The sequence below is a fragment of the Misgurnus anguillicaudatus genome, unplaced genomic scaffold (genome assembly GCF_027580225.2).
Source record: "Misgurnus anguillicaudatus unplaced genomic scaffold, ASM2758022v2 HiC_scaffold_29, whole genome shotgun sequence".
Taxonomy (NCBI): Eukaryota; Metazoa; Chordata; class Actinopteri; order Cypriniformes; family Cobitidae; genus Misgurnus; species Misgurnus anguillicaudatus.
This window is the reverse complement of record NW_027395279.1, coordinates 2941067-3013155: the sequence shown is the minus strand read 5'-3', so window position 1 is coordinate 3013155 and position 72089 is coordinate 2941067. Positions and strand designations below refer to the sequence as shown.

The window sequence follows — 72089 nt, the reverse complement described above, 5'->3', positions numbered from 1 at the left end:
GTTTACCTTCTTCTGTGCCCTTTTTGGCTTGACCCCGGTATCGCTGCTTGCAGCTATATTTAGGGGTCAAGCCCAGAATGGGCGAAGACCCCTATTGTATCTGTTAGTTTTCTTATTATTATTAGTTATTCTTCTTCTTCCGCCATTGCTGTCTATGGCAGCCCATAGAACCGTACGTAGGAAAGTTATGAAATTTGGCACACTGATAAAGGACAGTCCAATGTGTCCCCATAGCAAATTTGGAGTCTCTACCTCAAACCCGCTAGCGCCACCAACAGTCCAAAGTTGCACTTACGTTTTTGCTTATAACTTCTGACCCGTAAGTCCCAGAAACGAAATTCTTGTTTCCTCTGATTCCTTGGCTCAAGACGATTCGATTGGATCCTATGACGTCATTTTCCGTCATGAAAATTTTTCCGCCATTTTCAATTATTCGTAAAACCTACTTTTGCGAACTCGTCCTAGAGATTTTGCCCGATTGCCACGAAAATTAATATGCAGCATCAAGAGACACTCACGGCAAAAAGTTATTAAAAGAATTTTGATAAACCAATCCGTTGTCGTATAGCGCGTCAACAAATTTTACGTAAAGCGCAAAAAAACAGGTTTTAGGCTGTATCTTTACCAAACTTAGGCCTATTGACAAGAAACTTGGTTCTTGAGATGCCAGTCAGGAACTGAGGGTGCATGCACAGTTTCGTTGCAGCGCCACCTAGTGGCCAGACGAATGTTTCATAGGCCTATAACTTTGGCTCCGATTGATGTATTTTCACGGGACTTGTTTCTTTGGAGTTCTGAATAGTTGCCAAGTCCAACGATACCAAACATCCCAGAATTCACCTTACGGTTAACCCTGCGCAGCAAAATAGCGCTTAAAAAACATGCGTGAATATCTCCGCGAGCGTTTTTCCGATCGACTCGAAAACACCACAGGAAGAAACTAACCTTACCTTCTGAACAAAAAGTTCTATTGGCGTTATATTAAAATTTCCATCAGAAATGGCCGAAAAATGCAAAAAACAAAAAATTACCTTTAAATTTTGTATTTTTTACACATAAATGGTTATAACTTCGCAACAAAAAGAGATTTTTTCACCAGATTTTATACGCTGATGTATGAGCAGAGTCTGAGGCCACACAAAAAAAATGGTATGCCTGCACCACTAGGTGGCCCTATAATTGAACAAAATCCTTCATATCAAGCAATCCCTATGGTCATACAACTATTTTATAGCTAAACTAAAGTGTATAGTCATGAAACTAGCTAGATGTAATGCAGTCATGACTTAAGGTTGCATGCACAGTTTTGTCATAGCGCCACCTAGTGGTTTTGAGATAGAAAATGGCTAGTTTTGCCTAAAACTACTGCAACAACACATCTAAAACCACTAGTCATCATGGATTATTCCTTGATTATTCCTCCATGGCTTGGAGTATAATCATTGGTAGTTGCCAATTCAATCCCTAGCAACGAATGAGAATACCTTATCAACCGTTTTTTGCAAGAGCTACATCTCTGCATCAGAACATCGTAGAGACATGGGGGTGGTCTCTTTTGACTCATTTAACTTGCTGTAACAGGATGTGACCTACGTTTTAGCACTGCAAACACCACTCACATGTCCTTCAGGGCTCTAATATTCCATGATTGTCAATACCAGAAGGACGATCACAGTAGACAAGAACATAGATTATTTTTGTTGGTTACATTGCCGGTTTTTTATCCGTTATCATTAGGTTTACCTAGGTTCTTTAATCTGCTTATCCAAACTCAATTTCACATCCTTCTGTGCCCTTTTCGGCTTGACCCCGGTATCGCTGCTTGCAGCTATATTTATTAGTTATTCTTCTTCCGCCATTGCGGTCTATGGCAGCCCATAGAACCGTACGTAGGAAAGTTATGAAATTTGGCACACTGATAAAGGACACTCCAATGTGTCCCCACAGCAAATTTGGAGTCTCTATGTCTAACCCGCTAGCGCCACCAACAGTCCAAAGTTGCACTTATGTTTTTGTTTATAACTTCTGATCCGTAAGTCCTAGAAACGAAATTCTTGTTTCCTCTGATTCCTTGGCTCAAGACGATTCGATTGGACCCTAAGATGTCATTTTCCGTCATGTAAATTTTCCCGCCATTTTGAATTAATAAAAAAACCTACTTTTTCGAACTTGTCCTAGAGCTTTTGTCCGATTGCCACGAAAATTGGTATGTATCATCTTGAGACACTCATGGCAAAAAGTTATCAAAAGAATTTCGATACATCAATCCGTTCTCGTAAACCGCCTTAACGAATTTTATGTAGAGCGCAAAAAAACAGATTTTAGGCTGTATTTTCGTCAAACTTAGGCCTATTGACATGACACTTGGTACTTGTGATGCCAGTCAGGAACTAAGGGTGCTTGCAGAGTTTCGTCGCAGCGCCACCTAGTGGTCAGACTTATGCTTTACATGCCTATAACTTTGGCTCCGATCGACGTTTTTTCACGGGACTTATTTCTTTGGAGTTCTGAATAGTTGCCGAGTCCAACGATACCAAACATGCCAGAATTCGCCTTACGGTTAACCCTGCACAGTAAAATAGCGCTTAAAAAACACGCGTGAATATCTCCGCGAGCGTTTTTCCGATCGACTCGAAAACACCATAGGAAGAAACTAACCTTACCTTCTGAACAAAAAGTTCTATTAGCGTTATATTAAAATTTTCATCAGAAATGGCCGAAAATTGCAAAAAACGAAAAATTACATTCAAATTTTGTGTTTTTTACACATAAATGGTTGTAACTTCGTAACGAAAATATATTTTTTCACCAGATTTGATACGCTGATGCATGAGCACATTCTGAGGCTACACAAAAAAAATGGTATGCTTTCACCACTAGATGGCCTCATAATTGAACAAACCTTTGATAACAAGCCAGCCTTATGGTCATACAACTGTTTCTTAACTAAACTAAAGTGTATTGTCATAAAACTAGCTAGATGTAACACAATCATGACCTGATGTTGCATGCACAATTTTGTCATTGCGCCACCTACTGGTTTTGAGATAGAATATGGTATTTTTGCCTAAAACTACTACAACAACACATCTAAAACCATGAGTCATCATGGATTATTACTTTCATGGCTTTGACTACAATCACTGGTGGTTGCCAATTCACTTCCTAGGAACCATTGAGAATACCTTATCAACCGTTTTTGCAAGAGCTATATCTCTGCATCAGAACATCGTAGAGACACGGGGATGGTCTCTTTTGACTAATTCAACTTTCTTGTAACATGATGTGACCCATGTTTTGCCACTGCAAACACCACTCACATGTCCTTCAGTGCTGTAATGTTCCCTGATTGTCAATAACAGAAGGACGATTGCAGTAGACAAGAACTTAGATTATTTTTGTTGATAACTTTTTTGTTTTTTCATCTAAAATTATTAGGTTTCCTTAGGTTCTTCAATCTGCTTATCCAATGTCAATTTTACATCCTTTTGTGCCCTTTTCGGCTTGACCCCGGCATTGCTGCTTGCAGCTATATTTAGGGGTCAAGCCCCGAAGGGGCGTAGAACCCTATTGTATTTGTTAGTTTTCTTATTATTAGGGGTCAAGCCCAGAATGGGCGAGACCCCTATTGGGATTGTTAGTTTTCTTATTATTATTATTATTATCTATTATTCTTCTTCTTCCGCCATTGCGTCTATGGCAGCCCATAGAACCGTACGTAGGAAAGTTATGAAATTTGGCACACTCATAGAGGACATTCCAAATAGTCACCACACCAAATTTGGAGTGTCTATGTCAAACCCAATAGCGCCACCAACAGTCCAAATTTTCACTTACATTTTTGGTTATAACTGCTGACCCGTACGTCATAGAAACGCAATTCTTGTTTCTTCTGATTCCTTGGCTCATGCCGATTCGATTGCACCATATGACGTCATTTCCGTTATACTAATTATTTCGATATTTTGAATTGTTTGTAAAACCTACTTTTTCGAACTCGTCCTAGAGCTTTTGTCCAATTTGCTTAAAGAATGGATGTGTAGCATCTATAGACACTCATGGCAAAAAGTTATGGAATTCGTGTTGATTCACCAATTCGTTACCGTATAACGCGTCAATGAATTTTACGTAGAGCGCGAAAAAACGGATTTGAGGCTGTATCTTCACCAAAGTTAAGCGTATTCATACGAAACTTGGTAGTTTTGATGGCAGTCACGACCTGAGGGTCCATGCCCAGTTTCGTCACAGCGCCACCTAGTGTTCACGAGATTTGAAAAATGGCTATTTTTGCTTATAACTACTGCAAACTTGAGTCTAAAATTATAAAAGTGCTATTGTTAGATTCCTTGAGGCATGCCGAGTCAAACGATACCAAAAGGTTTTCGGTCGGCCATTTTGGGGGTCGGCCATTTTGAATTTTAACTTTTTTTGTAGGAAAGTTATGAAATTTGGCACACTCAAAGAGGACATTCCAAATAGTCCCCACACCAAATTTGGAGTGTCTATGTCAAACCCGATAGCGCCACCAACAGTCCAAATTTTCACTTACATTTTTGGTTATAACTGCTGACCCGTACGTCATAGAAACGTAATTCTTGTTTCTTCTGATTCCTTGGCTCATGCCAATTCGATTGCACCATATGACATCATTTCCGTCATGCTAATTATTTCGATATTTTGAATTGTTTGTAAAACCTACTTTTTCGAACTCGTCCTAGAGCTTTTGTCCAATTTGCGTAAAGAATGGGTGTGTAGCATCTAGAGACACTCATGGCAAAAAGTTATGGAATTCGTGTCGATTCGCCAATCTGTTTCCGTACACCGCGTCAACGAATTTTACGCAGATTGGGAACAAACGAATTTGAGGCAGTATCTTCGCCAAAGTTAAACATATTCACATGAGATTTGGTAGTTTTGATGGCAGTCATGACCTGAGGGTGCGTGCACAGTTTCGGTACAGCGCCACCTAGTTTGAGCATGTTGATGAGCATGCTGCAATGGATTTGCGGCTATATCTTCGCAAAAGTTCTGCACATTGGCAGTGGTTCAGGGGTTAGTGGTGGTTGTCTACAAATCGGAAGATTGGTGGTTCAAACCCCAGCTTCACCTGACCAAGTGGCAAGATGTCCACGAGTTATATGCATAACAGTCATTGAAAAGTGATTTTTTTTTTGCTTATAACTACTGCAAAATTGAGTCTAAATTCATGAAAGTGCTATTGTTAGATTCCTTGAGGCATGCCGAGTCAAATGATATCAAAACGTTTTCTGTCTGCCATTTTCAATAACAAAGCATACCAACTTTTTCAAAACTCCTCCTACAGCGTTCGTTTGATTGGCTTGGATTTGGTACACACAATCTAGACTCTAGACAAAAAGTTTTTGTCAGTTGTTGTATAGCACATCAACAAATATAATGGCGAGCACGAAAATGGATTTGAGGCTATATCTTCGCAAAGGTTTTGCACATTGATGTGTGTATTGGCAGTGGTTTAGTGGTTAGTGTAGGTTGTCCACAAATCGGAAGGTTGGTGGTTCAAACCCCAGCTCCACCTGACCAAGTGTTGAGGTGTCCATGAGTGAGACATCTAACCCCAAATGCTCCCGATGAGCTGGATGGCTCTTGTGTGGCTGACACTGTATGAATAGGTGAATGTTTCACAACTTGTAAATTTCTTGAACTGAGGGTGTATGGAATGTTTTGTTACAACACCACCTAGTTCATCAGTGACATTTTTTGAAAGCCCTTGTAAACTTTTCAGTGCCCCTACTGGTTAAGAGTTTTGAGGCTTTATCTCCAGATCACTTTATCGTATGTACACCAAATTTGGATTTGTCATCACAATCATGACCTGTGGCACCATATTGTTTCGGTGCAGTGCCCCCAGTGGTCAAGTCATTTGAGGCTATATTTCAACATTGCTTAATCATATGTATATCAAATTTTGTGGGTGTCATCACAATCATGACCCAAGCCATCATCTATTGTTTAGGTGCAGTGCTCCTTAGTGGTCAAGTCATTTGAGGCCATATCTCCACATTGCTTAATCATATGTACACAAAATTTGGTGGGTGTCATCACAATCATGACCTGATGCACCATCTATTGTTTCGGTGCAGTGCCTCCTAGTGGTCAAGTCATTTGAGGCTATATATCAACATTGCTTAATTGTATGTTTATCAAATTTGGTGGGTGTCATCACAATCATGACCTGAGGCACCATCTGTTGTTTCGGGGCAGTGCCCCCTCGTGGTCAAGTCATTTGAGGCTATATCTCAACATTGCTTTATCGTATGTATATCAAATTTGGTGGATGTCATCACAATCATGACCTGAGGAACAATTTATTGTTTCAATGCAGTGCCCCCTAGTGGTCAAGTCATTTGAGGCTATATCTCCACATTGCTTAATCGTATGTACACCAAATTTGGTGGGTGTCTTCACAATTGTGACCTGAGGCACCATCTATTGTTTTAGTGCAGTGCCCCCTAGTGGTCAAGTCATTTGAGGCTATATCTCAACATTGCTTAATCATATGTATATTAAATTTGGTGGGTGTCATCACAAACATGACCTGAGGCAAAACCCATTGTTTCTACACAGCACTCAAGATTTGAAAAATGGCTATATTTGCCTTAATCTACTGAAAACTTCTTAAATCTTAAATCATGACGGTCATCAACCAATACTTCATTCTGTGCCCTTTTTAGCTTGACCCCGGCATCGCTGCTTGCAGCTATATTTAGGGGTCAAGCCCCGAAGGGGCGAAGACCCCTATTGTATTTGTTAGTTTTCTTTTTAGGGGTCAAGCCACGAAGTGGCGTAGACACCTATTGTATCTGTTAGTTTTCTTATTATTATTCATCCTAGTTCTTCCGCCATTGAAGTCAATGGCAGCCCATAGAACCGTACGTAGGAAAGTTATGTAATTTGGCACACATGTAGAGGACAGTCTAAGAAGTTACTATAGCAACATAGGTGTGTCTAACTCAAACCCTCTAGCGCCACCAACAGTCCAAAAATCCACTTATGTTCATGCTCATAACTTCTGACCCGTGAGTCCTAGAAACTAAATTCTTGCTCCCTCTGAATCCTTTGCTCATGATGATTAAAATGCACACATTGATGTCATGTGTGTCATGCACATCTGTCCGCCATTTTGAATTTTTCGTAAAACCTACTTTTTCGAACTCCTCCTAGACCGTTTGTCCGATTTGCATGTCCTTTGGTATGTAGCATCTAGAGACACCCAAGACAAAAAGTTATCAAAAGCTTTTTGATAGACCAATGCGTTCTCATATAAATTGACAACATATATGGCGGCGAGCACGCCAAAACGGACGTGAGGCCGTATCTTCGCAAAACTTTCTTGTATCAACACGAAACTTGGTATATGTCATAACAGTCATGACCTGAGGGTGCCTGCAACGTTTCGTCACAGCGCCACCTAGTGGTCACGAGATTCGAAAAATGCCTATTTTCGCTTATAACTACTTCAAACTTGAGTCTAAAATCATGAAGGTGGTCTTGTTAGATTCCTTGAGGCATGCCGAGTCAAACGATACCAAACGGTTTTCGGTCGGCCATTTTGGGTGTCGGCCATTTTGAACTTTCTCATTAAGTTGAGTATTTCACAAACAGAATGGCGTATCGCTACGAAATTTGGCATGGTTCATCAGTGACATGTTCTGAGCGCACCTATAAATCTTTAGGACGGCGCCACCTAGTGGTCAGGATATGTAAATAAATTGTTTAAAATCTTTGTATCATTTGATTAAATTGCCACTATGACATAAGACTTCACTCTATTGATTCCTTGGCTCATGCTGAGTCCGACTGTACCAAATATGTCTGAGTCAAACCTACTTCCTGTCGGCCATTTTGAATTATATTGAACACCTACTTTTTCGAACTCCTCCTAGAGTGCTCGTGTGATTGGCTTGATTTTTGGTATGCATCATCTAGAGACACTCTAGACAAAAAGTTATCAAAAGCTTTTCCGTAGACCTATCCGTTGTCGTATAACGCATCAAAGAATGCGAGGGCGAGCACGCCAAAATGTGTTTGAGCCTGTATCTTCGCAAAACTTTTGCGTATTAATATGAGACTTGGTATATGTCATAACAGTGATGACCTGAGGGTGCATGCACCATTTCGTCACACTGCCCCCTACTGGTCACGAGATATAAAAAAATTCTATTTTGCTTATAACTACTGCAAACCTGAATGTAAAATTATGAGACTGGTCTTGTTAGATTTCGTGAGGCATGCCGAGTCAAACGATACCAAATGGTTTTTGGACGGCCATTTTGTGTGTCGGCCATTTTGAATTTTTTCTTTAAGTTCAAGTATTTCAGAAACGCAATTGCGTATTGTTATGAAACTTGGTATGGTTCATCAGCAACATGTTCTGGGAGGACTTGTAAACTTTTCGGCGCCCCCTAGTGGTCAAGAGATTTGAAGCTATATCTCTGCATCTCTTTATCGTATTTACACCAAATTTGGTGGGTGTCATCACAATCAAGACCTGAGTCACAATTTATTGTTTGGTCAGTGCCCCCTAGTGGTCAAGTCATTTAAGGCTATATCTCCGTATCACTTTATCGTATTTACACTAAATTTGGTATGTGTCATCACAGTCATGACCTGAGGCACCATCTATTGTTTCGGCACAGCACCACCTAGTGGTCTCAAGATACACAAAAATTGTTATTTTTTCATAAAACTAATGCAAACTTAGATCTTAAATCATGACAGTCATCACGTATGAATCATTTTTTACCATGTTTGGCTTGACCCCGGTATCGCTGCTTGCAGCTATATTTACAATTATTATTAGTTATTCTTCTTCCGCCATTGCGGTCTATGGCAGCCCATAGAATCGTACGTAGGAAAGTTATGAAATTTGGCACACTGATAAAGGACACTCCAGTGTGTCCCCACAGCAAATTTGGAGTCTCTATGTCTAACCCGCTAGCGCCACCAACAGTCCAAAGTTGCACTTATGTTTTTGCTTATAACTTCTGGTCCGTATGTCCTAGAAACACAATTTTCATTTCCTCTGATTCCTTGGCTCAAGACGATTCGAAAGGACCCTATGACGTAATTTTCCGTCATGAAAATTTTTCCACTATTTTGAATTATTCGTAAAACCTACTTTTTCGAACTTGTCCTAGAGCTTTTGTCCGATTGCCACGAAAATCGGCACGTAGCATCTAGAGACACTCATGGCAAAAAGTTATCAAAAGAATTTTAATACACCTATCCGTTGTCGTATACCGCCTTAACAAATTTTACGTAGAGTGCAAAAAAACTGATTTTAGGCTGTATCTTCGTCAAACTTAGGCCTATTGACATGACACTTGGTACTTGTGATGCCAGTCAGGAACTGAGGGTGCATGCACAGTTTCGTCGCAGCGCCACCTAGTGGTCAGATTAATGTATTACACGCCTATAACTTTGGCTGCGGTAAATGTATTGTCACGGGACTTGTTTCCTTGGAGTTTTGAATAGTTGCCGAGTCCAACGATACCAAACTTGCCAGAATTCGCCTTACGGTTAACCCTGCGCAGCAAAATAGCGCTTAAAAAACACGCGCGAATATCTCCGCGAGCGTAATTCTGATCGACTCAAAAACACCATAGGAAGAAACTAACCTTACCTTCTGAACAAAAAGTTCTATTGGCGTTATATTAAAATTTTCATCAGAAATGGCCGAAAAATGCAAAAAACGAAAAATTACCTTTAAATTTTGTATTTTTTACACATAAATGGTTATAACTTCGCAACGAAAAGAGATTTTTTCACCAGATTTGATACGCTGATGTACGACCACAGTCTGAGGCTACACAAAAAAAATTGCTTGCTTGCACCACTAGTTGGCGTTATAATTGAACAAAACCTGTGATATCAAGCCAGCCCTATGGTCATACAACTGTTTCTTCACTAAACTAAAGTGTATAGACATAAAACTAGCTCAATGTAACGTAATCATGACCTGAAGTTGCATGCACAATTTTGTCACAGCGCCACCTAGTGGTTTTGAGATAGAAAATGGTAATTTTTGCCTAAAACTACTGCAACAAACACATCTAAAACCATAAATCATCATGGATTATTCATTTCATGGCTTGGATTATAATCACTGGTGGATGTCAATTTACTGTCTAGCAACCAATGAGAATACCTTATCAACTGTTTTTGCAACAGCTTTTTCTCTGCATCAGAACAGCGTAGAGACATGGGGATGGTCTCTTTTGACTCATTTAACTTGCTGTAACATGTTGTGACCCATGTTTTGCCACTGCAAACATCACATACATGTCTTTCAGTGCTCTAATGTTCCATGATTGTCAATAACAGAAGGACGATTGCAGTAGACAAGAACTTAGATTATTTTTGCTGATTACTTTTGCGTTTTTTTCATCTGAAATCATGAGGTTTCCCTAGGTTCTTTAGTCTGCTTATCCAAACGCAACTTTACATCCTTCTGTGCCCTTTTCGGCTTGACCCCGGCATTGCTGCTTGCAGCTATATTTGTTATTCTGGTTCTTCTTCCGCCATTGCGGTCTATGGCAGCCCATAGAACCGTACGTAGGAAAGTTATGAAATTTGGCACACTGATAGAGGACAGTCCAATGTGTCCCCACAGCAAATTTGGAGTCTCTATGTCTAACCCGCTAGCGCCACCAACAGTCCAAAGTTGCACCTATGTTTTTGCTTATAACTTCTGATCCGTAAGTCCTAGAAACATAATTCTTGCTTCCTCTGATTCCTTGGCTCAAGACGATTTGAATTGACCCTATGACATCATTTTCCGTCATGAAAAATTTCCCGCCATTTTGAATTATTCGTAAAACCTACTTTTTCGAACTCTTCCTAAAGCTTTTGTCCGATTGCCACGAAAATTTGTATGTATCATCTTGAGACGCTCATGGCAAAAAGTTATCAAAAGAATTTCGATACAGCAACCCGTTGTCGTATACCGCCTTAACGAATTTTAGGTAGAGCGCAAAAAAACAGATTTTAGGCTGTATCTTCGTCAAACCTAGGCCTATTGACACAACACTTGGTACTTCTGATGCCAGTCAGGAACTGAGGGTGCATGCACAGTTTCGTCTCAGCGCCACCTAGTGGCCAGAGAAATGTTTTATATGCCTATAACTTTGGCTCCGATTGACGTATTTTCTCGGGACGTGTTTCTTTGGAGTTCTGAATAGTTGCAGAGTCCAACGATACCAAACATGCCAGAATTCGCCTTACGGTTAACCCTGCGCAGCAAAACAGCACTTAAAAAACATGCGCAAATATCTCCGCGAGCGTTATTCCGATCGAGTCGAAAACACCATAGGAAGAAACTAACCTTACCTACTGAACAAAAAGTTCTATTGGCGTTATATTAAAATTTTCATCAGAAATGGCCGAAAATGGCAAAAAACGAAAAATTACCTTCAAATTTTGTGTTTTTTACACATAAATGGTTGTAACTTCGTAACGAAAAGAGATTTTTTCACCAGATTTGATACGCTGATGTACGACCACAGTCTGAGGCTACACAAAAAAAATTGTTTGCTTTCACCACTAGATGGCCTTATAATTGAACAAAACCTTTGATAACAAGCCAGCCCTATGGTCATACAACTGTTTCTTAACTAAACTAAAGTGTATAGTCAAAAAACTAGCTAGATGTAACACAATCATGACCTGATGTTGCATGCACAATTTTTTCATTGCGCCACCTACTGGTTTTGAGATAGAATATGGTATTTTTGCCTAAAACTACTGCAACAACACATCTAAAACCATGAGTCATCATGGATTATTCCTTTCATGGCTTTGACTATAATCACTGGTGGTTGCCAATTCACTCCCTAGCAACCATTGAGAATACCTTATCAACCGTTTTTGCAAGAGCTATATCTCTGCATCAGAACATCGTAGAGACACGGGGATGGTCTCTTTTGACTAATTAAACTTCTTGTAACATGATGTGACCCATGTTTTGCCACTGCAAACACCACTCACATGTCCTTCAGTGCTCTAATGTTCCATGATTGTCAATAACAGAAGGACGATTGCAGTAGACAAGAACTGAGATTATTTTTGTTGATAACTTTTTTGTTTTTTCATCTAAAATAATTAGGTTTACCTAGATTCTTCAATCTGCTTATCCAATCTCAATTTTACATCCTTTTGTGCCCTTTTCGGCTTGACCCCGGCATTGCTGCTTGCAGCTATATTTAGGGGTCAAGCCCCGAAGGGGCGAAGACCCCTATTGTATCCGTTAGTTTTCTTAATTTTATTATTATTATTAGTTATTCTTCTTCCGCCATTGCGGTCTATGGCAGCCCATAGAACCGTACGTAGGAAAGTTATGAAATTTGGCACACTGATAAACGACAGTCCAATGTGTCCCCACAGCAAATTTGGAGTCTCTATATCTAACCCACTAGCGCCACCAACAGTCCAAAATTGCACTTATGTTTTTGCCTATAACTTCTTATCCGTAAGCCCTAGAAACAAAATTCATGCTTCCTCTGATTCCTTGGCTCAAGACGATTCGATTGGACCCTATGACGTCATTTTCCGTCAAGAAAAATTCCCCGCCATTTTGTATTATTCGTAAAACCTACTTTTTCGAACTCGTCCTAGAGCTTTTGTCCGATTGCCACGAAAATTGGTATGTATCATCTTGAGACACTCATGGCAGAAAGTTATCAAAAGAATTTCGATACAGCAATCCGTTGTCGAATACCGCCTTAACGAAGTTTACGTAGAGCGCAAAAAAACAGATTTTAGGCTGTATCTTCGTCAAACTTAGGCCTATTGACACGACTCTTGGTACTTGTGATGCCAGTCAGGAACTGAAGGAGCATGCACAGTTTCGTTGCAGCGCCACCTAGTGGCCAGAGAAATGTTTTATACGCCTATAACTTTGGCTCCGATTGACGTATTTTCACGGGACTTGTTTCCTTGGAGTTCTGAATAGTTGCCGAGTCCAACAATACCAAACATGCCAGAATTCGCCTTACGGTTAACCCTGCGCAGCAAAATAGCGCTTAAAAAACACGCGTGAATATCTCCGCGAGCGTTTTTCCGATCGACTCGAAAACACCATAGCAAGAAACTAACCTTACCTTCTGAACAAAAAGTTCTATTGGCGTTATATTAAAATTTTCATCAGAAATGGCTGAAAAATGCAAAAAACGAAAAATTACCTTTAAATTTTGTGTTTTTTACACATAAATGGTTATAACTCTGCAACAAAATAAGATTTTTACACCAGATTTGATACACTGATGTATGAGCACATTCTGAGGCCACACAAAAAAAATTGTATGCTTGCACCACTAGATGGCCTTATGATTGAACAAAACCTTTGATAACAAGCCAGCCTTATGGTCATACAACTGTTTCTTAACTAAACTAAAGTGTATAGTCATAAAACTAGCTAGATGTAACATAATCATGACCTGATGTTGCATGCACAATTTTTTCATTGCGCCACCTACTGGTTTTGAGATAGAAAATTTTATTTTTGCCCAAAACTACTGCAACAACACATCTAAAATCATGAGTCATCATGGATTATTCCTTTCATGGCTTTGACTATAATCTCTGGTGGTTGCCAATTCACTTTCCTAGCAACCATTGAGAATACCTTATCAACCGTTTTTTCAAGAGCTTTTTCTCTGCATCAGAACATCGTAGAGACACGGGGATGGTCGCTTTTGACTGATTAAACTTGCTGTAACATGATGTGACCTACGTTTTACCACTGCAAACACCACTCACATGTCCTTCAGTGCTCTAATGTTCCATGATTGTCAACAACAGAAGGACGATTGCAGTAGACAAGAACTTAGATTATTTTTGTTGATAACTTTTTTGTTTTTTCATCTAAAATTATTAGGTTTACCTAAGTTCTTTAATCTGCTTATCCAACCTCAATTTTACATCCTTTTGTGCCCTTTTCGGCTTGACTCCGGCATTGCTGCTTGCAGCTATATTTAGGGGTCAAGCCCCGAAGGGGCGAAGACCCCTATTGTATTTGTTAGTTTTCTTTTTATAATAATTATTATTATTAGTTATTCTTCTTCCGCCATTGCGGTCTATGGCAGCCCATAGAACCGTACCTAGGAAAGTTATGAAATTTGGCACACTGATAAAGGACAGTCCAATGTGTCCCCACAGCAAATTTGGAGTCTCTATCTCTAACCCGCTAGCGCCACCAACAGTCCAAAGTTGCACTTATGTTTTTGCTTATAACTTCTGATCCGTAAGTCCTAGAAACAAAATTCTTGCTTTCTCTTATTTATTGGCTCAAGACGATTCGATTGGACCCTATGCCGTCATTTTCCGTCATGAAAATTTTCCGCCATTTTGAATTATTCGTAAACCCTACTTTTTCGAACTCGTCCTAGGGCTTTTGTCCGATTGCCACAAAAATTGGTATGTATCATCTAGAGACACTCATGGCAAAAAGTTATCAAAAGAATTTCGATACATCAATCCGTTCTCGTAAACTGCCTTAACGAATTTTATGTAGAGCGCAAAAAAACAGATTTTAGGCTGTATTTTCGTCAAACTTGGGCCTATTGACATGACACTTGGTACTTGTAATGCCAGTCAGGAACTAAGGGTGCATGCAGAGTTTCGTCACAGCGCCACCTAGTGGTCAGACATATGCTTTACACGCCTATAACTTTGGCTCTGATTGAAGTGTTTTCACGGGACTTGTTTCTTTGGAGTTCTGAATAGTTGCCGAGTCCAACGATACCAAACATGGCAGAATTCGCCTTACGGTTAACCCTGCACAGTAAAATAGCGCTTAAAAAACACTCGTGAATATCTCTGCGAGCGTTTATCCGATCGACTCGAAAACACCATAGGAAGAAACTAACCTTACCTTCTGAACAAAAAGTTCTATTGGCGTTATATTAAAATTTTCATCAGAAATGGCCGAAAATTGCAAAAAACGAAAAATTACATTCAAATTTTGTGTTTTTTACACATAAATGGTTGTAACTTCGTGACGTAAATATATTTTTTCACCAGATTTGATACGCTGATGCATGAGCACATTCTGAGGCTACACAAAAAAAATTGTGTGCTTGCACCACTAGATGGCCTTATAATTGAACAAAACCTTTGATAACAAGCCAGCCTTATGGTCATACAACTGTTTCTTAACTAAACTAAAGTGTATTGTCATAAAACTAGCTAGATGTAACACAATCATGAGCTGATGTTGCATGCACAATTTTTTCATTCCGCCACCTACTGGTTTTGAGATAGAATATGGTATTTTTGCCTAAAACTACTGCAACAACACATCTAAAACCATGAGTCATTATGGATTATTCCTTTCATGGCTTTGACTATGATCACTGGTGGTTGCCAATTTACTCCCTAGCAACCATTGAGAACACCTTATCAACCGTTTTTGCAAAAGCTATATCTCTGCATCAGAACATTGTAAAGACACGGGGATACTCTTTTGAGTTATTAAACTTGTTATAACATGATGTGACCCATGTTTTGCCACTGCAAACACCACTCACATGTCCATCAGTGCTCTAATGTTTCATGATTGTCAATAACAGAAGGACGATTGCAGTAGACAAGAACTTAGATTATTTTTGTTGATAACTTTTTTGTGTTTTCATCTAAAATTATTAGGTTTACCTAGGTTCTTCAATCTGCTTATCCAATCTCAATTTTACATCCTTTTGTGCCCTTTTCGGCTTGACCCCGGCATTGCTGCTTGCAGCTATATTTAGGGGTCAAGCCCCGAAGGGGCGTAGAACCCTATTGTTATTGTTAGTTTTCTTATTATTATTATTATATATTATTCTTCTTCTTGTTCTTCCGCCATTAAAGTCAATGGCAGCCCATAGAACCGTACATAGGAAAGTTATGAAATTTGGCACACATGTACAGGACAGTCTTAGAAGTTACTATAGCAACATTGGTGTGTCTGACTCAAACCCTCTAGCGCCACCAATAGTCCAAAAATCCACTTATGTTCATGCTCATAACTTCTGACCCGTGAGTCCTAGAAACTAAATTCTTGTTTCCTCTGAATCCTTGGCTCATGATGATTCAAATGAACACATTGATGTCATTTGTGTCATGCACACCTTTCCGCCATTTTGAATTTTCCGTAAAACCTACTTTTTCGAACTCCTCCTAGAGCGATTGTCCGATTTGCATGTCTTTTGGTATCTAGCATCTAGAGACACCCCTGACAAAAAGTTATCAAAAGCTTTTTGATAGACCAATGCGTTCTCGTATACCGTGACAACATATACGGCGGCGAGCACGCCAAACCGGACGTGAGGCCGTATCTTCGCAACACTTTGGTGTATCGACACGAAACTTGGTATATGTCATTACAGTCATGACCTGAGGGTGCCTGCAACATTTCGTCACAGCGCCACCTAGTGGTAACGAGATTCAAAAAATGCCTATTTTTGCTTATAACTACTTCAAACTTGAGTCTAAAATCATGAAGTTGGTCTTGTTAGATTCCTTGAGGCATGCCGAGTCAAACGATATCAAACGGTTTTCGGTCGGCCATTTTGGGTGTCGGCCATTTTGAATTTTCCCATTAAGTTCAGTATTTCACAAACAGAATGGCGTATCGCTACGAAATTTGGCATGGTTCATCAGAGACATGTTCTGAGCGCACATATAAATCTTTAGGACGGCGCCACCTAGTGGTCAGGATATGTAAAGAAATTGTTTAAAATCTTTATTTCATTTGATTAAATTGCCACACTGACATGAGACTTCACTCTATTGATTCCTTGGCTCGTGCTGAGTCCGACTGTACCAAATATGTCTGAGTCAAACCTACTTCCTGTCGGCCATTTTGAATTATATTGAACACCTACTTTTTCGAACTCCTCCTAGAGCGCTCGTTTGATTGGCTTGATTTTTGGTAGGCATCATCTAGAGACACTCCAGACAAAAAGTTATCAAAAGCTTTTTGGTAGACCTATCCGTTGTCGTATAACGCATCAAAGAATGCGTGGGCGAGCACGCCAAAATGTGTTTGAGCCTGTATCTTCGCAAAACTTTTGCGTATTAATATGAGACTTGGTATATGTCATAACAGTGATGACCTGAGGGTGCATGCACCATTTCGTCACACTGCCCCCTATTGGTCACGAGATATAAAAAATGTCTATTTTTGCTTATAACTACTGCAAACTTGAATGTAAAATTATGAGACTGGTCTTGTTAGATTTCGTGAGGCATGCCGAGTCAAACGATACCAAATGGTTTTTGGTCGGCCATTTTGTGTGTCGGCCATTTTGAAATTTTCTTTAAGTTCAAGTATTTCAGAAACGCAATTGCGTATTGTTATGAAACTTGGTATGGTTCATCAGCAACATGTTCTGGGAGGACTTGTAAACTTTCCGGTGCCCCCTAGTGGTCAAGAGATTTGAAGCTATATCTCTGCATCTCTTTATCGTATTTACACCAAATTTGGTGGGTGTCATCACAATCAAGACCTGAGTCACAATTTATTTTTTGGTCAGTGCCCCCTAGTGGTCAAGTCATTTAAGGCTATATCTCTGCATCTCTTTATTGTATTTACACCAAATTTGGTGGGTGTCATCACAATCAAGACCTGAGTCACAATTTATTTTTTGGTCAGTGCCCCCTAGTGGTCAAGTCATTTAAGGCTATATCTCCGTATCGCTTTATTGTATTTACACTAAATTTGGTATGTGTCATCACAGTCATGACCTGAGGCACCATCTATTCTTTCGGCACAGTGCCACCTAGTGGTCTCAAGATACGAAAAAATAGCTTTTTTTCATAAAACTAATGCAAACTTAGATCTTAAATCATGACAGTCATCACGTTTGAATCATTTTTTGCCATGTTTGGCTTGACCCCGGTATCGCTGCTTGCAGCTATATTTAGGGGTCAAGCCCCGAAGGGGCGTAGAACCCTATTGTATTTGTTAGTTTTCTTAATTTTATTATTATTAGGGGTCAAGCCCAGAATGGGCGAAGACCCCTATTGTATCTGTTAGTTTTCTTATTATTATTTATTCTTATTTATTATTCTTCCTGTCACCTTGCGGTCTATGGCAGCCCATAGAACCGTACGTAGGAAAGTTATGAAATTTGGCACACTGATAGAGGACAGTCCAAATAATATCCACAGCAAATTTGGAGTCTCTATCTCAAACCCGCTAGCGCCACCAACAGTCCAAAGTTGCACTTACATTTTTGCTTATAACTTCTGATCCGTAAGTCCTAGAAATTAAATTCTTATTTCATCTGATTCCTTGGCTCAAGACGATTCGAATGGACCATATGACGTCATTTTCCGTCATGAAAATTTTCCCGCCATTTTTAAATATTCATAAAACCTACTTTTGCGAACTCGTCCTAGAGCTTTTGCCGGATTGCCTTGAAAATCGGTATGCACCATCTAGAGACACTCAAGGCAAAAAGTTATTAAAAGAATTTGGATAAACCAATCCGTTGTCATATAGCGCGTCAACGAATTTTACGTAGAGCGCAAAAAAAACGGATTTTAAGCTGTATCTTCGCCAAACTTACGCCTATTGACACGATACTTTGTATTTGTGATGCCAGTCAGGAACTAAGGGTGCATGCAGAGTTTCGTCACAGCGCCACCTAGTGGTCAGACTTATGCTTTACACGCCTATAACTTTGGCTCCGATTGACGTATTTTCACGGGACTTGTTTCCTTGGAGTTCTGAATAGTTGCCGAGTCCAACGGTACCAAACATGCCAGAATTCGCCTTACGGTTAACCCTGCGCAGCAAAATAGCGCTTAAAAAACACGCGTGAATATCTCCGCGAGCGTTTTTCTGATCGACTCGAAAACACCATAGGAAGAAACTAACCTTACCTTCTGAATAAAAAGTTCTATTGGCATTATATTAAAATTTTCATCAGAAATGGCCGAAAATTGCAAAAAACGAAAAATTACCTTTAAATTTTGTGTTTTATACACATAAATGATTGTAACTTTGTAACGAAAAGACATTTTTTTACCAGATTTGATATGCTGATGTATGAGCACATTCTGTGGCTACACACAAAAAATTGTATGCTTTCACCACTAGATGGCCTTATAATTGAACAAAACATTTGATAACAAGCCAGCCTTATGGTCATACAACTATTTCTTAACTAAACTAAAGTGTATAGTCATAAAACTAGCTAGATGTAACACAATCATGACCTGATGTTCCATGCACAATCCAATCTCAATTTTACATCCTTTTGTGCCCTTTTCGGCTTGACCCCGGCATTGCTGCTTGCAGCTATATTTATTAGTTATTCTTCTTCCGCCATTGCGGTCTATGGCAGCCCATAGAACCGTACGTAGGAAAGTTATGAAATTTGGCACACTGATAAACGACAGTCCAATGTGTCCCCACAGCAAATTTGGAGTCTCTATATCTAACCCACTAGCGCCACCAACAGTCCAAAATTGCACTTATGTTTTTGCCTATAACTTCTTATCCGTAAGCCCTAGAAACAAAATTCATGCTTCCTCTGATTCCTTGGCTCAAGACGATTCGATTGGACCCTATGACGTCATTTTCCGTCAAGAAAAATTCCCCGCCATTTTGTATTATTCGTAAAACCTACTTTTTCGAACTCGTCCTAGAGCTTTTGTCCGATTGCCACGAAAATTGGTATGTATCATCTTGAGACACTCATGGCAAAAAGTTATCAAAAGAATTTCGATACAGCAATCCGTTGTCGAATACCGCCTTAACGAAGTTTACGTAGAGCGCAAAAAAACAGATTTTAGGCTGTATCTTTGTCAAACTTAGGCCTATTGACACGACACTTGGTACTTGTGATGCCAGTCAGGAACTGAAGGAGCATGCACAGTTTCGTTGCAGCGCCACCTAGTGGCCAGAGAAATGTTTTATACGCCTATAACTTTGGCTCCGATTGACGTATTTTCACGGGACTGGTTTCCTTGGAGTTCTGAATAGTTGCCGAGTCCAACGATACCAAACATGCCAGAATTCGCCTTACGGTTAACCCTGCGCAGCAAAATAGCGCTTAAAAAACACGCGTGAATATCTCCGCGAGCGTTTTTCCGATCGACTCGAAAACACCATAGCAAGAAACTAACCTTACCTTCTGAACAAAAAGTTCTATTGGCGTTATATTAAAATTTTCATCAGAAATGGCCGAAAAATGCAAAAAACGAAAAATTACCTTCAAATTTTGTGTTTTTTACACATAAATGGTTATAACTCTGCAACAAAATAAGATTTTTACACCAGATTTGATACACTGATGTATGAGCACATTCTGAGCCTACACAAAAAAAATTGTATGCTTGCACCACTAGATGGCCTTATGATTGAACAAAACCTTTGATAACAAGCCAGCCTTATGGTCATACAACTGTTTCTTAACTAAACTAAAGTGTATAGTCATAAAACTAGCTAGATGTAACATAATCATGACCTGATGTTGCATGCACAATTTTTTCATTGCGCCACCTACTGGTTTTGAGATAGAAAATTTTATTTTTGCCCAAAACTACTGCAACAACACATCTAAAATCATGAGTCATCATGGATTATTCCTTTCATGGCTTTGACTATAATCTCTGGTGGTTGCCAATTCACTCCCTAGCAACCATTGAGAATACCTTATCAACCGTTTTTTCAAGAGCTTTTTCTCTGCATCAGAACATCGTAGAGACACGGGGATGGTCGCTTTTGACTGATTAAACTTGCTGTAACATGATGTGACCTACGTTTTACCACTGCAAACACCACTCACATGTCCTTCAGTGCTCTAATGTTCCATGATTGTCAACAACAGAAGGACGATTGCAGTTGACAAGAACTTAGATTATTTTTGTTGATAACTTTTTTGTTTTTTCATCTAAAATTATTAGGTTTACCTAAGTTCTTCAATCTGCTTATCCAACCTCAATTTTACATCCTTTTGTGCCCTTTTCGGCTTGACCCCGGCATTGCTGCTTGCAGCTATATTTAGGGGTCAAGCCCCGAAGGGGCGTAGAACCCTATTGTTATTGTTAGTTTTCTTATTATTATTATTATTATTATTATTATTATTGTTATTCTTGTTCCTCGTTCTTCCACCCAAAAGTCAATGGCAGCCCATAGAACCGTACATAGGAAAGTTATGAAATTTGGCACACATGTAGAGGACAGTCTCAGAAGTTACTATAGCAACATTGGTGTGTCTGACTCAAACCCTCTAGCGCCACCAACAGTCCAAATATGCACTTATGTTCATGCTCACAACTTCTGACCCGTGAGTCCTAGAAACTAAATTCTTGTTTCCCCTGAATCCTTGGCTCATGATGATTCAAATGCACACATTGATGTCATTTGTGTCATGCACATCTTTCCGCCATTTTGAATTTTTCGTAAAACCTACTTTTTCTAACTCTTCCTAGACCGTTTGTCTGATTTGCATGTCCTTTGGTATGTAGCATCTAGAGACACCCATGACAAAAAGTTATCAAAAGCTTTTTGATAGACCAATGCGTTCTCATATAAATTGACAACATATATGGCGGCGAGCACGCCAAAACGGACGTGAGGCCTTATCTTCGCAAAACTTTATTGTATCGACACGAAACTTGGTATATGTCATAACAGTCATGACCTGAGGGTGCCTGCAACGTTTCGTCACAGCGCCACCTAGTGGTCACGAGATTCGAAAAATGCCTATTTTCGCTTATAACTACTTCAAACTTCAGTCTAAAATCATGAAGGTGGTCTTGTTAGATTCCTTGAGGCATGCCGAGTCAAACGATACCAAACGGTTTTCGGTCGGCCATTTTGGGTGTCGGCCATTTTGAATTTTCTCATTAAGTTCAATATTTCACAAACAGAATGGCGTATCGCTACGAAATTTGGCATGGTTCATCAGTGACATGTTCTGAGCGCACTTATAAATCTTTAGGACGGCGCCACCTAGTGGTCAGGATATGTAAATAAATTGTTTAAAATCTTTATATCATTTGATTAAATTGCCACTATGACATAAGACTTCACTCTATTGATTCCTTGGCTCATGCTGAGTCCGACTGTACCAAATATGTCTGAGTCAAACCTACTTCCTGTCGGCCATTTTGAATTATATTGAACACCTACTTTTTCGAACTCCTCCTAGAGCGCTCGTGTGATTGGCTAGATTTTTGGTATGCATCATCTAGAGACACTCTAGACAAAAAGTTATCAAAAGCTTTTCGGTAGACCTATTTGTTGTCTTATAACGCATCAAAGAATGCGAGGGCGAGCACGCCAAAATGTGTTTGAGCCTGTATCTTCGCAAAACTTTTGTGTATTAATATGAGACTTGGTATATGTCATAACAGTGATGACCTGAGGGTGCATGCACCATTTCGTCACACTGCCCCCTACTGGTCACGAGATATAAAAAATGTCTATTTTTGCTTATAACTACTGCAAACTTGAATGTAAAATTATGAGACTGGTCTTGTTAGATTTCTTGAGGCATGCTGAGTCAAACGATACCAAATGGTTTTTGGTCGGCCATTTTGTGTGTCGGCCATTTTGAATTTTTCTTTAAGTTCAAGTATTTCAGAAACGCAATTACGTATTGTTATGAAACTTGGTATGGTTCATCAGCAACATGTTCTGGGAGGACTTGTAAACTTTCCGGTGCCCCCTAGTGGTCAAAAGATTTGAAGCTATATCTCTGCATCTCTTTATCGTATTTACACCAAATTTGGTGGGTGTCATCACAATCAAGACCTGAGTCACAATTTATTTTTTGGTCAGTGCCCCCTAGTGGTCAAGTTATTTAAGGCTATATCTCTGCATCTCTTTATTGTATTTACACCAAATTTGGTGGGTGTCATCACAATCAAGACCTGAGTCACAATTTATTTTTTGGTCAGTGCCCCCTAGTGGTCAAGTTATTTAAGGCTATATCTCTGCATCTCTTTATTGTATTTACACCAAATTTGGTATGTGTCATCACAGTCATGACCTGAGACACCATATATTGTTTTGGCACAGCGCCACCTAGTGGTCTCAAGATACAAAAAATGCTATTTTTTCATAAAACTAATGCAAACTTAGATTTTAAATCATGAAAGTCATCACGTATGAATCATTTTTTGCCATGTTTGGCTTGACCCCGGTATCGCTGCTTGCAGCTATATTTATTATTAGTTATTCTTCTTCCGCCATTGCGGTCTATGGCAGCCCATAGAACCGTACGTAGGAAAGTTATGAAATTTGGCACACTGATAGAGGACAGTCCAATGTGTTCCCACAGCAAATTTGGAGTGTCAATCTCAAACCCGCTAGCGCCACCAACAGTCCAAATTTGCACTTACGTTTTTGCTTATAACTTCCGACCTGTAAGTCCGAGAAATGAAATTCTTGTTTCCTCTGATTCCTTGGCTCAAGACGATTCGAATAGACCCTATGACGTAATTTTCCGTCATGAAATTTTTCACGCCATTTTGAATTATTTGTAAAACCTACTTTTGCGAACTCGTCCTACAGTTTTTGTTGGATTCCCACGAAAATCGGTATGTAGCATCTGGAGACACTCACGGCAAAAAGTTATCAAAAGAATTTCGATACAGCAATCCGTTGTTGTATACCACCTTAACGAATTTTATGTAGAGCGCAAAAAAACAGATTTTAGGCTGTATCTTCGTCAAACTTAGGCCTATTGACACGACACTTGGTACTTCTGATGCCAGTCCGGAACTGAGGGTGCATGCACAGTTTCGTTGCAGCGCCACCTAGTGGCCAGACAAATGTTTTATACACCTATAACTTTGGCTGCGATCAACGTATTTTGACGGGACTTAATTTTTAGGAGTCCTGAGTAGTCGCCGAGTCCAACAATACCAAACATGCCAGATTTCGCCTTACGGTTAGCCCTGCGCAGCAAAACAGCTCTTAAAAAACACGCGTGAATATCTCCGCGAGCATTATTCCGATCGACTCAAAAACACCATAGGAAGAAACTAACCTTACCTTCTGAACAAAAAGTTCTATTGGCGTTATATTAAAATTTTCATCAGAAATGGCCGAAAATTGCAAAAAACGAAAAATTACCTTCAAATTTTGTGTTTTTTACACATAAATGGTTGTAACTTCGTAACAAAAATATATTTTTTCACCAGATTTGATACGCTGATGCATGAGCACATTCTGAGGCTACACAAAAAAAATTGTATGCTTGCACCACTAGATGGCCTTATAATTGAACAAAACCTTTGATAACAAGCCAGCCTTATGGTCATACAACTGTTTCTTCACTAAACTAAAGTGTATAGACATAAAACTAGCTAGATGTAACACAATCATGACCTGATGTTGCATGCACAATTTTGTCATTGCGACACCTACTGGTTTTGAGATAGAATATGGTATTTTTGCCTAAAACTACTACAACAACACATCTAAAACCATGAGTCATCATGGATTATTCCTTTCATGGCTTTGACTATAATCACTGGTGGTTGCCAATTCACTCCCTAGCAACCATTGAGAATACCTTATTAACCGTTTTTGCAAAAGCTATATCTCTGCATCAGAACATCGTATAGACACGGGGATGGTCTCTTTTGACTAATTAAACTTGTTGTAACATGATGTGACCCATGTTTTACCACTGCAAACACCACTCACATGTCCTTCAGTGCTCTAATGCTCCATGATTGTCAATAACAGAAGGCCAATTGCAGTAGACAAGAACTTAGATAATTTTTTTGGATAACTTTTTTGTTTATTCATCTAAAATTATTCGGTTTCCCTAGGTTCTTCAATCTGCTTATCCAATCTCAATTTTACATCCTTTTGTGCCCTTTTCGGCTTGACCCCGGCATTGCTGCTTGCAGCTATATTTATTATCTATTATTCTTCTTCTTCCGCCATTGCGTCTATGGCAGCCCATAGAACCGTACGTAGGAAAGTTATGAAATTTGGCACACTCATAGAGGACATTCCAAATAGTCGCCACACCAAATTTGGAGTGTCTATGTCAAACCCAATAGCGCCACCAACAGTCCAAATTTTCACTTACATTTTTGGTTATAACTGCTGACCCGTACGTCATAGAAACGCAATTCTTGTTTCTTCTGATTCCTTGGCTCATGCCGATTCGATTGCATCGAACGTCATTTCCGTTATGCTAATTATTTCGATATTTTGAATTGTTTGTAAAACCTACTTTTTCGAAACTCGTCCTAAAGCTTTTGTCCAATTTGCGTAAAGAATGGGTGTGTAGCATCCCTAGACACTCATGGCAAAAAGTTATGGAATTCGTGTTGATTCACCAATCCGTTACCGTATAACGCGTCAATGAATTTTACGTAGAGCGCGAAAAAACGGATTTGAGGCTGTATCTTCACCAAAGTTAAGCGTATTCATACGAAACTTGGTAGTTTTGATGGCAGTCACGACCTGAGGTTCCATGCCCAGTTTCGTCACAGCGCCACCTAGTGTTCACGAGATTTGAAAAATTGCTATTTTTGCTTATAACTACTGCAAACTTGAGTCTAAAATTATAAAAGTGCTATTGTTAGATTCCTTGAGGCATGCCGAGTCAAACGATACCAAAAGGTTTTCGGTCGGCCATTTTGGGGGTCGGCCATTTTGAATTTTAACTTTTTTTGTAGGAAAGTTATGAAATTTTGCACACTCAAAGAGGACATTCCAAATAGTCCCCACACCAAATTTGGAGTGTCTGTGTCAAACTCGATAGCGCAACCAACAGTCCAAATTTTCACTTACATTTTTGGTTATAACTGCTGACCCGTACGTCATAGAAACGCAATTCTTGTTTCTTCTGATTCCTTGGCTCATGCCAATTCGATTGCACCATATGACATAATTTCCGTCATGCTAATTATTTCGATATTTTGAATTGTTTGTAAAACCTACTTTTTCGAACTCGTCCTAGAGCTTTTGTCCAATTTGCGTAAAGAATGGGTGTGTAGCATCTAGAGACACTCATGGCCAAAATTATGGAATTCGTGTCGATTCGCCAATTCGTTTCCGTATACGGCGTCATAACATTTTACGTAGAGCGCGAACAAACGGATTTGAGGCTGTATCTTTGCCAAAGTAGTTTTGATGGCAGTCATGACATGAGGGTGCATGCACAGTTTCGTCACAGCGCCACCTAGTGTTCACAAGATTTAAAAAAATAGCTATTTTTGCTTATATCTAATGCTAAATTGATTTTAAAATTATGGATTTGAGGCTATATCTTCGCAAAAGTTTCACACATTAATGTGCGTATTGCCAGTGGTTCAGTGGTTAGTGTAGGTTGTCTACAAATCAGAAGGTTGGTGGTTCAAACCCTGGCTCCACCAAGTGGTGAGGTCTCCATGAGCGAGACATCTAACCCCAACTGTTATATGTCATGAAAGTCATGAACTGAGGGAGCATGGAACGGTTTGTCACAGGGCCACCTAGTTGTCACGAGATTTGAAAAGTAACTATTTTTGCTTATAACTACTGCAAAATTTTGTCTAAAATCATGAAATTGCTATTGTTAGATTCCTTGAGGCATGCCTTGAGGCACACTCCTCCTACAGCGTTCGGTTGATTGGCTTGGATTTGGTTCACACAATCTAGACTCTAGACAAAAAGTCATAAAAAGATTTTGATAGACCAATCAGTTATTGTATAGCGCATCAACAAGTATGATGGCGAGCACGCCAAAATGGTTTGATGCTATATCTTCGCAAAAGTTTTGCACATTAATGTGCGTATTTCCAGTGGTTCAGTGGTTAGTGTAGGTTGTCTATAATTTGGAAGGTTGGTGGTTCAAACCCCAGCTCCACCTGACCAAGTGTTTAGGGAGCTTTGATCTACACCTCAACTGCTCCCGATGAGCTGCATGGCTGACACTGTATGAATAGGTGAATGTTTCACAACTTGTAAATGTCATTAACTGTGGGTGCATGGAATGTTTTGTTACAGCACCACCTATTTCATCAGCAACATTTTTTAATGCCCTTGTAAACTTTTCCGTGCCCCCTAGTGGTTAAGAGTTTTGAGGTTTTATCTCCAGATCGCTTTATTGTGTGTACACCATATTTGGTGGGTCATCACAATCATGACCTGAGGCACCATCTACTGTTTCGGTGCAGTGCCCCCACTGGTCAAGTCATTTGAGGCTATATCTTAACATTGCTTAATCATATGTATATCAAATTTGGTGGGTGTCATCACAATCATGACCGGAGGCACCATCTATTGTTTTGGTGCAGTGCCCCCTAGTGGTCAAGTAATTTGAGGCTATATCTCAGCATTGCTTAATCATATGTATATCAAATTTGGTGGGTGTCATCAAAATCATGACCCGAGGCACCATCTATTGTTTTGGTGCAGCACCACCTAGTGGTCTCAAGATTTGAAAAATTGCTTATTTTTGCCTTAATCTACTGAAAACTTAGATCTAAAATCATGACAGTCATTACTGATACTTCATTCTGTGCCCTTTTTGGCTTGACCCAGGCTTTCTTCAGTAATTTCATGATAATCTGTGTTCAGATGTTTAATCTCTCCATCTTCACATGAACTGCTTGTGTTGAATATTTAACTCAGATTAGCATAGTTTGTGTTCATATGTAAAGTTTTATTAACCCTCTGGGGTTTTTAGGGCCCTTGAGAAGTTTTGACATGCACTGACATTTGTGCTTTTTTCAGTTGCTTAAAAACATAATAATGGCAAAAGTCTTATAACACTGTGTTCAGCACAAACTGGGCTACTATATTATATGATCAACATGTATGTACATGTTTGTATTTTTGAGAGAAAAATGTTTATGCGTGGTTTTTGAAAAAGCAAAATTTTTAAGTGACTGATATCCAAAAAAGTCCAAAAAACCCATACTAAACATGTTTTCCCAAGACTTTTCAAAACAGGATCTAGTAGTCTAGAGTTTTTTCTTTAAAATGATGTGAAAATCATTCTGCTTAATCACTCACATAAATATATTGATTTACAATTTCAAAGTCACTTTTTGGTTAGGAAGGCAATATGCAAGGAGGCTGGAAGCTCTTGAATAGTCTGTGATTGACAGCTGAAGAACAAAACACTTGCATAATGAGCTGCATAATGAGCCTTTAGGCAGTAAGACGATGCCTTGTTACGTGTTTGTTTGTGAAAGCAACACAAAAGAAATGCCTTCCCATGCGTGATCCTGCGTTAAATAAACTTACTTCCTTCGTCATGTCCCGCTTAGACTACTGTAATTCACTTTTCCTTGGTCTCCCCACCAAATCCCTTCAAAGATTGCAATATATTCAAAACTCTGCAGCCAGGCTACTTACACATACAAAAAGATCTGCCCATATCACCCCCATTCTCCATCAGCTCCACTGGCTACCAGTTTCATCCCGGATCACATACAAAGTACTACTACTCACCTTCAAAGCCCTCCATAACCTTGCTCCTCCATACATTTGCAACCTCTTAACTTCTTACACTCCCCCTCGCTTGCTCAGATCATCTGACCAAAACCTCCTTCTCATTCCCCGCACTAGACTTTCCACCGTTGGTGGTAGGTCTTTCAGCGCCCAGGCACCAAAACTCTGGAACTCCCTCCCACAACCTCTACGTGACAGTACTTCTCTTCCTTTCTTCAAAACCCATCTCAAGACATTTCTGTTTAACGAACACTTCTCTCCACACATTTCATAGTCTGTTAACTAAATGTTTGTTGTTTTGTTAGTTGTATTCAATTTCTGTGTTTCATATGTAATGTTTATCTGACTGTGTGTTTCTATTTCAATGTAAAGCGACCTTGGGTTTGAGAAAGGCGCTATATAAAATAAACTTATTATTATTATTATTACTGTGCAGAGATATACGCGAACAAACAGGGTTTTAGATGTGTTTAGATGCGTCTTAATACAAAAGTGTTGTGTGCGTTTGGCAGTCGACCTCGGCTGACGGAAGCACAAAGACAACATAAGCGCCTGGAGATAACTTGTATTTACAGGCGAGAGAGCATATTTTATAATTTTACCACAAAGCGCGTCAAATATGAGGCAGATAACTTAAGTTACAGTCTGAGTAAACAAGTAGATGTCATGTCACCAGCACTTGGATTAAAACTCAACATAACACTGAATGGCTACACAGACGGAGTCTCCATTGACTGGGGTTGACTAGTGAATGTGGATGATCTCTGCTCTTCTCTTCAATGGAGCGGGGCGTGGCTCATTATAGATAATGCAGTAACACGAGAAAGACGGTACATCTCCCTCTTCTAACACAGTTAACAACAAATTACAATATTTGTTTTCGATTTCACTTACATCTTCCAAAAGCAGACATTCCAAGCATTATGTAGACATGTATCTTTTGTTTATATGACAAGTATTCGTTAAGTTACAGTTAATTTTTCTGACGTGTTTTTGAAAGGACTTCACTGAGGGAGAGAGAACAAAACACGCATCATGTTTATTTTCTTAATTTTGCGAAAAGCACAGCATTCTGTTTTTATTGGGAGTGAAATGGACACTTTACCGTTTTAAATGATGTATAAATCATATCTGTATGTCCAAAATCAGCAGAGTTATCTAACTCTCTTTGCGGAGTGATTGAAAAATAAAGAGTTTGCGGCGCCCCCGCCGCCGTCAACCCCAGAGTGTTAATGAAAACATTCATACTCTTTTTCAGGGACATTTGAGCTCATAAGAACAGTTCAGCTCATTGTCACATTAGTGATGAATGCAGTCATGATCGGCTTTTACATGTTTACACTTGAAAATCAAACAGGTAGGAAAATCATTCAAATAACATTTAGGGGCAGTTTCCCAGACAGGGCTTATCCTAGTCCCAGACTAAAATGCATGTTTAAGCTGGCTTAATTTAAAAAGCAGCTTGCACTGACATATCTTAACATATATCAGTGCCATTGTTTTGTTTCAAGATGCACACCAGTAATGCTTTTTTTGTAAGGTATGTTTGTAAAAACTACTTAAATGTCCTAATATAACTAAGGCCTAGTCCTGGCTTAATCTAAACACTGTCCGGGAAACAGCCCCTAAGAGTTAAAACATAACATGTTTTTGATCTAGCGAATATAAACAGACCTTTATAAACAGTGTATTCAGTTCACAGATGTCTAATTTGTACACAACTCATATACAGTATATAAAAAATACAGTACTGTGCTGAAGTTTAGGCACTTTAGGAAAAAAATATGTGTTAAAAAATAATGCGAATTAATATTTATATTCATCGTTAATTTCATACAAAATACTCATATTCAAGATACTGTATAAAGATCTGTTGGGTCTGTGTTATGTATTAATCTTGTTTAGTCTCTCTCTTCATCCTCTCCTGTCTGCTGTATAACTGTAACTTATTTAGTATAACTAAATAATTTTATTTTAATGTAAAAATTTTTGACTTTCTTTAATTCACAGATCCTATTGGATTGGCCTGTGCGATGGTGTTTCTGCAGATACTCTGGGCAGTTGTGAGATTCTCAGATCAGTCTTATGGGTTCTCTATTTTTTTAGGTACAGTATTGATTTATCTTCTTTAAAAATCTTCTCTGTGTAATTCTGTGTTTTTCTACTTTAATCTTCATCAGTTTGTCTTCATGTACAGTTATACAGTAGAGTGGATTAATAAATAATAATAAGTTTATTTTATATAGCGCCTTTCTCAAACCCAAGGTCGCTTTACATTGAAATAGAAACACACAGTCAGATAAACATTACACATGAAACAAAGAAATTGAATACAACTAACAAAACAACAAACATTTAGTTAACAGACTATGAAATGTGTGGAGAGAAGCGTTTGTTAAACAGAAATGTCTTGAGATGGGTTTTGAAGAAAGGAAGAGAAGTACTGTCACGTAGAGGTTGTGGGAGGGAGTTCCAGAGTTTTGGTGCCTGGGCGCTGAAAGACCTACCACCAACGGTGGAAAGTCTAGTGCGGGGAATGAGAAGGAGGTTTTGGTCAGATGATCTGAGCAAGCGAGGGGGAGTGTAAGAAGTTAAGAGGTTGCAAATGTATGGAGGAGCAAGGTTATGGAGGGCTTTGAAGGTGAGTAGTAGTACTTTGTATGTGATCCGGGATGAAACAGGTAGCCAGTGGAGCTGATGGAGAATGGGGGTGATATGGGCAGATCTTTTTGTATGTGTAAGTAGCCTGGCTGCAGAGTTTTGAATATATTGCAATCTTTGAAGGGATTTGGTGGGGAGACCGAGGAAAAGTGAATTACAGTAGTCTAAGCGGGACATGACGAAGGAGTGAACTAGGGTCTGTGCATCACTGACAGGAAGGAAGGGTCGAAGACGGGCAATGTTACGGAGGTGAAAGAAGGCAGTTTTAGTGACTGATTTGATATGATGGTCAAAACTGAGAGTGGAGTCAAATGTAATCCCAAAGTTTTTGACAGTCGCGGTAGAGTGAACAGGTGAATCATCAATATTAAGGGTGAAGGTGTATGGTTTGGTGAGCATGCTTTTAGGGCCAACCAGCAGAAAGTGAGTGAGTGCGGGGGGGGTCAGAGGGTGAAGTGGTGGTAAGATACAGTTGAATGTCATCTGCATAGCAGTGGAAATTTAGACCGTGGCTGCGAATAATCTGACCAATAGGGAAGATGTATATGAGAAAAAGGAGTGGCCCAAAAACAGAACCCCGAGGGACACCACGAGTGACTGAGGACTGGGAAGACTTATGTGAACCAAGTGCAACAAATTGCTTTCTGTTTGTGAGGTATGATTGGAACCAATTTAGGGCTTTGCCAGAAACACCAATACAAGACAGACGGGAGATTAAGACATTGTGATTTATTGTGTCAAATGCAGCACTAAGATCGAGAAGGATGAGAATATTAAGTGAACCGGAGTCCACAGACAGAAGAAGATTGTTGACTATGCGTAGTGGGTGTAATTACAGCGGTTTTGAGTGCAGCAGGGACATTACCAGAATTGAGACAGGCATTTATAATCAGTGTAATGGGTTCAGCTAGGGATATGACACAGGCCTTTAGTAAAGGGGTGGGGACAGGATCGAGCTGACAGGTTGAAGAGTTAGACTTAGCAATGGTGTCGGTGATAGTGGTAGAGTCAATAGCTGTAAATTGGGAGAGCTGTGGGCCCAAGGGTGGAGGAGTAGTTTGTGAGCTGACATGGGTGTTAAAGGTGTTGTAAATTTGGGTGATTTTGTCATCAAAGAACTGAAAGAAAGCCTGGCATTGTTCAGGGGTTTTAGAGCAGGCAATGACAGGGGGTTTGAGAAGTTTGTCTACAGTCCTAAATAAGGTTTTTGGCCTGGACAGGGAGGAGGTGATGAGTAGTAGTTTGAGCGGGCAGTGTTGAGGGCGTCCCTATAGGTCTGGGTATGTTCAGTGTAGAGCAAAGAATGGATTGTAAGGCCAGTTTTTTTATATAGCCGTTCAAGACGGCGGCCATTTGCCTTTAGATGCCTGAGCTCAGGGGTAAACCAGGGACACCTACGGTTTATTGGTACAAGCCTAGACCTGACAGGGGCTAAGCCATCAAGCAGGCTGTTCAGGGAGTCATTATGCATTTTAACCAGGTTATCCGGGGATGAGTTCTCATCCAGGGCAAATAACGGTGAGGCCTGTATGGAGGCAGCTAGCATACTGTTGTCAATTGACCTGATATTACGACCAGTAATAGTTGTTTTCTCAGAGGAGGTTGAAGTTAAACTCAGAGGTGTAAGAGCAATTAACATCCACATGTATGTTAAAATCCCCTAACATAATCATGGCAGAGCAGAGAGATGAGATAACAGTGAGAAGTTCAATCAATTCAGACAGAAAATTTACAGATGGTTTTGGGGGGCGGTAGATTAAAAGTAGTAAAATGGGTATGGTGATAACAACCTTCACAGCAATGTATTCAAAAGATGTCACTTCGAATGGCCTGAGTTCTTTAACAGTCAGATCAGAGCGGTGTACTACTGCCAACCCGCCTCCTCTCCCTACCAATCTTGGTTTGGCTATATAACAATAGCCAGGAGGAGTCAGCATATTTAAATGAATACAATCGCCAGGTTGCTGCCAAGTCTCTGAGATACAAAACAAGTTCAATTTTTTCTCAAGGATAAGATCATTTATTATGGATGTTTTGTTTGTGATTGATCGCGCGTTTAGAAGAGAAATGTTAAAGTTCTGATTTGACGTTGTGGGAGCTGCTGACAGTCTGGTGGGATAACACAGGTTTTCGAAGTTAATTCCACTGTTCTTATGCTGGTGGCGCCTACAGCGATCGGGCGTGAACGTAGATGGAATGAGCGCATCATGTCCATAAATAAGAGTCTGTCTTCGTTTACCGCGATGAATATAGCGTGGACGACGAGTAATACCGAGCGAGCTACAGAGTTTATACAGGGTTGAGTCCAAAGGGGTGTAGCAGCGTAGAAGTTTGAGAGTAGTGGGGGTGTAAACATGCTCCATTTCCAAATTGTAAAAAATACACACACACAGTATAGAGCAAGCTGAGAGGACTTTAGTACAGGTGCCAGCGGAAAACATGACAGCGACACGGCAAAGTTTCCACAAGTAACTCTGCAAACGTTAATGCTAAAATGCTAACATGAATAGCTCACAACACAAACAGTAGGGTTTACACAGGCAACACAACAACAACCCGCTAAAGCTACATGTTAGCCAACCAGGTTCACAACACACACCAGTCCGCGAAGTAATCAGCGTATAGTAGTACGCAAACCACAAAACAGACCGGGGACAACAATGAGGCAAGTGGGTCACAACACACTTACCACAAAGTAGTCGCAGTGAAGGGAGAGAGGAAGAAAGCTCATGCAGAAAAGGAGCCGGTGTGCTGGTCCGTAGCAAAACAGAACGAGTGTGTTTTCAGGTGTGTTAAAGTTTGTAGCAGAGGTCCACGGATGAAAGTTTGTAGCAGTAGTCCACAGATTGGAAGTTTGTAGCAATAGTCCACGGATTGAGAGTTTGTAGGAATAATCCACAATAGTCCACGGATTGAAAGTTTGTAGCAATAATCCACAGATTGGAAGTTGTTACAATAATCAGGAAGTTTGTAGCAATAATCCACGGATTGACACAAGCAGCGATGCTTCCGGGAAAATTCGGGATGCGCTGAGAAAAGATACGATCCACAAGAGTAGGTCAACAAAAAATAGTCCAACAGGGCAAGAAAGCCCCGGTTTATAGTGGCAGGCACACGTAGATAGATCAACACAACGAAGTCCAACAGAAGAAAACAGAAGAAAATAGATGAGAACAGTAGAGACCCGGCGAGTAGCGGCAGACACACACGCACAGCGTTCACTCAACCGGAAATCAAATTATATGAATAAGTAACAGTTGGTTCTGTACATAAAAATATATATTCGGTTATAGATAATACCTTTAAATTGTTTTAATAGTGTTATATATGTCAAATGAAATTTTTTGACTTTCATTACAGGTTTTCCTCGTTATATCTCTGTGTATGTGTTTGGATCAGTTGGTGTTGTTTTATTCATTGCTGTTACTCTGATAACTGAACTGACACTGAAAACAGGTGAATCAATACAATTTATTCTTTAATAACTTCAATATCATATTTTAAAACATCTCTTTATAATACACTCTAAAAAACGTTGGGTGGTTTTTTCAACCCAACTGCTGGGTTGAGCCAGTTGGGTTATTTTGTTGGGTTGTTTTATCAGTGTTGGGTAGTTTTTGTGTAACCCAACTTGTTGGGTTATATGTTGGGTAATTTTGAAGCAGAGCCAACTTAATAGATACATATAGCTGTTTCTCAATATTACTTTCTCTAGTCCACAAAATGTATTTTAAACATAAGTTCAGGCGAGAATATATATGTATAATGTTCAAATTTGCAGTGGGTTTGTAAAGTGAATGCCAATTTTAAAGTTTAGTTACACAAAGTCGGCGCGAATGTTACCGGCGCAACCACCGGGTGTCAGTGTTGTTCTTCCCCAGAGAGAACTTCTCCCTTCCCTCACACAGACTCTTGCCACACCACAGCAACAACGCTACCTGACGCGGGAATTTACTCACCTCAGGATTCATGAACGTTTTTTCATCGACTTATCTTTGATTTATTTGAAGGAAAAGGTTTGTATCATTGTTTTTAATCATTTAAACTATTTCTGAATGCAAAAGTATGCAAAATGATGGTTCACATGACAGAACTCTTATTAAAAGTTTTATTAGCTTCCGTTGGCTAGTCTGTAATGCCCAGTAAATCTGTTCATGCTTGCTTTTAAATGATTTAAATATTTCGTTTTAAATATCAAATGTTTTATGAAATATGTCTAAAGCATGGCTTGTTTTAATAATTTTAGAAACGTTAGAACATATTAGAAGTTCAGTTTAAAACAGTTAATATGAGGAAGAAACGTGTACGTTTTAAATAAATAATCGTTTGTTGAAAAAGTTGAAATTAAAATGATGCTTTTAATTTCATGTTTAGATCATGAAACTTTAGCCTTGAGTTCACAGACAGGGTATCACAACACATATTGTGAACTCTCATTTGGTCTGTAAGTTACAGACATTTTTGTCTTTTTCAAATGTTTTTGATGATGCCCACTTAAATCACAGTTTTGGCTCTTTTGCTCAGACCCTGATGGATAAAAGATGGATATTTTTTCCTGGAGAAGCTAAAACAATGTCACTTTGAGGTTCTGATACCAGCTTTTACAAAGTTATTTACAGGTAACATGAAAATGCACTTGTTTTTTATTATTTAAAGTGATATGTTGATATTACAATGAGGCATATCAAAGCATTTCTTTATTAAGAATCCCTGCTTATTTTGCTGTGAGTATGTCATTTTCAAAAGTGGTATGTAAGGTTGCACGATTAAAGGAATAGTTCATCCAAAAATTAAATTAAACTCATGATTTACTCACCCCTAAGCCATACAAGATGCATATGTCCATCATTTTTTAGACGAACACATTTTGAGAGATTTTAGAAAATGTCTTAGATCTTTCAGTTAATCAAATGTAATGTTACAGGGTCCACTCCTTCACGTCCAAAAAATGTGCATCCATCCTTCACAAAAGAAATCCAAATGACTCCACGATGATGAACCAAGGTCTTCTGAGGGTAATCCGCGCCGTTTTGTTGTAGAAATATCTATATTTAAACTTTATAAACAAAAAAACTAGTCTCTGGTAATACCGCAATCTTAGAATCCTCTGTATTCAGGACAGCTCTCATCTTGAATGCGGAAGCGATCAAGATGGCGCCATTAGCAGAAGCTAGTTATTTTTGTTATATTTCCACTAGGGCTGCACGATTAATCGTATTTTTATCATGATAACGATATGTGCGCCCCACGATTAGTTAAAGACAATCGTCACGATTAATGTGTAAAGACCCAGCACAAAGCAGTCGAGAATCCAGCAATGTGTTTGCTTGATATGGGCGGAGTCAGAGTATACAGAGTGAATATTTGCAAGCGCTGTCTGTATTATGGTGGAATTAAGTTGCCATCACGAGATTAACAGTCAGTCATCTTGAACGAACATAATGGCAGAGCAACAAGAAGAATGTGCAGAAATACGTACGTTAGTTCCCCGAAAAGAATTATATACTCCATTGTTTGGATATTTCGGATTTAAGGAAAGTGATTAAGTAAGTTACGAGTCTTGTGCAAACTGTGCTTTTTTCGTCCAAACCAGAAATATCAAGATTTAAAAAAGCTGAAGACACAAGCCGCAACCATAAAACCCTGATCATCCACGACATACAATTATATATTAGAGCCCTGCATTTCAGCCTTTTTACACCCCTCTGGTGGGGTTTCGGGCCAATTTTAACGTCACAGTTGATAAGTGGGCCAGGCCTCTGGCTTTTTAGGCTTCTTCATCTTTTTATATTATTCAATTTAATTAAAAGAAACGTTGAGCAAACGTTTTAACCTATCGCACGAGTCCGCTACGACACACATACATTTACAATGCACCTGTTGCAAAGGGATTAGCGTCTCCGCCCGCAGCACCAGGGGGAAATATAAATGAAGGACTGGATTAAAACCTTAAAATACTGCGCATAATCTCTGCACACAGCATCCAATACAACATCTATAAAAGACTTCTTCCTGTAGTCATGTAAGAATGCGGTGTAATTTTTTCTTGTTTGAGATTGGACGTCTTTCTTAGTTTAGCTTTACTGTTGGATACACGTATAGCAATGTTGTCTGTTAAAGCATTGCATTTTAATTGATTTATAGCGAATGTGTAAGGTAAGGCAACCTGCATGTTTATTTCGTTTCATGTTTATTTCGTTTCGTTTTGTATAGCCCTTTTCATTATTTTTCTGCACTCCGTCGCGACTGTGAGCAACAGCAGCCTGCCTCTGCTTTTTAAAAATAGTGTGTGTTGATAATAAACATTTAAACAAACATTGTTATATGCTGAAAATATATATTTTATATAAATGTTATTTTAGGCAAGTGAAGTGTTAATTTGAGAGACTCAATTGATCAAACATGTCGTTAACTTGCAGTCGGCCGCTATAACCGATTGGTCATCATCAAAAACCTTAATTTAACAAACACAAAATGCTCTAAAATGTAAGAAATAAAAGATATTTAATTATTTTTACAGTTAAAACAAACCTGAACTGCTTTAATTGCTGTAAGCTTTAATTGCTGTAAGAGTATAAGCTTTGAATCTGTGTAAGGAGTTATTTTTGCTATTTCTGCTGATTTCTTTTGCAAAATCTATGCAGAATTTTGCGGAATGATTCTAAATGTTTTAAAAAGAGAAGGGGAGATGTGAATATTACAAAACACTAAAATATTTTATAATATATAAAATATACATAGCCTAATATTATATACATGGCTATTAAGGGTAATAAAAGTACTGAAGTGAATAAAAGTTCTTCAGAGAATGATCGTGATTTCTAATCGTGATCAAAAGTTTGAGCAAAACAATCGTGATCATCATTTTTCCTGGAATCGTGCAGCCCTAATTTCCACAACAACACTGCACGGATTACCCTCAGAAGGCCTTTGTTAATTATCGTGGAGCCATATGGATTTATTTTGTGAAGGATGGATGCAAATAGTTTTGGACTTGAAGGAGTGGACCCCATAACTTTACATTTGATTAACTGAAAGATCTAAAACATTTTCTAAAATAACTGTTACGATCCCAGATGGTATTTTTAGGGGTATGAATGGAAGGCAACAATATGAAATGATTGTGGATTTATTTTTGGTGTGTGTATGGGAGCCAACAACGACAGACAACAGAAATAGTGGGCAAAACTGTGCAATTTATTAATGTACAAAAAGGTGTTTAGTGGTGTGACAAGGTGAATAAAAGGTGATGATATTTACAATATTTACAAGTAACAAATAACAATGACACAAAAGGGGAAAGGTGCACGAGCGGTGCCAAAACAAAGAAACAAACAAAACAAAACAGTTCTAGCTAATTGTTAACCCTCTTACCTACGCTACAAAATAAAAGGTAATTAGATAAATCTTCAGCGTCACACGACGCCCTAACTTACCTACACTACCTACCCAAACACAAAACGTACAGAGGGTGGCACACGCTCCTAAACTAGTGTCTCTAATACAGTGAATGTAACCTACGTGTTGCACAATGTATGTCACGTGACGTACTTACCTGTCCGCTTTCCCCAATATCAACAAAGTCACACACAACAGAGCGAATGAACACTAACGTACAGATGCATAAACAAGTGACTAATAAACTGGGAACGAACAGTCTGACATACAAAAACGAGTAACAACACAGAAAATGAGTTTTAAACAGTATAACACAACAACAGGGGTTTACAATAACAGTAACCAGCATACTGGCATGAATGAACAGCGGTGGGTTTTAAATAGGCGGGATCGGGTGTTGATTGGTGGATCGACGAGTTCAATTCAATTCAATTTTATTTATATAGCGCTTTTCACAATTTGGTAATTGTATCAAAGCAGCTTTACATAATAGATGCAGTGAAAAGCACAGAAAATCGACAGATATCACAACATAATAAACAATAGCACAAGCAGTTAAATTTGCTACGGCTATAAATCAACATTATAAGCAAACGTATTACTAATGCAACGTATAGAAGTTAAGCCCAAAAAGGCTGCCTCCCCGGGTTGAAAAACCCCCTAGGAGAAAAAAACCCCGGAATTTTAGCCGGGGAAGTAAAAAAAGTCATAGGAGGAAAAAATCCTTGGGAGGTATATATATATATATATATATACACATTGAAAAGGAAGGAGATTGAGCGGAGATTAAGCGGAGATTAAGCGGGTTCTGCCGGTGGTCTTTGGTCAGGCATCAGCTGGACATCACGTTGAAGAACAGCTAGTAGATCAGTTGTGTGCCGACTTTCACATGTACCGGAACTGGATCTGTTTGTCTCGTCCTCGGGATCAAGGACGAGACAGGGAGAGAGAAACAAAATCTTATTAGCGTAGGGGCCGTTCACATAGAAAACAAGTGTCACACAGTAATGTGGTTTTAGTCAGCTCGGTTCCGGACAGGCTAACTATTGCTGGTTAAGTGTATTACATATAGTTGATGATTTTAGAAACGGAAACAGAACTCGTTTGACTAAGGCCAGAGGCCCCACTGCCGAGTGACGTCACACAGGATAATTAAGATTGACAGGAAAGGTGTCCAATGGCCGGGATCTGAGAAGACAGACAGCGGAGAAGAGAGAGAGAGAGAGAGAGAGAGAGAGAGAGACAAAAAAAACACAAAAAACCAACAAACAACAGAGCACGTAAAACCCCTCCCCTTAAGAACAAATACCTGTTTGTTTTAACATGAAACAGATGTAATTAATTATGAACACTAGACTCGGGAAAGTGCATCTGCCACAACATTCTCAGCACCTGATTTGTGCTTAATTTCCAGGTTGTAACTTTGAATGACCAGAGACCAGCGCATTAATCGTTGATTCTGGTTATACATGCGAGACAGAAAGACTAATGGGTTATGATCCGTAAACACAGTAACAGGTAAAGAAGATGAGCCAATGTAAACTTCAAAATATTGCAATGCAAGTAATAATGCCAAAGCTTCTTTTTCTATGGTAGAATAGTTGAATTGATTTTTATTGAACTTACGGGAAAAATAACACACAGGATGGTCAATGCCCTGCTCATCCTCCTGAAGGAGAACAGCGCCTACACCCACAGCACTGGCATCAACTTCTAGTTTGAAAGGTAATGCAAAATTGGGTGCAGAGAGAACAGGTGCATGACGCAACAAACACTTAACTGTTTCAAATGCGTTCTGACATTCATTTGACCAGACAAAGGGTTGTGACAGACTTAACAAACTACTAAAGTGGATAAGCAACAGTGGAAAAGTTTTTACAAAAGCTACGGTAATAGCCGGCCATGCCCAGAAACCTACGCAGCTCACGCCGCGTGGTCAGAGCGGCGAACTGAGCAATGGCTGTGACCTTCGCTTCGATAGGTTGCACTTGACCATGACCCACCTCTTTGCCGAGGTATGTCACAGTAGCTTATCCAAACTCACACTTCGCTAAATTTAGCATTAATGAGGCTTTTGTAAGGCGCTCAAATACAGTTTTCAGAAGAGATACATGTTCCGACCACTCTGATGAATAAATCACTAAATCGTCCAAGTATGCATTACAATTCGGAACACCTGCCACTAAACACTAAATTAACAAGCCTCTGAAAGGTTGCAGGTGCGTTCCGGAGACCGAAAGCCATGATGTTATATTGTAGGAATTTATCAGGGGTTACGAAAGCGGAGATATCGGATGCACGTGGGGTAAGAGGAACTTGCCAGTATCCTTTTAATAAATCCAGCTTGCTCACAAAGCGAGCAGAACCTAAATTATCTATACAATCCTCCATGCGAGGCAGTGGGTAACAGTCAGCCACTGTAACAGGATTTACCTTTCGGTAATCAGTACATAACCTAAATGTTCCATCAGGTTTAGGTACTAACAAGCATGGGGAACTCCAAGCACTGCAGCTCGGTTTAGCAAGACCATTTTCTAGTAAGTACTCCACTTCTTCATGACCGATCTTTTTGTTATATTTACTCTGTAAGGGTGTTGTTTAATAGGAATTGCATTTTCAACATTAATGTCATGCTGTAACACTGTCGTTTGTGTTGGAATGTCACCAAAGAGAGATGGAAAAGCTCTAATTAATTCTACAATGTCCTGTCTTTGTACTTCTGTTAAATGCATGAGAAGTGACGGCAAATCTTTCAATATTACAGAGTTTGATAAACGTGCGCATTGATGAGGGGGGTTGCGCAGCACAACGCCATCCTCATCAGCTCCATCCGCAGCTGCAGAGGATTCTACAGGGGAGACTACGGCTACTGGAGAAACAACAGGCTTTGTCATGTTTTCTGTAACTGAATCCTGTGTATTTCTTTCATGATATGCCTTTAACATATTAACATGACACAAACGAGATTGGCGTTTTCGATCAGGAGTGCATATAACATAATTAGTGTCACTGATTTTTCTTAATACTTCGTAGGGACCAGTAAAGCGTGCTGACAAAGCTGAACCGGGGACGGGTAATAAAACCAGAACTTTGTCACCAGGGTTAAATGAGCCAAGCGCAGCTTTCTCATTCAAAGAGACGTTTCATCCCTTTCTGTGCAGTAGCGAGAGACTTCTTAGCAAGAGAACAGGCAGTATGTAGTCGTTCTCGGAATTTACAAACATAGTCCAAAATGTTAGTTTTAGGACTTGTCTCAATGGCCATTATATTTTTTTTTAGGACTTTTAACGGCCCCCTAACCGTATGGCCAAAGACGAGCTCCGCTGGGCTGAAACCGAGACTTTCTTGTACGGTTTCACGAACGGCAAACAATACTAAGGGAATTCCCTCGTCCCAATCTTTTGCTGAATCGAAACAATATTTTCTCAACATCGACTTTAGGGTTTGGTGAAACCGTTCCAGCGCGCCCTGACTTTCGGGGTGGTACGCGCTGGAAACGTTGTGAGAAATGCAGAGAGATTTCAAAACTTGGGAAAACAACCTTGACAGAAAGTTAAAACCTTGGTCGGTTTGTACAATTTTCGGTAAGCCAAACGTTGAAAAGAATTTTATTAAAGCTTTTATTAGAACAGGCGTGGTAATTTTGCGCAGGGTAATTGCCTCAGGGAAGCGGGTAGAGACACACATCATTGTCAGCAAAAATTGGTTTCCCGATTTCGTTTTAGGCAGCGGCCCCACACAATCGACAATGACGTGTTCGAAGGGTTCCCCAATAGCAGGAATGGGCGAGAGGGGAGCAGGTGGAATCACCTGATTTGGCTGCCCCACATACTGACAGGTATGGCAAGAACGACAAAACGCAGCTACATCCGACTTCAAACCAGGCCAAAAGAAATGTCTAAGAATTCTGTTGTATGTTTTAGTGATACCAAGATGTCCTGACAACTCGTGATCATGAGCTAAACTCAACACCTGTTGTCGGTAAGGAGTAGGTACTGCAATCTGGCATACAACATCCTATTCTTTATCTGAGGCTGTAATCGGCCACCATTTACGCATCAGCAGCTCATTTTCCACAAAATACTCAGCATTTCGTTCTTTAATGGTAGACTTCCCTAAAGACTTAACAGCATCAAAACACTTGGCGAGAGACTGGTCCTCTTTCTGTAGTGCAATTATTTGTTCTCGGGTCACCGGCAATTTCAAATCATTAGTTTTAACATCTGAACTAAGCAACTTTACTCTCTGCTGCTTCTCTTCACTAACAGCTGTCACAGGCACCTCCGGTGCGAAAATCGGGGGATGAATGAATCAGCCAGGTTGACCACATCACCCGCTTTCCGCAACTGAGCGCGCGTTAGCACACAAGCCAGGAAAACGTCAGGGTATGTCTTAGACAAATCATCCTCACAAAACACATCAGGTTTATCCAAAACCTCTAACACTGGCATTACTTTGCCCCCTGCCAGGTCATTACCTAGGATGAAGGTAACGCCTTTAACTGGAAGTGAATGCCGTACACCGACCCTCACAAACCCAGTAACCAGCTCACTTTCAATATGTACACGATGTAATGGTACATTAATTATTTCCATTTCTAGTCCCTGTACAAGCACACTGGAACCGCACGACGTTTCCTCAGACAAAGGCAACACGTCTGCAACAATAAACGACTGTGCAGCACCAGTATCTCTAAGCATCTGTATTTGTTTTTGATCCTCAGGTTTGCCAGTTAACGAAATTAACCCCTTCAACAAGAAAGGTTTATAACTAGAGTCAGGTACTTCACACACAGCTTCGGGCTTACATAAATCCACTACGGTGTTCACAAAACCAACACTTTTTGGTTGCTGTTTGCGTTTTAATGCAATGCAGTCAGAAATTACATGTCCCTGCTTTTGACAATAAAAACATTCCCTTACCTCTTTGGGACGCGGGGAGATAGTTTTTGGAGTTGGGGACTGTAACTGGGGTGACGAGATCTTTTCAGATCGTGCAGAGGAAAACACATTTTTGTGAGTCAACACAAACTCATCCGCCAGCACTGAGAGAGGGAGGTTTCTTTCTGTTCATTCAGGTAAACCACCACTCGCTCCGGCAGACAATTTTTAAATTCCTCCAACAAAATTAATTCCCGCAGAAAATTGAAATCATTAACTTTGCTAGCAACACACCCCTTATCAAAAAGTATACCCTTTTCTCTAGCAAACTCCACAAAAGTCAAGTTAGGCATTTTCCGGTGATTTCTAAATCTTTGTCTATATGCCTCGGGCACCAACTCGTAAGCGCGTAGTATAGCAGCTTTCACTGTGTCATACTTTAAACTGTCTTCTAACGACAGGGTAGAGCAGACTTCCTGGGCTTTACCAATCAGCCGACATTGTAACAACAAAGACCAAACATCTTTTGGCCAACGGAGGGAAAGCGCAATGCGCTCAAACGCATTAAAATACGAGTCCACCTCTGACTCCCTAAATTGAGGCACTAACGCAATGCTTGCTCACATCAAAGGTAGCCGAGGACGATTCGACCACCGGGGAAACATTAGGATCTGGTGCGGGAGTCTGCTGCGCAGCTGAGTTGGCGGCAATCTTCATCGCTTCCAGCTCAAGCTGTCGCAACTTTATTTGTTTCTTAGCCTCTATTTCCAACCTACGTATTTCCAATCGCAGCTCTAACTCAGCCTGCCGCACTTGAGCTTTTTCTTGGGCTTCCAGTTGTAAACGGGCGAGGCGGACCTTCAGCCGCGCATCCCCTCTGGACCCAGTAGACACGGGAGAGAACGGTTCGAACTGGGGCAAGCCGGCCTTGGCGTCGGACTCCTCCTCGGCCTCAGCGGCAGCCTGTTCCCCCACACCCTGTTCATCTTCGGAGTTAGAAGGCTGTGTAAGTTCGGCACCAAGTGAACGCGTCTCCCCATCGGCCTCCTCATCAGCAGCGACCCCAGACATAAGCAAAACATTTAATTCAATCAAACCTTGCAAAACTGTATGTTTGATTTCTTTTTTAAGAGTCTGCCTGACAACGGAGATTTTGTAGTGTGCTGCAATTGCAAACAAATCATCCTTACTACACTTATTTATCTGCCCTTTGGTGGGATTTTTAATAAATGCTTGTAAATCAAATAAAGCTGTGTTTCGATTGTTTATTCCTACACACACACAAACCACAACACCAACACACCCACCAGCAAAGCGCAAAATTACTATCGGGCTTACAGGCCTCACAAGTACGTCGATGACGCCAACACACACCAAAAAAAATAGTAAATATAGTAGAAAGGGACGAGCCCCCAAATTTGTTACGATCCCAGATGGTATTTTTAGGGGTATGAATGGGAGGCAACAATATGACAGGATTGTGGATTTATTTTTGGTGTGTGTATGGGAGCCAACAACGACAGACAACAGAAATAGTGGGCAAAACTGTGCAATTTATTAAGGTACAAAAAGGTGTTTAGTGGTGTGACAAGGTGAATAAAAGGTGATGATATTTACAATATTTACAAGAAACAAATAACAAAGACACAAAAGGGAAAAGGGGCACGAGCGGTGCCAAAACAAAGAAACAAACAAAACAAAACCGTTCTAGCTAATTGTTAACCCTCTTACCTACGCTACAAAATAAAAGGTAATTAGATAAATCTTCAGCGTCACACGACGCCCTAACTTACCTACACTACCTACCCAAACACAAAACATACAGAGGGTGGCACACGCTCCTAAACTAGTGTCTCTAATACAGTGAATGTTACCTACGTGTTGCACAATGTATGTCACGTGACATACTTACCTGTCCGCTTTCCCCAATATCAACAAAGTCACACACAACAGAGCGAATGAACACTAACGTACAGACGCATAAACAAGTGACTAATAAACTGGGAACGAACAGTCTGACATACAAAAACGAGTAACAACACAGCAAATGAGTTTTAAACAGTATAACACAACAACAGGGGTTTACAATAACAGTAACCAGCGTACTGGCATGAATGAACAGCGGTGGGTTTTAAATAGGCGGGATCGGGTGTTGATTGGTGGATCGATGAGTGACGTCACACAGGATAATTAAGATTGACAGGAAAGGTGTCCAATGGCCGGGATCTGAGAAGACAGACAGCAGAGAAGAGAGAGAGAGAGAGAGAGACAAAAAGAACACAAAAAACCAACAAACAACAGAGCACGTAACAATAACTGAAAATGTGTTAGTCTGAAAAATGATGGACATATGCATCTTGGACGACTTGGAGGTGAGTAATCATGGGTTTCATATCATATCATCTCTTTAATTGTATAAAATCGTCAAGCCCATCTCATCGGTAAAGCCGGTTCTGTGATTAGTAGTTAATTGCCATTATGTAACGTGGTGCTTTAATGAAAGCAGAGAAGAGGTGAATCCATGTGCAAAAGGTGTTTATTTAGTAAAATCCCAAAAAGGGCCAGCAAACAAATCCAGTCAGGGTAATCCACAATCAGAATCCAAATAACAGGCGATATATCAGGGCAGGCGGCAAACAGGCAATAAATCCAAATAACAGGCACAGGTCAAAACAGGAACAGATACAGATACCAAAACAGATACAGATAACAGATTCAGATAACAGACAGGATGGGGCGATGTAATAATCAGCCAGGAACAGGTGAACAGGAAGTGACTTATATACAAAACAGACAGGAAGTGTGAACTGTGACATGGCATGATGAGTTTCAAAATAAAAGTCCAAACAAAGCAGAGAATCAAAATACAAGTACAAATAACAAAAATACACAGAATACAGTACAAAACCATTACACATTAACTGAAAACAGGTGAAGCACCATTTACTACACGCAGCCGTAGTTCACTGACAAGCTAGCCCATATAGCATTCATTATCACATAAATTTACATTAAAGTTTTATTGAAAATGAATGCATGATTTGTCATTTTCAGAGTTCACAAGACTTCTCTGTGTTATTTTCTGACCATGCCGAAAAGCTATTTGAAACTTGGGCATTCCATTTTACAGACAGAATCCTCAACTTCCCAGCCAAGAACCAGGAGCATCAACAAATCACCTCCAGGTACACTCGGGAATACAATAGTTGATTGCTGAGTATTATGACAGTAAAGTTACTAATTTAACCTAAACATTTTTCTCTACAGAACCCCATGATGATATTCCAACTCCTGTCTACAAAAGTGGGAGGAAAATCTTAAGCCTATGTAAGTAATGGAAGTATTGCACACTTTGCTTTGCAAGCAACCTAAAACATTTAATAGTTTGTTTGTGAACTAGCAAGAAGACATGTTTACAAGTAGGAATAGAGTTAAAACTCGGACAAGAAAAATTGTCTTTCACTCGCAACTCTAAAACATTAACTTTAGGGACAAACGTTATTGTCCAGAACTGTATTCATTACATAATATATGCTAATAAAGTGTTGGCTATATTAAGTAATAAGGGCAAGAATGCAGGTTGTTGCAAAATCAAAAAAATTGGGCTTACTCCCAGGTAAAGTGAAGTGGCAGAATCTGAAATTACTGTGAATCTGAGTTATAGAGTCTTATAGAGTTAAGAGTATATTGTAAGGTTATTGAAATAAAACAGAAGTTTATACATTTCATTACAATTAAACTAGATACTACATTTGTGTGTATGAAATATGAATTGTTTGGTTTTGTATAATAATGCTGCATCATGCATTTAGAGTCTTTGCCTGCATTCTAACAAGTGTTTTGTCTGTTTTCAAAAGGTTGGGACCAACATGGTTGCATTCTTCTGAGAGGCTGAGGTGACAAAACCATTCCCTTTTGTCCTTGGATTGGAAGATGGCGATCTCTGCCATCAAGCCTTCATTGTTTTTGACAGACAGTCACTCCAGCAATTCACCCTCCTTGGTGATGTTGACATGTTTTAAACTTTTTTATGTTTTGAACATAAAAATGCTGCCTTGTGTCCCTTTAATGTTAATAAATCATCTTCGTAAGTCTGTATATGGTTAAATGACTCATTACCGGACGAATGAAGTCTCATGCCTGCCCCTACCGTCTGTAGAAAGAATACCCCACTCGAAACTTTGCTGTATCCGACCTGGTTTCCTTCAGTCTCGCAAAGTCTCAGATATCGCGAGAAGCAGTATCACTTTACAGCAAACAACACAGAGAAAGGCGAGCTAAACACGGCTTGCCATTGTTGCAAATGGCAGAGCCGGGGAAGAAGCATCGAAAACCCTTGACGGAAGGGAAACCTAACTGGATTGGAAATAAGCTGATAAACTTGGTTCCGAGGGGGGAGGGACAACAGTTCGTTTTTACAACAGTGTGTTTGAAAGCATTTACTTTCAGACACTAGGGGGAGCTCGTAGAGAAATATTACGCAGACTTGCCTGGTTTCCCTTTAATTTTACTAAGCAGTGCACATCAGTGTGGGTGTTTTTGAAGACTGTTGTTTACAAACTCCCAAGAAGGGAATCCCTTTCTATAAGAAGTCTGTGTAGTTATTTGTTATGCTAAGGTGATTTTTCATGTTGATCATATATTGACTGTTTGTGCAACTTTGTGTTGATCTTATGTGTTACATTAACCATTTCTTATTACACGGTTCTCTAAAATGCTAGATTCTGATTGGCCAGTCGTGACATTCTACTACTGCTCAAAACTAAAAACTCCAATGCTGCAAATCATTTTGACAGGTACAGTTTTATATTACACAAAAATTAAATATCATTGTCTATTAATTACATATCCGACATTAAATTTACAAATGATTAACCCAATGTGTTTGTGACATTTGTCCTGAAGAAACTGTTGGGGCTTTTTTCTGTGATGACATGCTGCCAATACATTATCCCTTACTTGTACAACTTTTTACTTGATCTAATTATAATGTTAACTGGGTATCTGTCATTTTAGATTGTGAGATATAATACTAATATATTTTTTTATCAGAAAGTTGATTGTTTGTGTAGGGCTATGTACTCTTTTATTGTTCATGTGCAATAAATATGCTTTTTCAATTAAATCTATGCTTTGTTATTTATAGACACCACAATGAAAGGTATGAAAGCAATTTAAACCACAAAATTTCAGCTTTAAACACATTAACCAAACATTGTGTTGTTACAACCCAACAAAAAGTTATTTCTACCCAACAGGTGGGTTAAAAAAAATCAACCCAACAAGTTGGGTTAATTGTACAACCCAACTTGTTGGGTTAAAATAACCCAGTGTTAACCCAGCGTTGGGTTGCAAAACAACCCAAGTTGGGTTAATTTTAACCCAACGTTTTTTAGAGTGTATCTAGTTTAGTCTTTGTTGCATGACTGGATAAGGACAATTTTTTTATGTTAAATATCAAACATTTTCTGATCAAACTATTTTAAGCTGAATTCACTTTTATTTACAGTAAAGCATCTTTAGATGTAAATAATGATTTATTATCTGATGGTATAAGGATTGAATTTGTTAGATTTTTTAAGATGCTAATATTTATATATAATTGTATTTTCTCTGTTTCTCATCAGTTAATGGTGATCGTGCACTGATGGATCTGAGATTCATTGTCTTTCCATCTGAATGTTTATTCATCTTGTCTGTGCTGATTTCAGGACAACTTGCATCCAGTGAGTAAAAAACTAAAAACAATCAGACATTGACTTTATGAGCTGATCTATCTTCATTGTTTCCTTCCCCTTGTGTGTGTGTGTGTGTGTGTGTGTGTGTGTGTGTGTGTGTGTGTGTGTGTGTGTGTGTGTGTGTGTGTGTGTGTGTGTGTGTGTGTGTGTGTGTGTGTGTGTGTGCGTGTGTGTGTTTGTGTGTGTGTTTTACATTTATTTCACAAAGAAAGGTTTTATAAAGTCTCTGTATTATCATAACTGTATGTTGACAAAAATCTGGCCATTCGTGTGCCTCTCTTAACTCTCTACATATTATCTATATATCTATAAATATTTGATGATGAAGTTTCATATGCTGCTTTTAGTGAAAGTTTGTGATGTGATGTCTGTGTTGTGTGTGTTTGTTGATTTGTTGTAAAGCTTTTGTTTGATTGACAGTGAGAGTTCAACAAACTCTGCAGGTGCTGCTTCTCTATTTGAGATCTTCATCTCCTTCATTTCCTTTATTTTCACTCACAAGGGATAGTTCGGCCAAAAACGATATTAAACCCATGATTTACTCACCCCCAAGCTGTCCGAGTTGCATATGTCCATCGTTTTTCAGACAAACACATTTTCGGATATTTTAGAAAATATTTTAGATCTTTCTGTTGATTAAATGTAATGTTACGGGGTCCAGCAATAGTCCACGACCTTCAAGTCCAAAAAAGTGCGTCCATCCTTCACAAATTAAATCCAAACGGCTCCAGGATGATAAACAAAGGTCTTCTGTGGGTAATCCTTGCGGTGTTGTTGTAGAAATATCCATATTTAAAATGTTATTAACGTTATAAACTACCTTGGACGCACTTTTTTTGGACTATTGCTGGACCCCGTAACATTACATTTAATCAACAGAAAGATCTAAAATATTTTCTAAAATATCCGAAAATGTGTTTGTCTGAAAAACGATGGACATATGCAACTCGGACAGCTTGGGGGTGAGTAAATCATGGGTTTAATATCGTTTTTGGCCGAACTATCCCTTTAATCCTCCCAATACCAGATGTTAACATTAATACTAATTAATGTTAATTACATACAAATACAAATTAAAGTTAAATGATGGCAAGCATTATGTGTTTATCATGTCATACTGTAGATCACATAAGGTCTCAATGTTCTTTACAGGCCTATGCCTTACACACACAGTACCTGTTAGTAGGGTGACCACCTGCTAATAAGCCCAATGGGGGACAAGGGGTGTGTTTCTGAGAGACAATGTGGGACACTCCCTGGCCTGGCGGTGCACCCGACCCACGGGCCGACTTATTGATAGTGGTTTACCCATTTCTAGCACATACCACTTTACACTGCAAAAAACTTATTTTCTAGAAAAAAAATATTGTGTCTAGTTTTTAGACAAAAAAAAATCAAATTTAAGTGATTTTGTGCACAAAACAAAAAAAATCTGCCAATGGGGTAAGCAAAAAAATCTTGAACATTTTTCTAAAACACTAAATTCAAGGTTTTCTCCTTGTTTTATGCACAACATCACTTAAATTTGATATTTTTGGTCTAAAAACTAGACTTATTTTCTTGGGTCGTTTTGCTCCTTAAGAAAAAGCATCTTAATTTAAGAATTTTTAGATATTTTTACTGAAAACAAGACAAAAATACCAAGACATTTTTTTCTTGAAAATCATTTTTTTGCACTGTACATGGCATATTAATAATGCCCTATTCCCCTAAACATGATGTATGCTCATGAATAGGCCAACCAATGTGTATTTTTTTAAATAAAGATTCATAATATTTTGAACATTCAATGATTGACAGATGCACTTTCACTTACGATGTACTTTAGCTATTTAATTTATTTTTCATTATAATGTATTCACTTTAAATACATTATAATATAAAATTATAGAATTAACAGGAATTGAAGTAGCTCAACAACACAGAAATGGTTAAAAAAGTCATAACTCCAGGGGTTCACGTAACGAGAAGAGGGAGGAAGGATGGTGAACTTGCATGTTAGTAAAGGCAGGTGCAGGAAAAAAAACTGTTCAGTGTTCTGGAAACATCTTTAGGACTTCAGCCACAAATATTTATTTTCCCAGTCTTTCTTGTACCCACACCTTCTCTTTTTAATTGATGATGGCGGTGCAGAGTCAGACTCATGACTGACTGTCGCTGTCATGACAACAATGAAATGTTGACAACAACCTAGTCAGCAGTTCAGCTGAGGGGCAACAGTAGCGTGCTAGTAGAGTGGCAAACGAGCCTGAACTGTCTAGTAATGTTGGTTTGGCTGCATGGGGCTCAAGGATATATAGCGACCAACTTTTTTTAAGCAGGCATTGATTATGCGTGACACGGTCACAATTTGCGGGACGGATGAATTGGGCTTCAAACGCTGTGCGTTCACGCGCTACGCGGGACGGGTGGTCACCCTACCTGTTAGAGACACCTGACATATTAGTACTGACTCTCTCTCCAGATCTTACTAAATATGTTTCCTCTCACTTTTCTGATATTACAGAGATTAAAACGCGTCTGCAGTCTTGTAAGGTTTGTATCGTTTATTAAGCTGTACTGATCTGAGATTCTTAACCCCTGTTTCACAGACAAGGCTAAAAACGGAAATGAAGCAGTAAGAAAAGTTAACATTATTAATAAATGGACTTTTATTCTATTAAAAATATATATATACAAATGCTATAAATTTAACAATTTAATAGAAAAAAATAATGTTTATGTACAGTTCAATGCAAGGGCACCACCATCTTGCAATACCGCAGCGTGAGATGTCACGGGGTTGGTTGTCCGGAATGAGCTTGATAGATACAATGGTAAAGAGACGGATAAAAAACAGACAGCGGAGGACAGATAAAGAAAAATTAAAACTAAAAGCAACCGGGCATCAGAAGACATCAAAAAGGAGGCCGTTAAGACAGTTCAGGTTTGAGCTGTCTTGACTGAAAATAAATTGCATGGACAGATCTTAAAATAAGCCTGTGCCATTGTTTTGTCTCAGGATACACCAGTAAAGTATTTTTCTGAAGCATGTTTAAAAAAATGCTTAACCGTCTTCATTTAACTAAGGCCTAGCCCTGGCATTAGCTAAGCCTTGTCTGTAAAACCAGGCCTTAGTGTCTTATTACATAATTCTACAAAATAAATAAATACAAAAATATATATATATATATATATATATATATATATATATATATATATATATAACATGTTTTGCTCTTCAAACAGAAGAAAATGAGATCTAAACTAAGTTCAGCCAGAAGATCACAGCAGAACCAAAACCAAGATTCACAGGTGAGGACCTTATAAGATTAAATTGATTTTACATTTGACCTACCATATAAGATATATATCATGTCAAATTATTGTCTTAAAGCAGATGTAATAATATTTTTCTAAACATCCTGAACACAGAGATCACAGGATCAGGTCACACTCAAGCTACTGGATCAAAACAGAACATAGCAGAATCCCATGAATTGAATCATCTATTTGAAAACTGAAGACCAGGAGACTGTTAGAATGAACATTTGATTCAGTCTGATTCAGACATCTCACAAACAATTCATCAAGCAGATCTCACAAGCTGATTCGTCACGAACACCCAGTTGACCATTATTTCAAACTCTTATGAGGTCTAATAGACTGAGAGTTCAGTGTTATTCTTCATTTATAATGTAGATCGTTTTGTACATAGAGCTATTTTTTCATTAGCTAATGCTTTGTTTTACATATTATTAGACACAAATAGACACATTTAAATACCTGTACTGGTAGGTAATGTTCAACTGTCAAATTACACTTTTGCTTTGTGTTTATGTGTTAGTTGGATTTTAAGACAATAAACTATAACTTAACAAAATAAACAAAATAAAACTGTAAAAATTGCTGTTTTTTTACTATCAACAAACAGATAAAAATTATGAAAAAAATTATGAAATAAGATTATCGAAAGCACAGTACATGATCGGGTTCTCAAGTTTACAATGATCAATAGATCAACCAGCTGCAGATAAATCCACGTATATGTCACGGAGTGACTTTGTGAGGGAGGAACCAAAAGTAGGAGAAGAGGTTCCACCCGGACCGAGATGTGTAAACACTCATCACTTGCGGAAACTCCGGGTGACCGAAAATCAAGTGATATCAACAACAGGTGTGTTAATGAACGCGGCGATTGCAGACTGGGCAATTCTGATGCGAGAGGAGAATAAAGAGGGCGCTGAAAGTACAGGGAGAGCTGTTGTTTTCCAAGGAACACCACGGGTGAGACGGTGTATTTGGGTGTTTGGAACAGGGCAAAGCAGATATACGTCTTGTGAATTCACTAAGCGAACTGGATGATTGAGATACAACTACCAGATCAGGTTTGCCAAAAACTAAGTCTTTTGGGAGTGAGTTATACTTACCAGTTGTCTGTTATATGAAGGCCGCGTGGGAGAAACGAAACCAGGGCGGAATAACGACAGCACTTCCGGGGATCTGTGAGTAGCTGGAGAGAGAAAAAGAGTGAGAGAAGATCAGAATCACGAAAACTGTGAGTACATTGACCTGCTTTTATCATTGTTTATACCTGGAGATAGAAGATTAGCGTCTGCTTGAGTGTGTAACAGCGTGTTTAGCGGCCCCATCGTGGAGGACGAGACGAGTGGGTGACCCGAAGTCAAGTGGGGTGAACAGATGTTACATTGTTGTGGTTACAACGTTTAAGCTTGGATCACTAACCTTACCAGCGTCTCTAACCTCCTCCAGGACAAATCCCGACCGGGTGTGGAGTACTGATCCTAAAAATCACTGAAGTGTGTGTAGTGCAGTGGGTGAGTCTGTCTTTGACGTGTGTACACCTGAAGTTTTGCAGTGTTGTGCCGTGTCCCTGTCATCTGTACTTACCCTCTAGGCCGAGATAGTTCCTGTTGGAGAGAACGTATCCTGCCTTGGCGGTGACCACCTATTTCATGCACGCCCACTTATAACTCTGGCCCCTGCGCGCTAGCCTTAAGGAGGCGACGTGGTAACGCAAAGTCAAGGTATTGTGTGGATATTGTGGGGAAAACCATTGCATTGAAGGGAAGCATTTCACCATCATATGTAAAATAGTCTGCTGTGTATATTTACTGCCTAGTGGAACGATTCCAGCGGTCCGACCCTATCTAGATCTCTGTCCCGTTGGCTGGAAGAAAGGAGAGGGAAGCGGGCGAGTCGGCCCCGCAGTACATACCAGGTGTAGCCAACCTACCTGAACTTGTCCATCGTGACAACATCGGCCGTGTCAGGCCCGACGAACAGCAATTTGGAGATTGTAACCCCATTCGCCCTTGAACGAAGCAAAGAGGTGATGTATGGTTTTGCCCATTTACTTGCCATGATGCCATCAGCATCATTGCCTAGAAGTAGGTAGTGTTTGTTGTTCTTTGTTGTCCGGTATAAAAGCCCTACCTGTTTGCACGAGCTAAAGCTACTTACCTTGAATATGCCCTGTACCCCCAGTGCGAAGATCCAGTTGCCCTGTTGAATACTTACCTATTTGCACGAGCTAAAGCTACTTACCTCGAATACACCCCTGTACGCCCAGTGCGAAGACCCAGTTGCCCTGTTGAATACTTACCTGTTTGCACGAGCTAAAGCTACTTATCTCGAATACGCCCCTGTACGCCCAGTGCGAAGATCCAGTTGCCCTGTTGAATACTTACCTGTTTGCACGAGCTAAAACTACTTACCTCGAATACGCCCAGTGCGAAGATCCAGTTGCCCTGTTGAATACTTACCTGTTTGCACGAGCTAAAACTACTTACCTCGAATACGCCCAGTGCGAAGATCCAGTTGCCCTGTTGAATACTTACCTGTTTGCACGAGCTAAAACTACTTACCTCGAATACGCCCAGTGCGAAGATCCAGTTGCCCTGTTGAATACTTACCTGTTTGCATGAGCTAAAGCTACTTACCTCGAATACGCCCCTGTATGCCCAGTATAAAGGTCCAGCTGCTCTGTTGATTATCTACCTGTTGGAAGAGCTAAAGTTACTTACCCTGAACACGGCCCAGCTACAGCTATTAGCCATGGACGCGCCCTTGTACGTTACCTATAACAATCCGACCTTCTGTAAATTTAGCTGAACCTTTACTACCTCTGCTTACTCACCTGCGCCTTCAGGAACCAGTATTTGCTGTACAGGATCTACTTGGAAGTCCAGTGGAGTGGGAAACCGTTCAGGCACTCCGCGAGCTGAATTCTGAGGAACAGACATATACAGGGAACAGGTTTCCTCTCTGTCTTGCCTGTTATTCATCGTGTTTCTTCTTTGCCTTCAGGAGAAGTGAAGGGCGCCACAAATAGTCAAGCCTGCAAGAAAAGGACCCAGGATCAGTGGGATATCTCAGTGAAAGTCCTGTGCGAGGACGAAGGAGTTCCCCTCCCCCCTTATGGTCACTTACGGGAAGACGTCCAGGCTCACCAGGCCCCATCCTCTCCGGTTGAGAGAGTTGATTTTAGATTTCCCTTCCCCGATCATCTTTTAATTCATTTAAATAAAGTTTGTTTTAATTATACTTACCTTCTCTCGTGTGTCTGGTCATTGGGGTGTTCTTGGGACCTTCTCGAGGTGGAAATTAGGGAGGAGCGAGACGCACGACATCTGTGGTCTGCTCCGACCTGTGACATATACACAAATAAAACTGAACTCAAGTGTATTTCTTTACTATGCCCTATTGATAGTGTCCAGCTATGTTTATGTGGATTCATGTAATGTTTAAGTTCATCCGAGTGAAGTTGTAGAATGATAAGATCAGTGTGATCTCAGCTCTGTGGTCATGTCATAACAGATCTTCATGTGATGAATGAAAACAGTGGTTCTCACAGCACACTCTTAAAAATTGAAGGGCTACACAATGACATAGATTTTTTTTTCTGTGTGGTCCCATAAAGAATCCTTAACATGTGAATAACCTTACTTTTCCAAAAAGGTTCTTTGTAAATCTGTGTTTGTAGAATTCTGGGCCAAAAATGGTTTGTAATACTGCTGTGCCGATCCAGGCTCAAGTGGAAACATAACTGTAACATTTCCTTACTGTCCTTAGAACGGTTTGGCCACAACAGTGGAAAAGCGCTCATTGTTTCATGCTGTTCCAAAAAACAGTTTTCTCCTCACCGGCTCATTGTTCACATGATGTCATTGCCTCTTTAAATATATTTTGTATGCCCTTCTGTACATATTTCTTTACATGTGCATGTTGTACAGGTGTGCAATGACTATAAAGATATTTTGATAAATGATGGTAAGCACACACCCATTGACATTCATAGTAGGAAAAACAAATACTATGGAAGTCAATGGGTACGGTCAATCTGTGCTTACCATAATTTATCAAAATATCTTTTTGTGTTCAACAGAATAAAGAAAAAAACAAAACGGTAACTAAATAATGAAAGAATTTTTATTTTGGGATAAACTATCCCTTTGTCAGTCATTTAATGTGTAGGGCTTAGAAAAAACAGAACTTGTTTCTGTCTCGCAACCCCCATTTGATCATCATGCCCCATTTGCATTTCTGAGCCCACAGGGGTGCTTATGGTGATCAAAGACTATTGGCAGAGTTGCTTAGCCATACAGTGGGAGATAAAGGTGGTCTTTTAATTGGTCAGTTTGATTGTATCAAGTTAGGTTTGGTCACATGGTCATGGAAAGAATATAAAGGCAATGTCAAATATGCTCTGGTTCTTCTTTTTCTCTCTTCTGCTACGCTGAGCTGCTGGATTCTGTCCTGACTCTATGCTCTTCATCTTTACCTGAGCTCTAGTGTTCAGGCCACCAGCTCAAACTTTCAGTTCTCAATGGTGCCTTTCTTCCTTTTACTTATTTCTCTATCTTTTATTTTTTATATCTCTGGTAATATCTCATACACATTGGAAACTGTTAATTCTACACGTATTTTTGCCATTTTATGAATTTATAGTGTAACCATTTCAATTGTAACTGTCACCGTTCGGAGCGGACCACAAACGTTGTGAGTCACGCCTCTTCCTAACTTTCACCCTCGAGGTGGTCCCAAGAGCACCCCAATGACCAGACACACAAGAAGGATAAGTATACTTAAAACAAACTTTATTTAAATAGTTAAAAGTAATTCGGGGAAAGGAAAAGGGAATCTAAAATAAATCTCCTCTTGTTCGCAGGAGAGGCCTGGGCCTGAGAGAATGGGACGTCAAAGGTAAGTGCCCACAGGGGGCGAGGGGCGGGACGGAGCTCCTTCGTCCTTTTTCACCAAACTCGTCACTAGCTCTGCTTGGTTTTTGTTCCCCGTGGCGCCCTTCTCCTGAAGGCAGAGTGAAACACACAATGAATATTGGAGAGAACAGAAATCAACTACCTGCCACAGAGGGATCTTCAGTTCCTTTGGCTGGACGTTCCTGGAGACACAGGTGGATGACAAAGGTAAGTATAACTCCTCCAGACCCACTCGGGGCCAGACAGTCATACGCAGCAGGCCGGTACACCGTCGGCAACTAAGGCTGGTTGCTGAACACACAGGAAATACACAGGGTAAGTAACGCTCAACTCCTCTCAGGTAAGTGTTCTGTGGTGTATCTAATCTTCACTTTAGGTCTTTACAGGACTTAAGCGGGGTAAGTAACACTGGGCTCGTTCTCTCGGGTAAGTGTTCTAGGGTATCTCTATTTCTTCACTTTAGGGCCGTACAGAACTTAAGCAGGGTAAGTAGCACTTAGCTCGTTCTCTCAGGTAAGTGTTCTAGGGTATCTCTATTTCTTCACTTTAGGGCCGTACAGAACTTAAGCAGGGTAAGTAGCACTTGGCTCGTTCTCTCAGGTAAGTGTTCTAGGGTATCTCTATTTCCTCACTTCGGGGCTTCACAAGACTTGTATGCTGATCCTAACGGATAGGTAGGGAAATCATACGTCACCTCTCGTCGGTGTTCCAGGGCAAGGAGGGGTCTTTACCACTTCCAACTGCTGTACGGGGGGCCAGCTATGGCCGGTGAGGTCTAGGTCGATGGGTCCAGGTGGCTACACACTACAGGTCCGTGCGACGGGATGGCACAGACACCTCCTTTCTTTCTGGGAGTAAGGCAGAGATCTGGGTAATAGCATGGCCCACTAGGCTCACTTCACAATACAGCAGTTCACACCACAGTCAGTCTCCCTTGCGTCAAGTTCCAATGATTTCCCTTTCCAACAATATGATCTTTTCCACAGTACTTTTACCAGCGTTCTCACTCTGCTTTCGTCAGGTTACAGCCGGGGGTCGGCATTACACACGGACAGGTAGGTATTAGATGGCCATCTCCTGCGGCAGCTCACGCCTTCTCCTTCTGGGTTCCTCTCGGCCTGAAGGGCGAGTACAGACAACAAAGGACACGGCACAACACTGCAAAGCTTCAGGTGCACACACGTCAAAGGTAAACTCACCCCACTGCACTATACACACTTCGGTGACTTTAATAAGGTCCGTACCACACACCTTGACGGCGGTTGGCCCCAGAGGGGAATTCGGTCGCTGGCACGGGCAGTGATCCACTGGTGGCATTGTGACTGTCAATAATGCCCAGCTGCCCCACTTGACTTCGGCTCGCCCACCCGTTCCTCCACGATGGGGCCGCTAGACAGCTGTACACACTTCAACACAACGCTATGCGTTTGTTTCCACAAGTAAATGACAAGGTAGGTATTCCACTTTACTCACTTTTTGGACAAACTTAATCCTCTTCCCTCTTCGTTTCTTTCTCCCGTTTAGCAGCCCTCCGAGTGCCCAAGAGAGAGACGTTTTTGCTCTGTCTTGGCATCAGCCCTCCACAACAACCTTCAGTGCAACACACACCACTGGTTAATACACTTTACATCAAACTTCGTTTTTGTTCCAAACCTGTTCAAATACTCTTCCCAATCGTCACATTCGCGTAGCGAATCCACACAGTACCGCTGCCTGTATACCCCTACTGCAGTACTCCAGCACTTCGTCCCGCCTGTACGTTCATTGGCCCAAACAACAACCCCTTTCTTTCGTCCTTTTCCAGCCCCGCACTCTTTCCGCTCACGTCCCAGCGATCGCCGGATCAGCGGGGCCTTCAGACTCTTCAAAAGGTGTGCGTTTGGTCCGCCCTTGGTGGAAATGCACTCGCCCCAAAGTCAGCCGCTCTTCCTGTGCCTCTACTGCACTATTTGTATGTTTCCCCTTTGCTGCATTGCCCAATCAAACATTGCCACGTTGATTTCCCCACCTGTGACTAATAAAGCCCAATTTGAGTTGCCATGGAGAACCAGGAAGTGACGGGTGTTTGTAAAATTCGTTCCGGGCGGAACCTCTCCTCTCACTTTTGGTTCCGCCCTAAAAGTCACTCCGTGACATAACCTTACGTCAGTAGTTTATTTCACTTATGAATTTGTTGTTTAGTTTTGATTTAATGTTAATATCTAAGCGCTACCCATTGCAGTACAATATATTTATATCCTAGCAATGCTACATATTTTGCTATTTTTCCATTGTTGGTATAGGTAGCAGAGGAGTGGTTTGACAAGATATACACCAGGGGTCGTCAACATTTTTTGAGGCAATGACACCTTAGATGAGAGAGGCATGGAGCAGGGACCCCCTGATACTAAATGTGTAAAACAGTGATATTTAAGTAAGCAGTAAGGTACGAGAAGCTGCTTTATCATATTAGGCAAAACGCAAAATGGAGTAAAGCACAACTATTGACCAATCAGAATCAAGGACTAGAACTAATTGTTTTATAAATACAAACAAACATACTGTCACACAGCCATCCTATGTTAACATTATCACTATTATTCATGATGTTGTTGTGCATGCATAATTGTCTGTGTATTATTTTTATTGTTAAAGTAGATTTAGTTTAATTATTATTTTAAGTTATTTGCAGTGTAATACATTTTCATTTTAGTGTGAGATGGATGGATGGTAAATTACACATTTACCTGAACCTGAGCTTTCAGTTTATGAAGATGACTGATCATGAATGGCACAAAGACTTTTGTGCAGAAGACATCAGTGCAGAAGTACAGGAATAGATTCTGTTTTAAGCAGGTCATTGTATTAATTGGAGTGCTTTTCAAACGCGTCTTTTTGCTTCTCTGTGTGTTGCTGTCGGTGAAGGACACACACACACTATTACTTTATAATTCTGAGGTTCGTTGCCTTTCTCATGGTCGTGGATCATTATTGTTATGAGTTTGAGTTACGCAAGTTTATTCAGGAGAACAACATTCAATGAATCCGCAGCATCTTTAGAGCAACATGTTTGACAAACGCTATTAGTCAATTTTGCACCATTAGTACCAGAGCACGTTTAATTGATTTTAGATGTGAGTGATCGTTTTGTCACAGTTTATAATGCAGACGTGGTGTATATTCTTAAAGACAAACGTGCCTTATGAATTTGTTGTTTAGTTTTGATTTAATGTTAATATCTAAGCGCTACCCATTGCAGTACAATATATTTATATCCTAGCAATGCTACATATTTTGCTATTTTTCCATTGTTGGTATAGGTAGCAGAGGAGTGGTTTGACAAGATATACACCAGGGGTCGTCAACATTTTTTGAGGCAATGACACCTTAGATGAGAGAGGCATGGAGCAGGGACCCCCTGATACTAAATGTGTAAAACAGTGATATTTAAGTAAGCAGTAAGGTACGAGAAGCTGCTTTATCATATTAGGCAAAACGCAAAATGGAGTAAAGCACAACTATTGACCAATCAGAATCAAGGACTAGAACTAATTGTTTTATAAATACAAACAAACATACTGTCACACAGCCATCCTATGTTAACATTATCACTATTATTCATGATGTTGTTGTGCATGCATAATTGTCTGTGTATTATTTTTATTGTTAAAGTAGATTTAGTTTAATTATTATTTTAAGTTATTTGCAGTGTAATACATTTTCATTTTAGTGTGAGATGGATGGATGGTAAATTACACATTTACCTGAACCTGAGCTTTCAGTTTATGAAGATGACTGATCATGAATGGCACAAAGACTTTTGTGCAGAAGACATCAGTGCAGAAGTACAGGAATAGATTCTGTTTTAAGCAGGTCATTGTATTAATTGGAGTGCTTTTCAAACGCGTCTTTTTGCTTCTCTGTGTGTTGCTGTCGGTGAAGGACACACACACACTATTACTTTATAATTCTGAGGTTCGTTGCCTTTCTCATGGTCGTGGATCATTATTGTTATGAGTTTGAGTTACGCAAGTTTATTCAGGAGAACAACATTCAATGAATCCGCAGCATCTTTAGAGCAACATGTTTGACAAACGCTATTAGTCAATTTTGCACCATTAGTACCAGAGCACGTTTAATTGATTTTAGATGTGAGTGATCGTTTTGTCACAGTTTATAATGCAGACGTGGTGTATATTCTTAAAGACAAACGTGCCTTATGAATTTGTTGTTTAGTTTTGATTTAATGTTAATATCTAAGCGCTACCCATTGCAGTACAATATATTTATATCCTAGCAATGCTACATATTTTGCTATTTTTCCATTGTTGGTATAGGTAGCAGAGGAGTGGTTTGACAAGATATACACCAGGGGTCGTCAACATTTTTTGAGGCAATGACACCTTAGATGAGAGAGGCATGGAGCAGGGACCCCCTGATACTAAATGTGTAAAACAGTGATATTTAAGTAAGCAGTAAGGTACGAGAAGCTGCTTTATCATATTAGGCAAAACGCAAAATGGAGTAAAGCACAACTATTGACCAATCAGAATCAAGGACTAGAACTAATTGTTTTATAAATACAAACAAACATACTGTCACACAGCCATCCTATGTTAACATTATCACTATTATTCATGATGTTGTTGTGCATGCATAATTGTCTGTGTATTATTTTTATTGTTAAAGTAGATTTAGTTTAATTATTATTTTAAGTTATTTGCAGTGTAATACATTTTCATTTTAGTGTGAGATGGATGGATGGTAAATTACACATTTACCTGAACCTGAGCTTTCAGTTTATGAAGATGACTGATCATGAATGGCACAAAGACTTTTGTGCAGAAGACATCAGTGCAGAAGTACAGGAATAGATTCTGTTTTAAGCAGGTCATTGTATTAATTGGAGTGCTTTTCAAACGCGTCTTTTTGCTTCTCTGTGTGTTGCTGTCGGTGAAGGACACACACACACTATTACTTTATAATTCTGAGGTTCGTTGCCTTTCTCATGGTCGTGGATCATTATTGTTATGAGTTTGAGTTACGCAAGTTTATTCAGGAGAACAACATTCAATGAATCCGCAGCATCTTTAGAGCAACATGTTTGACAAACGCTATTAGTCAATTTTGCACCATTAGTACCAGAGCACGTTTAATTGATTTTAGATGTGAGTGATCGTTTTGTCACAGTTTATAATGCAGACGTGGTGTATATTCTTAAAGACAAACGTGCCTATATGATTAACCTGTTTTTTTTTTTTGTAACCTGTTTTTAGCTGTCCCTGCTGCTTCCTGAGTGGGCACTTGCCTTGTCTTCAGATATTTTGTTTTTGTCCAGTGGCTAAAATTGCACTGCACGCAGGACCTTCAATAAGCCTAGGTGGTTGCGCACATGCGCAACGTAAAGGGAGCATTGGTTGTAACCAGTGGTGAAGTCTACGTGATACGCAGGTATACTTCGTATACCCACTAAGAAAGGTCAAGGATTTCCGTATAACCACTTAAAATAGCGTGAGGATGCGTAACAGCATCGTTTTGTGATACATTTCACACTTTCATTCATACATTTAGATGTGAAGCATTGATGATAAGCATGCTCCACTTGCTACTTTGGCGGATTGAACCCTTATATACAGTAGGCTATATATTTGGTGTGTTTGACTTTAAGCCGAACTGCACGATCCGATCTGTGTATAAATCAAATTACCGTGGCAGCGCAAAAGTGACTGGAGAGCAGACTGGTGTGGTGGCACAAGAACCGACAGGCGAATTACATCAAAGTACCGCGAGAGCCATTCGAGAAATGACACGGATAAGTGTGCATAGCGCCAAATCAAATCGAACCTCTGGAACAATCGAAATATCTTATATAAATATAGAACTCTCTTTTTTGACCAATGGTTCAACAATGGTTTGCTTTTAGGAAATCAGCTTTTTAACAAAAGAGGTTTATTACTGAATTTCTTTCAGAATATAACATTCATTTCACCCCTAAGCAATTTGCAATTGTAATCAGAGCCGATCCTCCCTATACACAGGCTATGTGAGCTGCGTAGGGCCCCGCACCACTAGGGGGCCCTCTTGTTCTTAACTTCATGCAGCGCTGCACAGACCAGCTGGCGAGTGACATCATTGTGCCATGAGAGCCATTTGAAATTATAACAAGCAGTCTGATCTTATGATACTTTAATTTTCAGTCCATCTATGCAGCTCCGCATACGGTTGACGCGCCTATCGACATGCATCTTCAGTTGGATATGGTTTAAAGATATCCGTCCGGCAAACCACAACAAAATGAAGGTGAAGTTCAATTCAATTCATGTCAATTTTATTTATATAGCGCTTTTCACAATTGGTGATTGTTTCAAGCAGCTTTACATTAATAGAAGCAGTGAAAAGCACAGAAAATCGACAGATAGCACAACAATACACGATAACATAAGCAGCTAAATTTGCTGCGGCTATGAATCAACATTATAAGCGTGCATATTACTAATGTAATGTAAAAAAGAGAATGCTATGTTAAGCCCAAGAAGGCTGCCTCCCAGGGAGAAAAACCCCCTAATTAAGCTAAAACTAGGAATAAATAGAATTAAAAAGAAAGGGATAAAATTGATGCAAAATAAATTAATGTTGACACAGGTAGAAAAACAAAAGCAGACATATGTTCAGAGCATACACTGTAAAATGTAATAGCTAACTTTACTTAAAAATAAATAGTTATCATAACTAGTTGCTCCATAATTTGTTGACTCTACTAGCTTACAATAAGTTGACACAGCATTTTGGTGAGGAGAGTAATTAAACTTATCATACTTCAGTAACCTTTACTTGAGAAGTATGAGTGTCTCCACACCCTCCCAACAGTTGGTGGCGGTAATGCACCATGCTGGATGCCAACCGCCAATACAAATCAACGAAGAAGAGATTGCACATGCGCAGTTCCTCCTGAGACGTTGGATTTGAACCATCACGCGGCAAAAGAACGTTTGTCTGGATTTGGTTTGAAGGTAAGAGCAGGCACGTGCACACATAGACATCAAAGGGGGCTTGAGCACCTGCCCTTTTTATTCCTTAAAAGAAAGTGCCCTTTTTTTCTGGGGTGCTTTTTAAAAAAATAATAATAATATGATCTTTATTCATATAACAACTGATGTCTGTCTGTTTCTTGTGTTTTTTACTTGTTGCTTATTTAATTTAACATAAATTTATTCAGAAATCATTTAAATGAGATTTAAACTCTTATATAAAGAAAAATAGCGCTATTTGTGGCACACAAACGGTTAACAGATGAATCCCGCCTCCAAAATTCAAATCGCTAATATGATTGGCTTTACCTTTCCTTAGTCCCGCCTCTCTAACTTACTTCGCTATGATTGGTTTGTCTACACTCGTGCTGCATCATTCGCGCTTCAAGAAGCGCCAAATCTCAGCCCGAACGAGACGCGATCATGTGCATGATTATCCAGGCAGCTACAGGTAAGTGTGTGAGGAAGAAAGCATTCTTATATAAACAGTTTTATGCACAAAATATGGGACACGTTGTTATACATAACGATTCAGGGACATTGTTTTCCATGGCAATCCCATATTAACCTGAAGAGTTGCAAACTTGTAACAGTGTAGTGTATGTAGTTTAAACAGATTGCTCATAAAATAATAAAGCACAAACAATAAAATAATTGCTAACTGCAGTAGTAAGCTTTTTTGTTTGCGTTTTTAGTAATGGCTGTTAAATAAGTATAATGTGTTATACTGGAGTGGTGGAGTAGATTGGGAAGAAATCTGATGGTTCAGTATTTTACTTGCCCAGTCTGAATTTTCACAGACATCACAAAAAATACAAATAAAATAGGCCTAATCTATATTTGTTGTTTCTGACATGTGTGTAACCCTAATAAATATGAAACCTAAGATTAAAGGTGCCATAGGATGTGTTGTCATAATATGTTAAATTGTTCTTTGACAATTACATAGAAGGTATGTTGCTTTATTAAGTGCAAAATTATCCAGAAACGTTTTTACATGTCTATTTACAACCCTAGAATTTGTCATTTTAATTAAATGTTCTATTTTTGCCCTATTTGAAAGGGTCATGAATAATAATGTTGAGCTCTGCTCTGATTGCTCTGCTCTGAGGCTCATGCCAGAAGCTCACATTAGTAAACAGACCTTACATTTAGAAATACATTTTACATTTAGAAATACATTTTGAGTAACAACTAACAACTAATCAGCTAAACGCTAGCATATGATATAGCATTTATTGGCATGTAGCGCTAACTCAGCAGTCACAACTTTGTTTTAGCATTTTAACAAATTTGTAATTAATGTGTAATTTAATGTTTTCAAAACATGCACATTGTGTAATGGCTTCCTTTGCTGCTCTATAAACCTAGACTTCTAAGGAGACCATGGTGTCTGTGTGAACAACTGATTATTTTGTAGACTTTGTAAACTTTTTTAATATTTTTTTTAAAAGGAAGTCAGAATTGCGTTAATATATATACTTTTTGTTTAAAAAAAAAAAAATATATACATAATTATGAGAAGTGCCCTTTATTTCACTTGAGCCCCTGCCCCTCAACATGTCTGTGCACGTCCCTGGGTAAGAGCATGCAAAATGTTAATTTGGAGAGGCCATGTATGTAATACTTCAGTCTGTTTGTAGGTTAAATGTATTTCTACAATTTAGTAAAGTCAGGACCAGGGCTGGACTGAGACAAAAATTCGGCCCTGGCATTTTGGCCCAAACCGGCCCACACTACATATATTTACAAATACCACCCATCTTTGCACGCCTTTAAGCAATAGCAACTCCAATTCCATAAAACAACAAACACTTCTAGAACGTGTTATTTATTAATGCAGTAAAACTGTATAATCCACATGAATCCTTAAACAAGCTTCATCCTTCAAACATTTGTAAACATTTTTGTTAGGTCCTAAAAACACTATTCACTACACACCGTAGCCTATAATAAATAATGAACACAACAAAAATATTCCTATCTGATTAACTGTCATATTATATGTTGATTACAGTTTTTCTGAATTGCTAAAACACTAAACCCCAATCTCTGAACCAAATTCATAGCGGCCTAAACACATTCGTCATGCACTCTTTTGGCTAAACTCTAAACAAACTTCTGAGTAAAACACACATTTTACACTGCAATGAACTTGTTTTATAAATGCTAAACACAGGCAGGCTGCTAAAGATGAACACAACTACAACTCAGTTGTCATCAAGCAAACACAACAACTCAAAATTGTACACGCTTTTTTCTAATGGTATTCTTTACCAATTGTGTGGATTGTAAACAGTCTGAGAGGCAGATGAAGAGTACCCTGTGATGAAGAACAGGACACCAGAGATGGTGCAATTGGCACAATTTGCCATTGAATTGCTGACTTTTAACAAAATACAAGTGCTGCTTACAGTAATATTAAAACCTGATTATTACTTGCAGTACTTACAGGAAAGTATTCACTACTACATTCACTGAACTAAACTTGTGTGATTACAGTAATAGAGCTTTTTAACATTATCTGTCAATTGTGTTGTTATATACAATAAACATATATTTTGTCTGTAAGCAGATGTCCTGGATTGTTTGATTTTGCTTGAAGAGAAATGACACGTTTTGAAACAGACAATCAACAAAAAATCTACGAATCAGATACACTTTCGTAGTCACTAACACAGTCTCACCCCATGTCGTCAATATTTGACGACACTTGACCATTCGTCAATATGTGACGCGGAGGGTATACCTTTCGCGTCATTTTTTGACGAACTGGGGACTTACATACTATTACGTCCGTTGCATTCTCTTCTCCTATTTTCTTACCATTTTCGCGTCGGTTTAGGGTTAGATTACGCAAAATTAAACAGTGTACGCGAAATTAAACAGTGTACGCGAAATTAAACAGTTGTCACCTGGCGTTGGGGTTAGAAACAGTTGTCACCTGGCGTTGGGGTTAGAGTTAGGTTTGGGTAGGGATGTCATTATGTAAATCTAACCCTAAACCGACGCGAAAATGGTAAGAAAATAGGAGAAGAGAATAGTATTGAAGTCCCCAGTTCGTCAAAAAATGACGCGAAAGGTATACCCTCCGCGTCACATATTGACGAATGGTCAAGTGTCGTCAAATATTGACTGGGTTGTAGTCACAGAGCAAAGAGTGCAATTATTTTGTTGCAGCTTTATCACCATAATTGTGTGTTTTTGACTTGGTTTTATCAAGGGGTATCTATCTAAACTTGTGTTTTGAAAGCAGTTCTGCTTACCGCAACTCACTTCTCCCTCGTCTCTCTCTCCCTCTCCTCACTGACATTTTGCGTGCTGGTGCTGCCAGTGCCACGCGCCACCATCATCATCATCACCAGCGACGCGAGTTGAAGAAAACAGTTGTGTTATTTTCCAGCGTCTGCCTGAAGAGTCTAGCCGTTTCTCAATATGCGTTCTTGTCTGTACTTGCGTTCTTGTGGACTTGTGAAACGTCATCAGTCGCGGCCCAAGTACTGTTCCAATTCAAAGTTCGCATCAAGCCCAAGTTCAAATAAAATCCCCGGATGTGTTCTTGATCCGCCTATTTTATCGAGGATGCATCAGAGGAGACTTGTGTGGACTTATGAGAGCGAAGTTTCCCAGAATGCATTTCGCGTCAGGAGTTCGTTCTTCCGAGTCTGAACTTGCAAGTTCGAACTACGAAGGACACAAGTCCGAGTTTGGCGTACTTGGTATTGAGAAACGGCTTCTGTTTCTTTTTGTCGCGCAGTTTTTCTGCACCTCCCTTGAGTTTTTTCTCCATCTCTCTCTCTCTATTTTGACACGTGAACTGACCGACGTTGCACGCTCGCTTGCACAGAGACCAAAGCGATGATTGGGCCAGCTTTATGTCATTAAAAAAAATAACCAATTGGCTGCTGCTTAAATGTGAGTGGGCCGGTCTATTTAGGGTAAAAAAAGGACGATGACTGGGCTGGTCCGTCATTGGGCCAGCTTAATGTCGTTTAAAAAAAATAACCAATGGGCTGCTGCTTAAATGTCAGTGGGCCGGTCTGTCTAGGAAAAAAAAGACGCTAACTGGGCTGCTCAGACAAAAATAGTATGAGATGGATCGGCCCAAAAAGTACGTCGGCCCACCGGGAAACTGCCCGGTCTGCCAGATGGCCAGTCCGCCCCTGGTCAGGACTATGTTCTGTTAATGTTCTGAGCTGAGTTTTGTTTGTGAGGTAAGGTTTAAGCTAAAGCTAGCTAACCACCTTGTCATAGTCCCACCTTGTAAATCTCAAATTTCTTAAACTGTAAATATGAATTCATATCGCCAAATGCAATGTGCTTGTTAACTGTTGCGTGCATCGGCTATAACTGGCGATGGCACAGTAAAACTTTAACTTATCTGCTAGCTCAGCTGTTAAGCAGGAGGTCTGGATCAGAATATTTACATATTCATTCGATTTTTCATTTTGAGATTCGAATTTTTTTTCTGTTTTTAACATTAGCGTTAATGCAGAGACTGCCAAGCAGGAAGTGCACTTCACGCTCCCGCTCAAGGTTTGTAACTTACTGTTAATGTGCTCCAATATTAAAGGTGGGATATATTTTTCTATTGAAAGGGCATTTGGTATTTTTGTGATTTTAAAATAATTAAGGTTATTTATTTAACATTTTGGCCCAAGCAGAAAATTAAGGGCACCTCAACTCAGCCTGCAATTATTTAAAATTTTCCCAAAATAACTGCATTACTGAAAAATACTAGATACTAAACCTAAATTAATGAAACTTTCAGAATAGAAAGTTATGATATGAACCAAATAACCATAAAACCCCCTTGACTAATTCTAAGCATAAAATACATACATATACAATTTGTCGCGATAGTCGGTGTAACGGTGATTACCAGTGTGTCAGCCTCTTACCGGTTAGATCACTTGCCCACCGAGACACCGTCTTTCACCGTCGTTTTGATATTTTTTTGTAATTAAATAATTTAGTTTCGTTAGAGAGAGCAAACATGAATGTGTCTTCTGCCTGAATTCAGCAGAGCTGAACGCGCATCATCACAGAGCAGCCGGTGTCAGATTTCATTTATTCCTTTCAGAGTGTGTGAGGCGAGCGACTGACCAGACAATGGCAGAAGCCGTATGCTTACTCATTTTTGTTATAATATAGATATATGTTGTTTAAAGGAATAGTCTACTCATTTTCAATATTAAAATATGTTATTACCTTAACTAAGAATTGTTGATACATCCCTCTATCATCTGTGTGCGTGCACGTAAGCACTGGATAGCATTTAGCTTAGCCCCATTCATTCAATGGTACCATTTAGAGATAAAGTTAGAAGTGACCAAACACATCAACATTTTTCCTATTTAAGACGAGTAGTTATAAGAGCAAGTTTGGTGGTAGAAAATAAAACGTAGCGCTTTTCTAAGCGGATTTAAAAGAGGAACTATATTTTATGGCGTAATAGCACTTTTGTGAGTACTTCGACTCGCCTGAAAAGTCCGCTCCCCTTCTCCCTCTCATAATGGGAGAGGGAGGATGTTACTGCGCCGAGTCGAAGTACTCCCAAAAGTGCTATTACGCCATAAAATATAGTTCCTCTTTTAAATCCGCTTAGAAAAGCGATTCGTTTTATTTTGTACCACCAAACTTGCTCGTATAACTACTCGTCTTAAATAGTTAAAACTAGTGATGCACCGAAATGAAAATTCTTGGCCGAAACCGAAAACCGAAAAAAGGAAACCAAGGCCGAAAAACCGAAACCGAAACACCGAAATAAATTATTATGCCAATTATTAGTACAATTGCATTTATGGCTATCACTGTGTACTAACTTTACTAGGGGTGTGTGACGGATAAAAAAAACTCACAGTTCGGATCACTTTACAGTTTTTGAGGCACAGATCTGATTATTTTTCGGATCAGCAAAAAGCAGGTGGGAAAAATCTAATAAACAATAAAGAAATTGCAAACATTTATAAAAGAGAACAAAGTTGTACATTAATAAGGTCTGAAATTAGCATTAGGTACAGAAATCAAATTAAATTAATCATAACACAATAAATTAAATATATTATTATTTTTTAGAGCTATTTGTCTCTTTGTCATGGGTTGTTTGATCAACATTAATGACACAGACTTCAGTAGGTTAATCTGACTGTAATCTATACAGACATAAACAAATGTTTTTATTAGAAAAAGAATACTGTGGAGAGAATTTTGTTTATATGTGCCCTGTCAATAACAGAGAGAATATATGTTTGCTTGTTTTTTTTTTAAACGCATCTCTATTCAAATTATTACTCTAGTGCAGCACTGATTTGGAGACATTTACAGTACGTTAAAACATTAGGATAGGTGAAGAAAAGAAACCGATCCACCATTGCAAACACAGTTTAGAACAAACAAGAAGACAACAAAGAACAGGAATCAAACAATATGGTAACAAACATGCTCCACAGCTTTCTGTTTATGGATGAAATAAAATTAAAGAAGAAAAACGATAGTATGTGTGCAAATGCAGATGCTGTCTATTTCCTTTGTATAATTGTTTGTAGTGGAGTGTCCTGTCTAAATATTTTCACGCGCATGCGATGTTGTACGCGGACTGTACGCGCACTGTCCGTGCGGTCTCAAATTTTGGGCTGCCCGCGGACCCTCCTGATGACGAAAATGATGGCGCGCATACGCGGACGTCCCTAGTATACTTTCGGCTTTAAGGGCACTAAACGCATGCATATACAGAGACTGATGGTGAATCCCAAACAGCGCAACAGTCGCTCCACATAAAAACGTTACGTTGTGTTTCATTGCTTTATTCGCCAAATGTATGTTAATGGATTACAGTAAGACACATACGTAGCGCGACTCTCTCTAAAGTTTACACATCAAGACATTCTTAATCTTTGCAGACGCGTGCAAACAGCTGGACCCTGAGTGAAACCTGCTTGAGCATGAAGGGGAGGGGTGTGTGACGACTGATCACCGTGAGGCTGAGTGAAACCCAAGCGCCAGCGCACAGATGAAAGGGGCGCGGTTGACATTCATTTTCGGTTTACATTTTCGGCTGGATTTTTTATTTCGGCCCGAAACCGATAATGCCATTTTCGGCGACCGAAATTTCGGTGCACCCCTAGTTAAAACGTTGATGTGTTTGGTCACTTCTAACTTTATCTCTGATTGGTACCATTGAATGAATGGGGCTAAGCTAAATGCTATCGAAGCGTCGCAGCGCGCTCCAGCGCTTACGTGCACGCACACAGATGATAGAGGGATGTATCAACTCTTCTTAGTTAAGGTAATAACATAGTTTATTATTGAAAATGAGTAGACTATTCCTTTAAGACAGCGTACGCAAGCACTGCATTTAAACAGTTGCATCTTATTTAAAATTGAAAGTAAGCCCCTCCCACCCTGTGAAACCGGTATCATCGGGGTTGTCACGCACCGATTAACCGGTGGGAAAATTCTGTCACCGCAGCAACCCTATGGCCGAGAGGGGTCACAACACATGCATTGCAAATGCCACAGCACCTCCAGATTTGGAAACAACAGTGTCATAAAAGTGGCCTATTATTTTCATATATGCCATATGCAATTTCGACATGCAATGCAAACTGCACATTAGAGCTGGGCCATAAATTGACTGCAATTCTCATGCGTATCTCATCAGTAAAGCTGGTTTCATGATTAGTAGTAAGTCGCCATCACCTGCTTTCAAATGCAGCAGCATTTACTACACAGAGACGTAT

The 72089-nt window shown here is 39.6% G+C and overlaps 2 long non-coding RNA genes across 2 annotated transcripts; both read left to right on the top strand.

Moving 5' to 3' along the window:
- Positions 1 to 34431: 34431 nt before the first annotated feature.
- LOC141362804 (uncharacterized) lies at positions 34432 to 51653 on the top strand. The gene is made up of 3 exons (XR_012368389.1): positions 34432 to 34558; positions 49008 to 49106; positions 51625 to 51653. It is a non-coding gene; the product is annotated as an uncharacterized lncRNA (long non-coding RNA).
- On the top strand, positions 35034 to 46775 carry LOC141349122 (uncharacterized). Its single transcript, XR_012368366.1, has 4 exons — positions 35034 to 35118; positions 35627 to 35721; positions 46435 to 46565; positions 46648 to 46775. It is a non-coding gene; the product is annotated as an uncharacterized lncRNA (long non-coding RNA).
- Positions 51654 to 72089: the final 20436 nt, after the last annotated feature.